At 44.8% G+C, this 64,185-nt stretch overlaps 1 protein-coding gene across 1 annotated transcript; it reads right to left on the bottom strand.

Annotated features, from left to right (window-relative positions):
* Window positions 1-6,452: 6,452 nt before the first annotated feature.
* Window positions 6,453-63,257, bottom strand: LOC8025532 (MAP kinase-activated protein kinase 2). The gene is made up of 10 exons (XM_029988636.4): window positions 62,790-63,257; window positions 57,346-57,485; window positions 36,169-36,233; window positions 31,916-31,995; window positions 26,971-27,097; window positions 22,252-22,327; window positions 18,269-18,393; window positions 13,955-14,040; window positions 11,482-11,562; window positions 6,453-7,280 (listed from the first exon to the last, which is right to left on the bottom strand). Exons 1-10 carry the CDS (start codon window positions 63,165-63,167, stop codon window positions 7,152-7,154), a joined length of 1,287 nt encoding a protein of 428 aa, XP_029844496.2. The 5' UTR covers window positions 63,168-63,257; the 3' UTR covers window positions 6,453-7,151.
* Between the last annotated feature and the right edge of the window lie 928 nt (window positions 63,258-64,185).

The following is a 64,185-nucleotide window of genomic DNA, read 5'->3' as shown; positions in this document are numbered from 1 at the left end:
TTAAGCCAGGAATGTCTGTTGCCATAAATGGTGGTGCATCGCCGGCAGACGAATGGGAGCGTGTGCTTGCACCAAGAGAGCATGTGGGATGTGCCCTGCGCACACCTCCGCAATACTTGCTCATGAATGCACTCGCTTACCCTCACCGACCAGGTGTGAGGTGAGGGTGAGTTTGTAAGCCTCGAAAACTAGCGAGTTTGAGGTTGAGTGAGGGGCACGAGTTTGAGGTCGGTGAGTGCACAAGTTCGGTGAGGGACGCGAGTTCTATGATTTCATGAGGTCGGTGATTGCATGAATTTGGTGAGGGACGAGAGTTCATGACACTGGTGAGTGCATGATTTTGACTAGGCATAAGATCCTTAAGGTGCCTTATGCCTAGCCAAATTCGTGCACTCACCGACCTAAGTGATTCTAGAGTATTTGATATACATGCATGCACGTCTTTTGCATGGAAGCAACCTTCCCCGCTCGAAGAAATTAAGCGCCCCAACTTTTGGTATCTAACAAAACAAATCTTGAAGAATTGAAGACCGCGGAGCTTTCCGCGGAGAGGTACCCTGGTCTTCGAGGCGTGTTCTCGTAGGGTCTAGCTGCGTAATGCAGTCAAGAAGTCTACGCTTCAACTCTGGATCCATCGCAAAAGACGCAGACTACCACGCTACCACCACCAGCACAAAAACCCAAGAGCACAGCACACGCCAAAGTTGAGCGGAAGTCGCAAGATAGGTTTTTCAGCCGAACAGCCAAACCAATCGAAGCGGCGTACCTCTCCTTGCCTCCATGCGGAGCGCACAGGCATGAGGGAAAAGTGGGAAGGAGGACCCTTGCCCCTTGCTTGACAAAAAATTGTCTTGCGCCATAACTATATCTAAAAAAAAATTTATTTTTTTTCGTTGTAAATTTACTTTATTACAAACTTTCTTTCATCCAAACTGTTTGAAAAAAAATTTTTTTTTTGCCCTTTGCACGTGTTAAGTGCGCTTCTCACCGTGTGCGAGTCTACTGCGAGGAAGCCACATGCTCAGAGTCGAGTAGAACCAGAACGGAATTATTCTCAACAGCGCAGCCTGTGCTAAGTGCGAAAGCACATATCAAGAGCTTTCTGAATTGTGTGTACAATTCTATCCATCGGTAAAATTTTCAAAATGTATCGGTGGTTAGTACAAGGGCGATTCAAATGAAAACCTTAAAATTGCCCCAACGTTTTGAAATATGGTGCCATTGTCCTGCAAGTTGGCAGCCTTGTGTAGGTAACCAGTGTGTGTATAGTCGGTGACAGGTCAAAAACGAATTGGAAGCTCCTCCCACCCTTTCCCACTTCAGCAGAGTGAATGCTGGAGAGAAAACGACCTCTCCAGCGTTCACTCTACTAAAGTGGAAAGAGGTGGTAGGAGCTTCCACTTCATTCTTGACCTGTCACCGACTATAGACAACCAGCATGATGCCACAGTAGCAGTGTAAAGATGGCCGCTCTGCTTGAGTAAACACCGAAGGGGTGCAGCATTCTGTCGTTCGCTTTTTAGGTAGTAAAAACTTAAAATGTATCGTTGAATGAAGTTGCAGTATGGTGATGCTTGTCTGTCACTAGAGCAAGTGTGTGAATAAACTAGGCAGGGCTGGGCAGTATCACAATACAAATGTGTCGCGATAGTATCTTAGAGATACTTTAGATCATATGTATCTGTATCGAGATACATTTCAAAAATGTATTTGCATCTCAGTAGTGAAATACATTTATGATCTATCGCGATACTTTGCCAGTCTTGGGTATCTCGTTACATTTGTTGCCATTTTTAAGATAAATTTAAAGATAAAAATATATGTTTGGTCATAACCAGTATATACTGACAAAGCCTGGCAGATCGCCATGATAAGCGGCTGCCGAAATGGAAAAGGTGGAGCGGCAGACAACGGATGAGAAGAGAGCCACATGACTGGCACCCCGCTGTGGCGAGACGCCGAAACACACTTCTCCCGAGCGAACAAGTGTGTTTCGGGTCCTTGCCGCTGCGAAAGCTGTGCGCCAACATACAGGTTCCCTGAGAAATGGTTCTTTGATGCTATGTGCTACCAGATCCTTGCACTCCAAAGCTGCGACTGGGTACACTATGGCTTCGCTGTCGAACTGCCAGGCTTCACGAGTATAGAGGAGGCTATGGTTTGGTGCAGGTTGCTTCGGAAGTTATAATATGAACCCGACCATAACATAATCCATCTCGGTCACCAATATTTAAAAAGAAACTGTGGTTTCAAAAAGGTTACTTAAAAGAATAAAAAAATCAGCTCCTGTCTTTAAGCTCTTTTCAATTTAGCAGAGTGAACGCAGTGAAGGAGTTGAGTGGAGAAAAAGTATGGCCCTGCTGTCCAATCTCCCCACACTACGAGTGACTCGGAAACATCTAAGATGACAGTTTGAGATGCGCACTCACAGCAAAAGAGGGTTCATTTCGGGCAGACGCCTTTTGTCAAGCATGTTAAGCAGTTTTTACTGTTCTGTAACTATGTGGTTCAATGGGGGTGACATCTCTTTTTTAGCGGCATTAATGATAAATAAAGAGTTAAGGGGAACAGCATAAAATGGCACAAAAGGAGGACCACAAGCATAAATTACCATTCGCGTTTGCCACGAACTATACCCTCCCCAGCTAGCACCGTTCCGGAACAAATGTATTTCTAGAAGTATCTGTCTGTATTCCGGAATACTTTTACGCCCTTTCTGCAGAAGCATCTCGGGGATATCCTGTTGCATAAAAGACGAATGTATCTCAATATCTGTATTTTGGGCCTTAAAGTACATGTATCTCAGTATTTGTGTTCCCAAATACTTTTTGGAGTATCTCTGCTCAGCTCTGGAAGTAGGAAGTTCGAAAACGGCACGAGTTTTGTGACAGACTCCCTCGATTGAGTCAGGCATACCAAGTGACGATGCCAGAGTCCATTGCAACAGTTAAAGGAATCATAATGGAAAATCGCAGATTGGCAATGGTTGAAATAGGCGCTCTCGTCAGCAACGGTTGTGGTTCTTGCCCTAAGTGATTACCACATTTTAACGTGAAACCTTCTTTGCTAGGGTTCAGCATTTCATGAAGCCGGAAATTGAAGCCTGGATAAAAGCATGACTGCGAGGCTCGACACCGATTGGTCGATGGTTGGGAGAGGAGTGAGGTGATCGATGCTGATTCGTTTAACGGGCAAGTCATGTGATCAGGGGTGGAGGTAGGCGAGTTGGGGAGAGTAGAAGTGAATTAGAAAGTTTTCGAAGGTCACCAGGTTTATCATTTCAAGTCTGTACATGCCACACGTTAAATTGTCGGATGAGGAGTGCCATGAACGTAGGCGTCTGGCTGAACAGGCTAGACGTGCTGCTAAACTATGTTATAAGTGTTTGTGATGCTAGAATGCCTCACGTATGCAGCACAATTGCCTAGCAATTTGCCATACATTTTTTGGACCACTCAAGAAGGTAGTGGGAAGGAAGTTCCAGTCTGTAGCGGTGCAACAGCCTGCAAAAGGAGCTTTGCATGTGACCAAAAGATTTTGTTTCTGCTGGAATTCACACACTTGTACCTGGATTGAGCAGGATGGAAACTATGGTGACAAATAATGCAAATGTGTACCACTCGTGTTTAGCCAATTTTGAGCAAACACAAAAGTATTTTGTAAAAGTTTTTATTTGACTCATATTTTGTTTAAATTCCAAATTTATGAAGCAGTTTGGTATAATGAGGCTTTCTAAATAACCCTAATGTCTATCTGGGCTAAAATATAAGGCCAATCTGAGTTAAATCTCTCATTTAGTTATCAACTTTAAATAGGTCTTCAACTGCTTGAGGTCACAGTCTATAAACTTTCAATTCAAATGAAGCTTGACAATGTAGAGCGCAAGTTTGTGTGCTTCTTGCACAGGGGTTTCATTGATTTCAGAATGCCGAGCTCTTATTGGCCGATTAAAAAAAATAGTGGGTAGACTGCAAGACATCTAGCTTTGAGGTCTACGCACTATCCTTTCAATCAAAGCCAATCGGAGCTCGGCGTCGTTCAGACGTCACCGCAACTCCTGCGCAGGAAGCAGACGACTCGCTCTCCGCATAGCATGAATCGGAGCCGTATATTGGGAGAGTTTGGCCAGTTTACGATCTCGCTGCCCCATAACAGCCTCCCCCCCCCTTCCGAGTAAGAGTGGTGCGAATGCATGCACGTGAACTCCCCGCTGCTCCCAGCTGTGCGGAGACTGCCCCCATTTTCGTTCATTTGCTTGGTGGAATGCATGAGATCGACACCCAAATTTAGCTTCTTATGAAGTTTTCTCTATATTTGACCGCAAACTTTTATTCAGGCGAAAAAGAAGTCGGCCTGCAGGAGATGACGCATAGCCTTAACAGTGCCCTGCGCCGAGATCGTGTTGCATCAAAATGGCGGTCGTTTCCTTTACTCCCTTTTTCGGCGCTGTCCCCTTTCCTTCACTTTTCTCCTCTCCAGCACCTTCGTCACCACGCCTCCTGGCCAGATCCTTCCAATATACGGCTCCAACACGAAGGAGTTTAGCTGAAGGTTTTCGACAGCATATTTAGTGAGCTACATGCAGATATCGGATCAACACAAAACTCTAATAAAGTAAATTTTCATGTATGTGCATAATTAAATTAAGCTTTAGTTTTCAAGAGAATTAAGAATTGCAGTTTTGTTGCAACCTTTTTCATCCTTAAAATGATACAACATTATTTTGATTCCACCTTCCATACTATATATATATAAAACAGCCATTCATGAATCGGCATATAGTAAAAAAAAAACCTGCTATGTTTGGGAAGAGTACAAAATAATTGTCAACAATAAAGGCTCGTTCACACTCTTGCAACCGAGTATGACCGAGAGAGACAAGACCGGTTTTTAATCCCCTTACAACTTCTTAGAACCGGGCGCGCTGCTGCGGAGCTGGTCCTAAGACGTCGTAAAAGGATTAAAAACTAGTCTTGTCTCTCTCGGTCGTACTCGGTTGCAAGAGTGTGAACGAGCCTTAAAGGGGCACTGACACATCAAAATCATATTTTTTTTTATTATCCGAAACGATTGAAAACGATGCCGGGACATTACCCTCAAAATTTGAGATTTGGGAATTCAGTATTCGTGAAGTAAAAAAACAATTTCCAAATGCCGAATTCGAAGTTCCCGCGCGATCGGCGCCGGTGCCTTGACGTCAAAAATCGCGGAGACCTGAGAGTCCCCTTTCCTGTCACCACTCCCTGCTGTTGCCATGGCGACCCAAAGCGAGGAGGAAAGGAGCGAGCGCCGGCTAGCGCCGGCGTTGCGGCGGACCGGTTTTGAGCGGTGTCGCCTGTTTTCCATTGGAGGATACAAATCCAGGAGACGGCACCACAACGAACTCCCGATTTTTGGTATTTCAAAAAGAAGGGCCGTAGTGCGTTCGCAATTGCATTAAAAAACATGTTTTAGGATTGCCGTAATTAAATGTTATAGAGATGTCGCCTACAAAGCTTCTAAATTTCCTGATTTTTGACGTCACCGATCAAAAGAAGCGAGGAGGCGAGACGCGGGAAAATCAAACGGCAAAAATAAAAAGGCGCGCGCGCGCGCGGGAAAATTTTTTTTCGCGATGCGGTTTTTTTTGCGTGTCTATGACTGCAACTTGCATCGTTTTAGACAATAAAAATAAATACGACCTTTGGGGTGTCAGTGCCCCTTTAAGAGAAATGGGGCTGAAACTGAATTGTAGCTCAGACTATAAACTGCACATGCTGGTAATTAATTATACCAATGTATAGTTCCTACTGCAATTTTAAGTCCAAAAATTTGAATTTATAGAAATTCCAATTAGGTTTCACAATATTAAAAAGTGGCCGAGAATTTTGCTGCAAATTTTGTTTCATTTTGTGCTTTAAGAGAAGGAATTTGTACCACCAATACTTTTTCAAACACTTGAAAACAAAGATTTTTAAAAAGCTCTCATCCACTGTATTATAATACCGAGTATGCAGTGCAAGCTTATCACCCCCTTTATAATAAAATTGGAGAAAGGTCAGAAACGTGCCAATATTTACATGTTATCTAAATAACCTACGACTTTATTAGCTTGCCCCAGAATCCCCAAGAACACTGGGAAGTCAACAAAGCTACTTTTGAGTATTGTATTTTTATATTTATTTTAATAGATTACAAACCATTTCGTAGCCATTCAAGATGACCGTCGTGGTATCCGAGCCTTGGGCAACACATTGACACGTCGGCACATCATTTGAAGCCCAAGAACCTACCTCAGTCATGTATATGTAGATGCGAATTCTGAACTGGTGGAATCAAGTCGAGAAACGTAGGCTCGCTAGCCACAAGAATGCATCTGTTGCGCTCCCAAACAAGATGTGCAATCCACTATGCGTCGCACAGGGCAGGAAAAACCCAAATTCACCAGCTTGGCCAAAAAAGCCGACAAGAACTCGTATAAGATGCTTTATTTTAAAAAAAAAAGGCCACTAATACGCATTCACAAATGCTATTTGCAAGCGTCCATTTGCTGCCCTGGTTCTCTCCCGCCGATGCGCCTCGTAAATGCGACCCCGTCGAGCGGCCGACGAGAGCAGACGCAGTCTTTGTAAAGCGCGTCTAGATCGAGTCGAGCTCAGACTACTCGTATACGGACTCGTATAGAAAACGTGGGAATCGATAATAAAAAATAGAATCTGCCTTCTAAAAACCTAAGATACCGGTTAAGCGCGCCCGGCCAAACTCGCCGGGCAGGACGCACTTGTCCCCGGACGAGTCCGAAGCGGCTTCGCTTGTAAATCCGGACCGCGAAGTTTGCCAACGAACGCGCCCAAAGTTCTGCGTCGGTGCCGTAAGACTGACGCCGCTTAAACGGCGCGTGCGTAAAGTAAGGCGCTGCGAAATGGCGCCGTCTCACGCGCAATAACTAGATTCATTCGCTTTGAACGCCGGTTCCCCGTCCGTCGTGCCTCGTCGCAAGCCAGGTGGCACGGACGGAGCGCGGGCGCCCAACGATTTGCGCGTGGTCGCTGGAGGCTCTTGCGGAGCGAGGGCTCTTGGAGCTCGGGCGTAGACTCGCGGCCTCCCTCCGGGGGAAGGGGGAGACCTTCTCCCGCGAGTATCCGCGGGAGGGGTGCGGTCTCGGGAGGTGGTCAGTTGGGGCGTGGCGGCGCCTGCTGCCTCCGCTTGCTAAGCAGCCGGTTGTTGGTGTCTGCCAGCTTCTTGAGCTGCACCGTGTCGTAGTCCACCCGCATGGTGGCCAGGGCCTGCGTCATTTCCTCCTGGGCGAGACGAGCACCCGTACACTTTTTACTGCTCCTTCCTGACATTCTCTGGCATTCTCTGACATCCTTCTCTGGCATTTCGAAAGGGCGTTCTAAATGCGCGGCACTCGGAACGCCCCGCCTTTTGCAAGCACTCGAGGGCACGTTGCTAGAACCTTGTAAAGATACCCGATTAGAATGAACCCACGTACAGCGAAATATTGTCGATATCGAACTCACAAACAATTTAAATAAAGATGCATGTAAAAAGTACTTTTTATAACAAACAACACATTGACTATATCAAACTTTTTCACCTGGGAAGGCTTGTAAAAACGCACCAACAATCGTCTTCCCTCCCCCTCCCCCCCTCCCCCCCAAAAAAAAAGTATGAGAGAAAGAAAATTCTAAAAGCTCAAGCTGCGAACTAAATTGAGCGAAGAGAAGCAATTCAGAAGAGAAAAAAATTTAAAAAACACTGCACGCACACAAAAAGAAAATCTTTTCATCTCAAAAAGGTTGCTTACGAAAAGATGCGATTCAGAAGGGCGGATAAGCTAAAACAACAAAATCTGCACACATGCAAAAAAAGAAAAAAAAAATAATTCCAGCTTTGCTATATCGAACTACTTGCTATATCGAACTGATTGTGGTGTTTCCTGCTGTTCGTTATGAACGGGTTTGACTGTAACTGTAATAGTGTTGCGCGAATGCTGCAAACGACTTTATTCTTGCGAGCCCTATATTTTGCGAATTTGGCAAAGTGTGGATTTCAGGAATATTTCGCGGGCACAAAGCTTTTGGCAAACGAGGGTGGGTCGTCGTGTATTTGTTACCGTAGGAAAACATACTGAGGGATCTATTTTTCACAATATTATTAGAGTCGCAAAAATCAAGAAATTTGCGATTTCACAAAATTTATGTTGTTTACGATATTTGAATTTCCGAATAGTTTTGAATAACACGCGATTCAATATTCCCTTTGAGACAAACCATAATATTTGTATGATTGTGGCGAGCGATCCCCGTCGAGTGCGCTCCTCACCGAGCGCCCGTGCACTGCGGGGAAGACATAGCCGCGGAGCTCGCGGGTTTCGCGGTTATTGCTTCTCTGCAGTGCACCGACGCTCGGTGAGAAGCCCACTCGACAGGGCTAACCCGCTGCAATGATGCAAAAGTACATGTAAAGGCACGGCCACACTAGCGGCAAGCATGCTGCAACGTCGCGCCGGTGCGCCGTTGCAGCATCTTGCAGCGAGAAGACCACACTGTACACTGTTTCGCCGTTGCAGACAGTAGTGACATGACACCACTTATGAACATGCACTCCTTCAGCCTGCTCGAGATTGTGTGTCATCTATCAAACATACTCTAAATATTTTTTTTTCCTATTTTTGGCACGTTTTATTTACCATACTTTGGTGTCTGCTCTTCGTTAGGCTGTTTTATTTTGCCTCTCCATCTACTTGCGTCGAAATGCGGTACTATTTTCTGCATCCGTTTCCCAACCCTTAGAGGGCAATAATGATGATCTGGTGACAACCTTAGAACGATCACCTTACTCCGCTTTTTGATTCTGCGAAGTCGCCAATAACAAATGGCGAGGCGATGCAGGTTCCGGGTTTGGCCAATCGGGTGGAATAGGAACATCGAGTTGCGCCACATTAACGTGGGGCTTGTGTGTTTGGCTTGGTTTGCACTTACAATAAAACTGAGTATGACCTGCACGCTCACGGTGAGCGATGCCACAGCAAATGCACTTTGGAAACGCAAGATGCACCAGAAAACTGCCGATGTCGGGCAGACGCTATGAGCCACGTCAAAGCTAAACCGGCGCTGAAAGCACGCAACTTTTCGGTGTGGCCTAGCGATTCGCAAAGTGCGAGGTCACCGGCACGGTTTTGGCACTGGATTGGCTGGGATAGCCCGTGGCGGCAGCCGCGGCCACTCCAGCTTTAAAAGTAAAAGCGCAGATCGTGTTGCTATGGCATCGCTACGTCATACATCCGTCGCCTCTCATTGGTCTAAATATTTTGTGCAGCACGGTAGGCAGAAACTACGCACAGATCATACCCCTGACAGCGAAGAAATCTTGCAGTCCTGCAACAACACCAATATCGGCAAGCGGTGCGAATCACCGTTTTGCCAGTGTGGCTGTTCTCGGGGATGCAGAAAACAGCCACGCCAATTCGCTTTCCTTTTGAATGTGCCGCGGGCGAAGTGCCGAGTGTTGCCGTGGAATCACCATCATCGCAAGTACAGTGAAACCCGTTTAGAACGAACCCACGTACAGCGAATTATTGTCGGTATCGAACTCAGGAAAATTTAAATAAAAATGCATGTAAAAAGTACTTTTTATAACAAACAAAATATTGGCTATATCGAACTTTTCCCCTCGGGGAACCAAAAAAAGTAGGAAAGAAAGAAAATTCCAAAAGCTCAAGCTGCGAACAAAAATTTAAAAAAAGCAATTGCAAAAAGGCACACACACAAAAAAAAAAATTCAGCGCAGAGCGGTTGCTTATAAAGAGAAGCAATTCAGAAAAGGAGATAAGCTAAAAAAAAACTGGATGCATGCACAAAAAACAAACAACAAAGTTTCTAGCGCGTTGTTACAAGGCGGAAGCAAAAGGAAGAGAAAGAAAGAAAAGCTCTTGCCTCCTCGCCCTTCGTGCCCTGTTGTCCTAAAGTCACTTTAGTCTGACCAAAGGCAAAAAGAAACACCGACCCCCTCTTCACCTTGCGCGCTCACTTGGGGCTTGACACACCACGCCTCAAGAAGCTATAAGCCTATCGCATTTTAGATTCAAGAGCAACGTGTTCAATAGCACCCGTGTATAACGAACTCATTGTGGGAGTTCGTTGCAAATGGTTTTTGCTATATCGAACCACTTGCTATATCGAACTAATTGTAGCGTTTCCTGCCGTTCGTTATAAACGTGTTTGACTGTACAGGCACCGCGTGTGATTGGCCCCATTTTGTTGTGTGTCGCGGCAGAGATTGTGCAACAACCGGTCGGCCAGCCGGTAAAGAAATCTTGCTGTTCTCCGGCAAAACCAGGCTCGTATGGCAGCCGGTGTCGGGCAAACGGCGTGCGGCAAGCTGCCATTCTGCAAGTATGGTCGTGCCTTTACGCGAGCAATGTCTCGAACAACCCGCTTTCATCATTTGTGCTTTTTTTTTTTTGTCAGGTTCGAAATTGCAAAAAAAAAATTGCATATAGCAAGTAGATTTATAAATCCCCTCGATTGGGATAGTTGCGACAAATATGTCGTTTACATGCAACAAAATACGGTTATATTAAAATTATCCAAAACTTAGAAGTGGAAAAGTGGAAGGCTGGGAACAACCTTCACGAGTTCAGCTGAATTTTCGTTTAAGCATGGTGCACGGTAGTGAAAGGCTCAGAGAAACTATTCGATATTCGATCCGAAAATATTTGGCCAAAACCACTATTCAATACAAACTCAAAATCCACCATTTGCAAACGCCTAAACTGGGGCACACGGTGTGGGGCTCACCGATGCTGCAAATGCCGAAGCGAATCTCCTGCGTGGAAATCAGGGCCTTACGCTTCGCGGTACGCTGTCTGTCTTTGTATTCCAGTTTGCTATGCCTAGCACCAGAATGTGAGGTTAAGGAAAGTGTGCGGGCATTTTTCTTAGAAAAACTCTCAGTGCGCAGTTTACGCAGCAATTCCAGAAACCGTTGGGTAGTCCAGAACAAGAAAGGATTGGCGCCGAAGCTCCCGTGAGCTATGGTTTAAGATAAAGTCAACTTCTATTGAGGTAGCCACCCTCGTGACCACCAGAACCGGTCACCAAGAGAGTGCGCAACACCAAATTTAGGTGTTGCGCACCTAAATTTAGGTGTGCAGGTGTAGGTATGACCCCAACTTTGGTCAGAAAGTGGCAGTCGGATGGACGGCCCACACTATAGTCAGTTACAGCTTAAGAAAAGTTTTGTAGGGAAAGGAAGGCTGGGATGGAGGAAGCAAACGGAATGCTGGAGAGGAGAAAGGAACTTCCTTCTCTCTCCAGCGTTCCGTCTGCTTCCTCCTCTCAGCCATCCTTTCTCTCGCAAACTTTTCTTAACCTGATACTGACTATTGTGTGGTTTGGCTGCAAGCGGGGCGAGTACAAGGCAACCTTTGAGTCCCGTTCTCGTGGGGCTAAAAGCAAAAAAAACAAGCCGCAGAGAAAAGTGCCATTGACTCACCTGAACCTCCGGCCACTGGTCACAATCTTCCCTGAGAACTCGAAGAGAGTAGAGGGGCGTCTGAGGTACCTCCGTGTATTTCTGTAACGCCCAGCAGATACCAATGAAGCAACTGGTTTTTAAACATAGATTAAAAAAAAATAAAAGTTAAAAGCAGTTAAGCGACAAAGCAATGTTCCGTAGGTTTGGTTCAGAGTCCTCGAGGTTTCGAAACAAAGAAAAGACTCGAGACATTTGTTGTATCGGGAGTTCTCAAACTTCTTGATCTCAAGGAATGCGTATCACTTCAAGTGGCGGCCAACGAACCCCGGCTCCCTTTCACATTGTTACATTTAGAGAAACTACAAAGGCAATTTAAAAATTTTTAAAAGAAGGAGTTTTTGGAAGCATTAGGGTCGTAGCATACCACTTAATTTTTGCTAGAACTCTGCGACTCATAGTGCCTGCAAGCAAATTTGCTAAGCCAAAACAAATATTGGGATTTCTCGTTTTTTTTCTTAACTCTGTAAAGGGAAGTGACGTCGATGAGCACTATTGATTTTCAGTAGGATTTAGTTGATGCTCAGTGCGGTTCCCACGGTTGGCTGAAGTTAAAAGTGCCACTAAAAAGAAAAAAAAAAATATTTTTTTTTTAAACAGTTTGGTTGGCACACGCCTATCAAAAAATAAAATTTTATGCGAAAAAAAAAAATTATAGATCAATATTGACGGCCTGACACGCAATTTAGTCGATAGCCACCTCCTTTCCACTTGTTTTCAAACTCGGGATTTCAGGCACGTGGAGGAGAGAAGCTGTGGCAATGAGAAGCTGCGTCCATCACGCTGAGGTGGAGAGAGTGTATGACCATTTCGTGAAGTCATGAACTTTGCGCACATAATTCAGACGCAATTAAAATAAATCTCGCGCCGCCAATATTGCCATAAAAAAAACATTTTTGCGTAAATTTTATTTTTTGGCACGCGTGTCCCAACCAGTTTCTTAAAAAAAAATCTTTTTTTCTATTCAGTTGCCTTTTAAAGTTTTGTTTTTTTTATTGTTTTTCTTTTCATTTGGGGGTATTTCTTGGGAGGGGGGATATTTATTTTTCTTCAAAGATTCAGATTTTTTGTATAAATTGGTGAACTTATAACTAATTTGCACAAAAAACACATAATCTGTGTAAAAACATAAAAATTCACCCCTAAAAATATAACCCCAAAATCCCCCCCCCCCCCCCCCCCCCCCCCAAAACATTGGAAAACTTGCAATTTTAGCTATAGTGCATGGCAGCCTGCCAAGAAGTGGCCATCTTAGTCGTTGTCGGACTGATCAGCCTGAATGAAATGGACGACAATGCCACACTCGCAGACGAGTTTGACCACCCATTCGGCGACCTCACGCAGACGGCACGGGAGATGCTTCTTCGGACATGGAACTCTGAATGTGTGGTTCACGAGGGCGCCCCAAACATGCCGCCAATCTAGTCCTCAGTCACTACCTTGGAGCAACTCTCTGCCCGACTCGCCGACGCCACCGCAACGCCGAGAACGCATCATTCATTTGAACCAATCGCCTGACGAGGAGCCTGTTCTCGTCGTGCTAAGATGTCGTGCGGAGCACTTTAGTCTACGTTTCCGCCGCTGTCTCAGGCGGTCTCGGGTGTTGTTCCCTGTACGCTTATTACCCCAACTATTTAGCAAATTGGTGCGGCACCCAAACGTCCGTTCGCACCACACCTTGGTCGACGGTCACGTGCCGTTTTGTATAGTTGAGACACAACCACCGAAGATAATTGAAGCCAGGGTCATCAAAGGCACACACTCAATATTAAAAATAGACAAAAAATATGATACTAATTTTTTGTGGCTTCTAAAAGACAGCAAATACGTTGACTAAAAAAAAAAAAAGTTGCACAGCCACGTGACTTTTGGCAACTTTCTCCTGCTCTATATTTCTTCTTCCTCCCCAGTCCAGTTTCAGTTTCAAGCAGTTGTGACTTTAGACTTTATTAAAATATATGTGGGGCTGCAACAAAATATTGATTGGGTATTCTTCTGACACCATAACTTGCCTGGCAAAAAATTACAACAAACATTTGGGGGGTGTCAGTATCCCTTTAAATTTAAACCACGCATATTTCATCGCTTCTATCTACTGTTTGAAGGGCGAACAAGCGCAGCATACAGATAAGCCGCCAAACCGCCCGAGCCAAGCCAGGCACGGAGGCAGGTGCACGCATCGTCGTGGAATAAACTGCCGCATTCGCGTCGGCACATTTGAGCCAAAATAAAGGACCCTTATCTCGCGAATATTCCATAAAAAAAATGTGCGGTAAGAGCGTGCTTCCAATGAAAAGTTTGCATAACTTTTATCGTTTCCCTAGTTTGTATCCCAGTCGTGCTCGTCGTGCACGCGAGCAGTCACTACGACACGGCAAGCGAGCAAGACCAAAGTTGTCGGACGCCGAGATGTTGGCTGGGAATGTGGGCTCACCGCAATCCACTTGTTGGCGAGCACCTCCTCGATGTTGAGCCTCTGAGACGGGTCTGTCCGCAACAGCCCCCGGATCAGGTCCTTAGCTGCGGCAAGAAGAGATGCGGCTCGGTCAAGAGTCGTCCCCGGAATACGCTCCGAAACAAGGGCCAGCTCAAAAGGCAATGCTGCAACGACCTCCCGGACAGAAAGCCGGTGTCGGCAGAGGACGGCAGCAATATGCTTGGAGTAGAATGGCCTCGACTTTAAAGGCCTTGGATATTTCCCACCCGGAAGGCTGCTAAACTGAACTACCGTAATATTGCAAGAGAGAGACTCTATTAAAAATTAAGAGCAATGTGGGGAAGAATAAGGGGTGAGCAAACTATTAATTAAAGTGCATCCGAAAAAATTTAAAAAATATAAGGTGGCCAGGTTGGGAATGTAGTCTTGTAAGCAATGTAAAATTTAGTTTTTATGCGGTCTATTCATGCAACTCGCAACGTATGGGGCCCTTCAGTAAAATTCACTCTTGGCATTTCTTATGAGTACTGCCAACCATCGTTGCACAAACAAAAAAGACAAGTGTCACGAGCCGGTGCTCCACTGCCGTCCGCTTCCAAGGGTTGCTCATTTCGGTGCCGCGCCACCATTTGCTTTCAAGGGCTGCATGAGGCACGCGCCTCCTACACTAATGCATTCGATGCTATTTCTGCAAGACAAACACAAACGCATTGAGTGGCTTTAGTGATGCATGCTATCGCTGGCCGATTTCTTGGATGCGGAATTTTCGGACGCACTAAACTATTCGAACACCTGAGGGGAACTGTCACTTACCCCATAGAGCAAACGTTTAACGGCAATTGAGATTTTAGGTGCCATATAATTCATTGCCAGATTGTTTCGGCTTGGTTTGCACCGTTTCCCCACAAGACTGCCGCCGTGAAATGAGTCACCGCCATTTTGCCTTTGTCATGTAGCCTCGTACCACATCCCATGTTCTACGCAAAGAACCTTTTCCTGCTTACAAACATAAACTGGCGCTTGCATCCCAAGTGACATCCGGTCGCTTCGTCTTTGCAAGCCTGTCGAGCTTGCTTGTGTCACTAGTGCTAAAAAGCATTAATGCTACACGGACAACAAAGGTGGAGATTTAACGAGGGCCTTCGGCTGTACAATTAAATGTTTTGGAGGAGACAAGTTGGTTTAAAAGAATATTGAAGAAATCTGAACAGCTCTCGCACTTCATTTTTTTGGCGTTACCCGGATAATTGGTGACTGAACGTTTCATAGACATTTTAAGCAGCAGTGTTAAGGTTTGCTTTGTTCATTCTTTTTATGAACCTGAGTGGGACCGTCTGGCGGCGTTTGCCACGAAAAAGGGTCTATAGAGAAGTTGGACTGAGGCTACAGTCAGATGTTCCAGTTTCGTCACCACGGCACAGCTGCAGTTCTTGTTATCTTGTTTGCATGCAAGTACTTCCTCCTAGGGGTGTGTGAACACTGCTCCAAATCGAATAGGGCAATGTCGGCCCTGGCTTCACTACTGCAGAGAGAGCCGGTCAGCAATCGGTTTTCCTAGCAAGGTGAAAATGCGGTGCCACTTCATATGAACTAATCAGGTGAAAATATGGAGTGGCTACCTTATGGTGTACAATCAAGAAAATTTGAAAATTGCTATTTTTAGATAGTGTCCCTTCCAAGCTTGTTATGGTGGCAAGGGGCAACAAAGCAAAAATGACTGTACTTCCCAGTCATCAACGTTTGCTTATATCCCGCCATAGCTAACTAGCCGCACTTACGCCGAGGCCATCTTTGATCCCAACACTACTATTACTAGCAGTGGGCTATCTTTCAGTGTTAAAACAAATAGAGCAAATTAAGCCGAAAACAGGGGCGGGCTATCTTTTGGGGGTGGGGCAGCTCTCGAGATTTTACTGTAGACGCAAAGCAATCTCGCTAAAAGAAGCTGCGGCCCACCAGATGCGCCGCAAACGACGAGGCGCGTCAAGTGCTCCGGGCGACCACGCTACCGGTCAGCGACGGCGGCAGTCAATCACCGATCGTTTGTTCCATGGTATCTCTCTGCCGATCGTTAGGCGTCGCTACTCAGCAGCGCATGTCCCCGGAATGGCCCACAGCGTCCACGACAACTAGCGCCACGAGAGAAAAAGGCAGTCAGTGGCGCAAACTACACAATCTTGCCTTCACCTATGTGCGGCAGTGCAACATGACGGGCTGTCTGTTGTTCTTGACTGAGCGGCCTTCATCGCCCGGGCACCTGGACCTCGGCAAGTTTTCTCATTTAGTCAGACTGTCGTAGAAGACAAAGTCAATCGTGGACTCGCGACTGACGACGGATCACAAGCACGCTCTGAAGTGTCCCGTACCGCAGATGGAATCTGCGCGAGGAAGCAGTCCAGCGAGCGAGCGCTTAAGAGCAGACGACCAGACGCATCACTCCCGAGGAAGACGAAACAAAAACGTAAAAAGCATAGTGCACTGTTTTTGTAACTATTGCAGCTTTATGTTCTCTCTCTGTGGAAAATTAACATTTGTCTCATACTCTCACTTGCTCTTGTCATCTACAAAAGCATACCATGAAATCCCGAGAGATGCCCCATCCCGAAAAGGTAACCCACCCCTATTTTTGGCTTGATTTGCTATTTTCTTTTAAACATTTAAGATAGCCCACTCCTAGTAATCGTAGTGTTGGGATCAATGGCGACCTCAGCATAAATGTGTCTAGTTATACTCTGCTTCACGGTAACTTGGCGAACTGTGGAGGCTAGGGCCTCGCGATCCAATAAGAGCGCCGGAGCGAGGCACATGACCCGACGTCACGTGAGTATTTGTGTCACCACGCCAAATGCAAGGCGCGAGGCCCGGAGGAATCAGCTGTCGTCTGCTAGCCAAGAGCCGTCTGCTCCACAGTTCTGTGGGGACCGCATCCTCCACACTTTGTTAAGTTATTGTGAAACAGGTTATAGCTATGGCGGGACATAATCAAACATTGCTGCCTGGCAATAACAGTCACGTTTGCTTCATTGCCCCTCGCCACTATAACAAGTTTGGTAGACACATGATCTAAAAATAGCATTTTTAACGCGATAGTGTTTAGGAGCTCGTGTCACAGGAAATCCAGCGTTGGCATCGGTGGGACCAAACATCCCATGATGCAAAGTGCGCAGCCACGTGCGACGTCACACGGGACGTCAAGCGTGTGACGTCGCACGTGGCTGTGACATCGTGACTTTATCGACCTGCTAAATTTTTCTGCCAAATTTAGCAAAAAATTTTCCCGCAAAATATGGCGAAAACTTTTCCCAACAAATTTAGCGGGTCGATAGAGTCATGACGTCACAGCCACGTGTCACATCACGCGTCACGTGACATGACATTACGTGACGCTACCGACTAGACCACGCTCACACGCTTGCATGGCTTGGGAACGTGCGCAGGTTTATATGATAAGGCTTTGCGAGCAGGTCCCGACAATGCTATCGCATTTCACTCTTAAAGGCGAAGCCCAGAAATAGCCGTCCCCCAAGTTGTTTCAACTTGTCTTGATTGCACGCCGAAAGTTAAAGTCCTTATTTTCAACCAATTTTCTTTCGACTTTAGGACGGCTATTTCTCGGGGTATAAGGGCACACATTTTGTAAGAACAGAGTTTGCAATCTCCACGAAATGTTGAGTTTTCGTTGGTCACATGTCGTCCTGGCTGCCAGAACATGCTCCTGCCATCGCCCGAGATGACCTCGGTGTGTAGGGCTCTTTGATTGCTTTTTTAATAGGAAATCGGCTGCGCATGATTGTGATTTAAGAAATTCTAGGATGCTCAGAGCCCGCAGAGTGAGCTCGGAAACCTCCTCTGGGCCCCTTTAAGCTTGGTTCAGTTGCAACTCGGGTGTTGGGGAATTTCTCAGTTGTCAGCAGCTCATGAATTTCTCTCGGTTGAAAGTTCAAGATCTCTAACCTAATCAAAACAATAAAGGCTTTTTTTTTTTAGCACATGAAAGTTTGGCACTTTTATTGAGTGCCAAGAATCCCAGTTACAAGTCATCACACAACCTCGGTTTTCTGCAGGGAAGATGATTCTCTTAGCACTCCCCTTTGCTAAGGTGCAAAGGGAGCCAAGTTGGGGCAAGGTAAAAAGTGGAGAGAGTATAGGGAAGAAGGAGGCGCAGCAAACAATAAACAAACAGTGACTGAAAGGTTAAAACACTTGACTAAAAGACAAAAAAAAAAGAAACAAAGAAAAAAAAAGGTTTTGTGCAGAGAAAGGCTTGGTCCTGGGAAGAGTCTCAAGACACCCGGGCTCGAGGGCACCCACCATCTTGGGAGACGTTCTTCCACTCAGGGTTGGGGAAGTCGTACTGGCCCGCCCGGATGCGCTTCTTCATTCCCGGCGAGATGGCCAGGCCGTGGTTGCTGTAGAACGGCGGGAAGCCGCACAGCCTGCGGGGAGACCGTCCCACACGGCGTTCGCACAGTCGTTCACGTAACATTCTCACGGGCCAAAACAAATTGGTATTGTCAAGGTGTCCATTTTCAATATACACAGAGTTCTTTTCTTTGGTCCTTTCAGATTTGTTTTAAAAATGTCGTAAAAGCAGGTGAGTTATACGGACCCCCAGGGGGACAAATTATCGGGGGGACGATCGTCGCAATAAGTTTGTTAATAAACAAAAATGTGTTAATGAACTGTTTGGTTAACGAGGATAAACATATGGTTAGAATCAGACTTTTAAAGACTCGGAACATGTAAGAAGCGCGGTGGCGAGCCAAAGATAGCACTCGTGCAACGGCTGAAAGGTGACCAATGCAAAAAAAAACGCGCCCGCGCAGTTTCTCCCTATCTTATCACCTGCACCTTTGCTCTGCAAGCCTTACACCCATTGCACAAGTGGTAACCTAACTACAGCGCAAAGCAAAAGGGTCGATGGTCATTTGGAGGGATTGCATAAATCGATTTGCGAACGTATTGAGTCAAGATCTTGTAAAGTGGTGTCCGAAGAATGTGTATTAAGGGTGTAAATATTTGACCGAACAGGCTATTTGTGCAAAACGTTAGAAATCAAGAACTTGAAATCCCTACCTATGGTGTCTCCCTGTCAACGAAGAACGCTCGACTGATTGGCTCTACAGCCGACAGATGGTGGCACGCAAGATTGCAGGTGGCTATACAGCCTAGACCGCAGAGAGGTCCAACTCAAACTGTGGGGAGTGCTTGTAATTTAATAGCGGATGTCTCATGCGGAGTGTAAACCGTGTTGTTGCATGGCAAGGAGAGGAAAGCAGGCGGAAAGGCGGAGACGCTTGCAGACGATTGATGCGTTTGTCATTTCCTTGCAGCTCGTATTGCACACGCAGTCTATAATGCACGCGCTGACAATCGAGCAGCTGAAAACTCTCCGTAATGCAGGCTCTTTACAGGTGGCCATGACGGGTGCTTTCCTCGAACTCGGCAATAGCAGAAAACGTTTCTGAGCAAGAAGCTACGTGCTCTTTTTCTGCGCGATTTGGCAGTGTACGATTATTTTATTCTACCGGTAAGACATAAAGAATGAAGGTTAAACGAGAGCAACAGTACAGACGTATTGTCTCATCTCTTTTCAACAATTATTTTTGGCTACACGTCGTCGTCTGCTTTGCACTCTGGTTGCTACCGCATCTCTTTTCTTGTCTGCAACTTTCAACCATGCTCTTATGGGCTGCGAGTTATCTTCACGGTGCGCTTAGCTCCCAACGAGCGAGTGAAGGTTGCTCTCTGGTACGGGAAGTGCCAGATTAAAAAAGAGGTCCGTCTATGTTTTTGGGCGGAGTTTGGGCGGTGACCTTCGGGCTCCCCTACAATTCTAAGCTGGGTGAGGCACCTCAACAAGAGGGGAAACCTCCGAAACCAGCCACTGACAAAAGCGAGGTCAACACCGAAACCGACGCCGAAAAACACGGTACTCGGTGCCTTCATAGGTGACCCCCACCCGTTGACCCAGAGGGCAATGCCGACAGATGTCGGCTGTTGTGCCAATCGGAAGCCTTTGGTTAGCACGTGGCCAGCATAGGTAGAAATTCAGAGTTTTTCATTTCCAACTTTCTACTCTCTTATACCCTTTGAGCCGTCTGCCTTGTGCACTAATATTTTCAGTAACCCGTCACCATCGCTCTCACCTTTACTATTAACACTACCACTCAACGATTTAACCGAGGGGTTGTTTGGTGAAATATTTATATCCTCAATGCAGGTTCTTCAGCCACCTCCATGAAATATCTTGGCTCGATACATTCAGAAAACAATTTATGCCGTCCCTTCGAGCAGTCATCCCTGACTTTCATGATATTTCTTTTTTTTTTTTTTATGATTACGTAGCCTAAAAAACAGTGGAACAACAAGCTGCACCATATGTTGCAGCTTGTTGTTGAACCACACAACTCTTCATAACCAAGTTTTAAGGAAGCCAGGAGACCAGGCTGGGAGACGCAGGCCCTTACCAAAAGTGAGGCCTGGCAGAGGTCATTGAGTTTCCAGATGCGCTGCAGGAACGCAAATAACGCTACGGTCGACTCCTGGTAACTCAAAGTCGCTTCATTCGAATTTTGTCGGTTAATTCAAAGCGTGGGCGTGGTCCTGGGAATTGCACAAACGAGTCTTCAAAGAATGCGTGATGCTTTAACCTCAAGGTGAGGTTAATTTTAAGGTTTTCGTTTTCTACGGTCAAAAAGTTTGATCATTTCGGGAGCGTAATAAAGACTCGTGACTACGGTGACCGAGATTAAATGCAAGCTTTATTGCTTTTACCCACTGTATGCACAAATGGGAAAACAAGGAACGAGCACAGTTAAGCCACCAGGCGGGTTGAGCTGCCAGGAGGGATACGATACGAAAGCAATCGACAATGCAATGATGTGGCGCGCACGTTCAACAAAGTTGGTCTCGAGGAATCACCCAGTCCCCGGAAATTTTCCGACCATCGAACGTATCGGTAGCTATGAATACTGTCAACTACTTAATTATCACGAAGACCTAATTTTTGCAAATTTCGCAAATCGCCTACCATTCGCAAAAGATAGGTCCCGCAAACAATTCTAGTAAAATGTAAACAATTGGAATCTATACTGAGATCCCACCACGTCGTAAAAATTAGAACCCGCAAATTATTCCAAAACTTCACCTTTGACCTAAATCTCGAAATATTGAGCCCGCAAAAAATAAGTAATTTACAGTATGTCGTAGGCGTACCGTAAATCGTGGGGAAATTTTTTCCGCTAAATTTAGCGGGAATATTTCCCTACTATATTTAATAGAAAAATTTCCCCGCCAAATTTAGCGGGGAAATATTCCCGCTAAATTGAGGCGCCGTATGACGTCACAAGGGTGACGTCATACGTGATGTCACCGTGACATCACACGTGACGTGACGTCATTATGGGAAAGGTCCCATCACGCAACGCGCGGTTACGCCACCCGCCGCCGTCGCTCAAGCTGAATACGGGCGCCTAAGAGCTACGCTCTAAAATAGCTCTAGGTTCAAGCGCTTTCTTTTTTATTCAAAGCGCGCTCTAATCGAAGCATTTCGCCGGCCCCACGAGCTTTGAATTACCGGGAGTTGACCGTACGGGCAAGGACGAGCGAGTGAAGCGAACTGAACGGGTGTCACTTCTCCCGCCGGTCCTCTCACATGGCGCGATTTGCGTTCTCGCTACGTCCACCCAACCGGTCCGTCTGGCCGAGACGCCCCATTCCGTTAGTCGAGGCGTACCGCTCGGTACTTGGCGACTTCTGCTGGACCCCTTAAGCCGCCGTCCCACCACTCGTACGTCGTACAAAGACGGGACGACAGAATTGTCTGCTGATGCAGCCCGTGCGTGTGCGAAGGCTTTGTACACACGAACGCTTGGAACGTATCTGCTGACAATCTTTGTACGACCGACATGATGGGTATAAGGAAGCCTCTGAGAGCGCTTTGTACGACGTATTGGCAGGGTGACTGCAGGGGCGGATTTATGGGTCGGGCCTGGGAGGGGCTGTAGGCATTCGGCTGGTGGAGCAGGAGGGCGGCGGTGAGTCTGCTGAGACGGCCGAAACGTTGCCCAGATCTATTTTGTTGACCCAATATTTGCAATCTCACCAAAACCTAAACTTTTGGCTGGTGTATATCAATGATTTTATTTTCAAAAAGTTGACCTTAGGGAGCTCAGAAGAGGCAAGGGGGGGTGGGGAGGGCGGTTGCCCCCCCCCCCCCCCCCCCCCCCCCCCCCCCCTTTGCCCTTGGGAAGCCGCAGCTTTGGGGTGTCAAGAGGGGAGGCAGTACTCACAGTATGTACATGATGACCCCCAAGGACCACATGTCGCACGACTTGTCGTAGCGCTCAGGCCCTAGAACCTCGGGAGCTGCAAAGCGAGGAGACCGCAGGCAGTCAGTGGCTCGTATAACCTTCGTACAGTATAGACCACTTACAACGTAACCGCTTATAGTGCGGGACCAGGTATAACGCGGCTTTTTTAAACCACCGGTTCGCCTCCTATAGAACTCCATGTATTTACATACCGCTTAAAATGCAGGCGCGCGAAGGGAAATACCGGTTATAGTGCGGTTTCTCGAACAGCCCGGCGGCCGTGCCGACTAACCGACGCAGCGAAAACGCTTCCCTTTGCGGCGCTAGATAACGGCGCGAGCCGCAAGCGGCACCCGCGGGGCAAGGAGGATGTTCGAAGAAGCGGGAAGAAGCGAAGAGAGAGGCTTCAGTTGCCATAGCGACGGAGGGACGCACGCACGTGTCGTTCACGTGTGTGCGTCCCTCCGCTGCGACGGTTGGAAAAAACCGCAACGACAGACCAATCGCAGGTCGAAGAGAAGTGTCCGCGCGCGTTACATGCCGGTCGCGGGCCGTCTATCCGCAAACATGGCTTTGGTTGTGATCGTCGACGTGGTAGACGGTGTGGTGGAGCTCATCGTTCCGCGTAAAAGCGCTATCCTTGACTGTGAATTTTCGTTGTGTGTCGCTATGATAACCCAGCACGTAGTAGAAGGGAAGATCCACCTACTTGTGCGGCGATGTTGTGGCGGCACTCTCAAGACGGCAGAAACGCCCGTGTCGTCGTGTTTGTTTACTTCGACTACAGTGGTGCTTTCTAAGCATGTGTTTTCGAACATCGCCCGGATTTCTTATTTGAAGCATTTCATGCCTGTGCTCGAGTTAAAGGTATTACTGGCGCGTACCGTATAAAGGATGCGAATTTTCACGCGTTTTCATCGCCGGAGAAAAGTGATTAGGGTTAGCAATCCTGAACACTCGCAACATCCGTCCGCGACGCCGTTAAAAGGCTCCGCCACGCAAAAGTCGCTCATTTCTTTCAAAATGTGTGACACACTTGAGAGAAAAGTGTACTAGTCTGGTGAAATAAAAGACTTTCCTCAAATTAAGCTTTATTTTTCATCTAACATAAAATAAATTCATTTACAAAGGTAAGTTGTCTGATGGCATGTATTTTTGCCTGAAAAATTGATGTTTTGGTTATAGCGCGGTACCGCTCATAGTGCGGATTTTCGCGACTCCCGCGACATACGTTATATGCGGTCTACACTGTACAACCTCTGGAGAACCTCCGAGCTTCGAGAAGGACTCTCCGCTCGGGAAGGCCAAGCTTTTAACCGTCAGTCTTATTTGTATGAAGTTTGCGGGGCACATTCGTAGCTGGGAAAGGGGGTGACATGCAAAGTTTTAAGCACATAAATTGTGCTTCCAAGAGTCGCGTAAAAGTACTAGAACGAATAAACACGACGCCCCCCAAGGAAAACAGTCATTTAGAAAAGGTAACGATAATGGCCTGCTGTTCTGGTGTAACCTACGCTACGACAACTGCGTTGTGCGACTGTGGGAAGATATTAGGAAAATTATGCCGCTTCTTAAGTGAAAATGGAAAGTGAAAAAAAAAAAGGGTTTCATTTTCCTGCATGCATTAGGTTGAAGACAGTGAAACAGCTTTTCGTAACAAAAGGTCAAGAAAATGCACAAAGTAATCACACTGTCACATTCCTTACAAAATTCCGGTATAGAAACTTCGAAAACTGGCTGCACACATCAAGTCGTTATAAAATGATAGTGTTCCCGAACCAAGATTAGATGTCAAAAAGCGAATCTGAGATAAGCGTATTCGAAAGTTCAGAAAGCTGCGGTTAAGATGGTGCCAGCATGTTGGAAATAATTTATTCCAGAAAAGATACTCCACTTAGAGAAGTTCAAGTTTTTGACAGCATACATTAGGATATTTGAAAGCTGATAAGACTATTTGCTAAAAATGTGACTTTTAAAAAGAACTTACAATTTTAAGGTAGTGTTTTTACTTGGCCCCTTAACCGTTTTGAACGAGCCTAGCTTGTCAACGTGGAGTTGTCCCCAGACCGTTCAGGACGATTATAGCTTGTCTGCTTTCCCCGGTTCACGCACTCAACCACTTTGGACGATCCAAGCTCGCTCATGGCTTAGTTTATGGCTGTGCCGACAGATGATATCGCTAAATTTTTTAGAATTTTGCTTCTCTTCTATTTAAGTCTGAAAATCTGTTTTTGGATGCGACCACTTTGATATTGAGACTACAATCAGGCAGTGTAGGGTCGGAAATTCCCCCAAAGTCTACTGTAAAAAGGGTTAAGGAGTCAAGCGGCCTCTATTGTTTTGGCTTCGTTAACCCTTGGAACGGCGTTGACATACTGGGACGTTCTGAGTGCTTCGTGCCGGAACTGCAACGTGCGGTTATGGATGAATTATCACCAATGGATAGCCCTAGTACCTAATGCAACACTCTTGTTTGCGTTAACGAATAATAAAACTTGTCCTCTCCCGATAGCAGTCCTACAGAATATCTTTCACAAACGTCTTCCTCATACATTATTCCATAAAAGAGTTCCGGCAGCTGCCATTTTGAATGTTAATGTGTTTTGTGTGTGTTTCCCTCACTTGACGTGGCGGTAATCCGGCGACGCCGAACAGTTGTGTTTGCATGCTGAGCCATTATTTTATGTAAACAGTGGAACGGTTTATACTAAAGTGTATGCCAAGAGTGAAAACACAATGCTTTGTGGAGCTCCAGAACGCTCCACGTAACGTGGCCCCTCGTATTGTGACCTGCATCGCTACTTATTTGAAGAACAGAACAGTGTAGTCGTCAATGGTTGCCAATCTTTAGGAATGATTCTAGGATCTGTCCTAGGAACAGTGCAAAAATGTTTGCTCAAGACTGAAGACGTCTAAAACCTTTCGTAATTTATAAGATTATTGATGTTTTATGGAACTTTCGCTAAAATTGCCGACTGGTATGATGGCCAGCAAACGGCAATTGATTCTTAAGAAACTTGAGCCTACACGATAACACGCAAGAAATAGCCTGTTTTAAACACTTGATACACGACAACCCGTCTCTGTGCAAAAGTAAAATACTTGGACCTATTTTTCAAACAAGCTGAATTGGGACACTCGTTTAGATCCCATATGTATAAAGGTTCATAAAAATATAATGTTTTTTGTGAAGTAAGTTGACAGCACAAAACTCGTCAGTAAATATTTTTTACATATTACATTCCGAAGCAACCAGCTCTAAAAAATGTGTTAACTGTGTGGGAACCATAGCTAAAAAAGGACACAGAAAGAGTTGAGACGCTACAGCAACCGACTGTGCAGTTAAAATTTACAAATTAAAAACCTTTTTTTTTTTCTCCCACAACCGAAATGTTTACGAAATGTAATGTTCGATCTGTCGAGGTTAAAATAAAGGTTTGCAGGTGAAGCTTATTTAAAGATCTGCAATAACAAATCGGGCCTAAACCGAGATATGGACTCGTTGCCACCTTCCCCAGGAACACGCAAGCTTGAACTACTTGAAAGTGTTGGACCATATGAACTCAAAACTAATGCGATCAACCTCTCCTTGCTTGCTGCATTTGCCGACTGGAATTCCTTCCCACCCAACCATGAGCACACAATTCATCCACTGACAGTATCAGTTTTTTCGGGAGACCCCTGCAATTCTCTCCAATTAGGGTGGCCAAACTTAAATTAAAAAAGAAAAATTAAGGATGCTCAATAGACCATTTGCTAAATCCCCCACGTGCCCCAACATGCACTCGAGCAATTGTGGGAATGGTGTTCCATCAGTTACCTAGTGACTGGTAATTTTGACCAATTAAATGCTTAAACACTTAAGTGTAATCCAGAGTCATCCTGAATAAGCGTCGTGTAGACTGCAGAGACCTGTCATTATCCTTAAAACTTCTTTTCAGCGTCAGCAGTTTTCGCACTGTGCATGCAATCCACCCTCCCACCTGGCTGAGCTGCGGGAATTTCTTACAATATTATCATTCTTGTGATTGTTGTTTCAGCGGGAATTGCTTAAAAAGCCAAGAATTTGCAACAACCAAAACCAGGATTTAGCTCGGGCTCAACGGGGATTTTTATAGCATTTTTAGCGTTTCTAAGTTAATATTAGCGTCTCTGAAGCTGTGTGAGTATGGAAGAGATTTCTGTGGCTCAGCCAGGGTGAAGGGTGGATTGCAATACACAGTATCAAAAGCACTGACATTGACCAGAAACTCTAAAAGTGATATGACAGGTCTCTGCAATCTGCACGACGCTTATTCAGGATGACTCCGAATTACACAAAAAAGTGTGTATCGAATTGGTCGAAATTACCGATCACTAGAGCACTGAAAGAACATTGTTCCTATGATTTCTCTAGCGTGGGTGTGTGCGCTTGGGGGATTTAGCAAATGGTCTATTCTCAGTTACGTCGCAGCCCATAATAAAAGAAAAGAAGTAATGAAGGGAAAATAAATAAATCTAGCCCTGAAAGACACTTTGTATGTTCAATAAGTTTCACTATTAGTTAAGAAAATGCTAGTTATTATTTCTGGGTACCCAAGCCTATGATGAGAGTGAAATAAATACAACGACAAGCGGGGACATTATGCCAGCAATTTCACACGTAAACATAGCCGCTTTGTGAAGCGATGCTGCACAAGAGAGGGAAGGGTGACTCACCGACGTAGTAGGGTGTGTAGCAGGGGGTCTGTAGGGAGTTGAAGTTTGTGGTCTCCTTGGCAAAGCCAAAGTCCGTCAGCTTGAGCACTGCGCTGTCGTCGGGTTTGGAGTACAGCAGGTTCTCCGGCTGAAGCACGACAAGGGAGAAAGACCCAAACTGTCACGTTTTGTGAACATCATTTGTTTTCAAGGAAAGCATTCGAGGGCCTTAAACAACATGCTGAAACTTTTCAAGAACTCGGACACCTCAAAATCCCCTCATTTTAGAGCAGTGTGCAAAATGCAAAAAACCTTCCGCAGCTTCTTTTCACCATCCTAACTAGTAGAACTTCGCACTTATCCGGAAACTTCCAAGCTCTGCAATGTAAGTCATTTCCCTTCTTTGGCCATCTTGACGAGTCTGGAGGCGTGGCGAGAACGTTGATTGTCGCTGATTTACATTAATTTGCTCGCGCGTCACTGATTCGCTCAACCATTAACGAGGCACGCTTGGACTAGACCTTAACGACTTCTGAGGGCTTAAATGATACTCCGTCTCACCGTAACTTGGCAAACGGTGAAGGCTATGGTCTTAGTGAGCCAATGGGTGCATCGGAAAGAGACAAATCTCACTTCATTTCACTAGTTGAGGGCGGAACTGTCCAAGCCACGGGCCAGCTACAAGAGGAGTTCCTCCCTCCCCTCCCACCCTTGTAGCTTTCGTAAGCGCTGTCGTGTGTTTCGCCTCTTTCGCTACGATTAGGTCGAGGGGGCCATAGCGTTCGCTCTTTGCCAAGTTATGGCTAAACAAAGTACCGATACTGAATGACTTTCGAGGTTTTCGAAGACCACCCATAACCTCACTAACGAGTCCACAGCAACAACTGAGCAGCGGCCAGCTCGGCGGGAGACAACGGTGGTACCGCAGTTGACACTGCCGTTGTGAAAGGCAGTTGCTATCTAGAATTAGGTCCTTCGATACGCAGACTACCAAACGTCGTCAGCTCAAACATTAGGATGTCGGCTGGACACCAGTAAAAAAGTGACAATGCTATTGAGATGCGGAACACAATATTTTTCTGATCCAAACCAACTGTCTGCTGGAGAGTCGAGACACTCCCAGAACTTTCTTGTTCCCATGTTATATGGTAGCTCTCGCAACGAGCAACCTAGGGCTCCCTTCACTCACGAAAGTGTTAAAGGTCGTCGGTAGATTCTCCTCTTTACTAAAACGGGCTGCTTCCTTAGAAGCACTCAAGCTATCGCCGGAATTGTCCGAATTTGGTGGGTGAAGCGACGACAACAGGGCAGAAAGAGCATATACTATTTTGTTTCACTCTCTTCCAGACTATTTTTTAAATTATTTTCTGCCAACCTTTTTTCCCACAGTATATAATGTTATATCTGGCCCTTTTTGCCGAGAGCTTATTTTTTTCGCACACTTTTTCACTTTTATAATCCCTTTGTCATGCTGGACTTCTTTCTGCTAGGTCTGTGTATCCCACCGCACGGTGCATAGTGCATATTTCAGACTTTGAGGAGATGTAAATTTAAAGCACCACTGCACAAACAAAAACGTGCTTCCACGAAACAAATTAAAGAGAGTGATGCCGAAGTGCAAGTCAGATAAGCTCGTGCACAATCCCAAAGGTTTAAACAGGTGCAGTATACCGTGAAGCAATATTATAGCAACTACTTCAGTTACGAAAGACCCTGTGGCAGGAATAACAAACTTTCCACATAAGATAGGAGTGGCAAAATCTTTTCTAACTGGCAAGTGATGCCACAAATGCAAGTTTTCCAACAGGGTTATTTGTGTAAACAAACATGACTGTACATAAGCAAAAGAGTCACTGGGCACCACAAACAACCATTAGAAAGATGACAAGCCAACCCATGAAGCAGGTGGTTCCTGTAATAGACTTCCCAGCTACACTTTCGTGGACACGAAGGACCACGATAATGCTAAGAGCACATCTTTGGAAATTTAAGGATGTGCCCCAAACAAATTAGAGTCTGCCTCAACAAAACCTTTCCATGGAGTGGTCGTACGTATTTCCTAAAGGCCTGTTTACACACACATCACAACGCCAGTCAGTGCTGAAAACAGCGCTGACCTAGCTGATACAAAGCTGACTTCGCACTATGTTGATGATACAGCGTTTATACAGTGCTGCACCAGTGCTAAGCTATGTTCAAGTCAAGTCAGCACTGTTCCTAGCGGTGATTTAGCACTGTGATGTATCTGAACTGGCCTTCAATAGTGCAGCAACCCCAATTAAGAGTCATTACTTAAAGAGATACTACAACGAAATTTTGGAGCTTATATTTTGGTCTATACGTGTTCAAAAAGGAGCAGTATCACATCGGACACACCAATATCTAATTAAATAAGGCACGAAAAGTAATTTAAAAATAAATTAAACGATTAGCAAAGAGCACCTGGTGGATGTCGCTAAAGCCTCGTTTGTAATGCCCGTCTAGGAACCTTGAAAGGAAGTGACGATAACTGTCTCGCCTATAGTCGGTTGCAACCTAAGAACAATCTTTTAGCTCCACCCACAAGCGCATTGCGCCCATCTGAAGTGCCTCCGCCGTCGAGAAAGTAGTTCGCTAGCAACGTTGCTTTTTCTTCCTCCAGGAAACCTGTCTTAAACTACTACAATATTTATTTAATTCATTTAGGACATTTAAATAAGTTAGAATACGTTTTTGTCAACGAAATAGCTGCTTAGTAAAGAAAGAAAGAAATTCATGTCCAATGTACCGTCTTCCCAATTCATTTTCTGTCCAAGATACTGCCTAACATACCGTCTAACATACCTCTCAGCAGTGCTAAGCCTCGCGCCCGCTTCGAAATTTTCGTTGGCGATAGCGTCGCTGGATTCTCACGTTGTCGCGCAAAAACTGCTGCAAACGCAAGCCGATACCATCAAGATTTCGTGGCGTAACCTCGGGCACGTAAAACACGGTGCAAAAAAGCAGAATAATTGTCATGAGAAACTATAGCATCGCGTTGCTAAGGCCAGCAGCCATGTTGAGCTTTTTTTTTTTTCAAAAGGATCGCGATTGGTCCACAGAATCGTGACGTCATGAAAACAATTGGCTGGCGTTTCTCGGCGTAGGATTACATTTTCCTCTGAGAGGCATTTCCGGTTTTTTCTTAGCTTGCAACCGACTATAGAACTATACAGGCTTTGAACCTGACGTCATCCCGACAGCTCTACGGCCAGCACAAGAGAAGAGGGGAGGGATGAACTTTCCACTCTACAGGACTCTCTTTTGCGTCCCTGACATAGCTATTCTCCCTCTACAGGATTATAGAAGAATAAACCGTCACTCAAAATTCACACAAAAGCAGATTTGCGGTTAGTTGCAGAGGCCCGATCGCTGGCCTGCTTCGACCGCTTCGGCGACTGGGTGACTGGAACGGTTAGGGCATCCTGTCGACGTCAGCCTCGCTGCAGCTTTGCTCATCCTGAGACAAACTATGTCACGATTGCGCCGGATGTGAAATGCTCTCCGCTGGTTGCTCTCCGAGCGCTTGCCAGAGTGGGCCGTTTATAATGAAAAATACAGCCATCGGGCTCAAAATACAAACGTGCGATTGTCATTTACAGATATTGTGGACCATATTCAGCCTATTTCTGAACATGACGTGTGTATTTCAAATTTCGTTGAAGTATCCCTTTAAGGGGGCGCTAAGGTGGATTTTGATATTGACTCTTTATGGCGTAAACTCGATCTATGCACCCCAAGCATCCTATTATCCTATAATAGCCAACATAACTGTCATGCTGGTGTTTCTTGCCTTTGAAATTGCGACCACCCCTTTTTCTTAGATATCACGAAAAAAGGGGCGTGTCGTGGGGCTTTGACGCCTTTTTAAGGCCGAAAAACGCCACGCGTGATTGTAATTTCGGCTTCCATAGGATGCTCAAAGTACACATATTGAGTTCGTGCCATAAAGAGACAATATCAGAATCCACCTTAGTGCCCCTGGTTCCCACTGGTTTCTAGCATTTACTGAAAAACAGCCATAAATCTGTGCCAGATGTTATTTCAGCAGAGCAACAAATAAAAACGGGCCCAAAAAGCTTAATTCACTATTCTGCATTTACCTCTATTCTGCTCCCGACACCTTGTGTGCAAACAGAGCAGAGCTGATATTAATGAGGTCACACCAATTATAATGACAAGTTGCTGTCTTATTCCATGCAAAAAGACTCGGCTAAGAAAAGCACCTTGGTTATATGTCATTATACTACATTTTTTCTAGATTTGCAAGGAGAAAATCGCGCCTCTGCACAATTCCTGCTACAAACTTTAAGCGCCGGATTACGCCTACATAAAACAGATGCCGATGGACACCAACCTTAGGATCTGGCGTATATCACAGCCAGTCCTTCAACACAAAGGAAAATGTAAACACCTCGGTCATACAAATAAAGTCGGAATTGTGCAGAATGCAGACTGAGGGCCGTCATAAAGCCATACATTATATTTTCCACTAAATTTAGTGGACAATGGCTACTCAACATCATAAGCACAATGGTGGTCAGGTAATGCCATCGCGACGGTGGCCGCACGAGACTAATCTCCCAGCCATGTCGTGTCACGTCAGGTCACAAGTGTCACGACATTAGAGAACGTCATGGTGTCACGTGAGACTACGTCACGTGTCCCGATGTCTCGTCACGTGATCATATGACCACGTAATGAGACACCATGCTCAGCTGTCATGTTTTCCAACAGTTTTCTGCGATGCTCTAGACTTACAAACCAGCCCATAAAAGCATTCCACCTTAAAACTCACAAAATGAGATAAGATATAGCCAGGCACACAACTATCCCATTGCAGATAAGGCATCTCCATCCGTTGCTTGGCGGCAACGGACCGCTTCCAAGCGTTGCGAGACTCGGTCAAAGGGCCAGAGGTGCACGTGCCCCGTGGATGCAGGCTCACCTTGAGGTCCCTGTGAGCAATGTTCATGCGATGAAGATGGGCCACAGCCTTGCAGATGTCTCGGATGATTTCTGCCGCCTCTGCAAGGCGAGGGGGGAAAACATGAGGAGCCAGGCACCTTTCGAGAGGCAACAGAAATGGCACCCTGTGCTGCAAGAGCGCAACCCGTGGGCAACTGCCTCGGGCGGCAGAATTTTAGGGGGATCTCGGAGGATTTCCTGGAATTCTTTGCCCCATTGGCCAAGAAAGGGGTCACAGATCATTTTTCCGAGTCTCTATGTAACAAATTCAGACTTTCTCGAAGCTTGTGTTCATCAGACACAAAATTCAGCGTTGCTTTTAGTGTTTAGAGCATCCCTGACAAGGGGCTCAATTCCACGAAATGGGTCCCTAGGAATGTGGGGGTTCCACAGAGCCCTGTAGCTTCTTGGGCTCCCAAATTTCGGTAGTCGGTATGCTGTTCATGCGCAATGGTGAGCCAGATTTTCTCTAGTATTTGCATTACAGTTCACAAGGTCTGCAGACTTCTATGCCGCTTGATTGCGTCAATGCCCGGACTGGGGGAGGGGTCTCTCGGCCACGTATTGAGAGATGCAGGCGGTCCCTGAAATAAAAAGCACCCCGGTGCAGGGCGAGAAGAGCTATACTGAGACTTTTGATTAGGCTAGTCAGTTCATACTTGACATTAATAAAATGGCGCAAACTGAACAAGGACGAAGATGCACACGTAAAACAGGACTGGCGCTGACTTCCAACTAAGTTTATTGCAAGATCAAACTGAGCAATAAAGAGTGGTGGAGGCGGTTTTGGCCTTTTGTAGCAGGTTCTGCAGCAGGCAAAATATTGGTTTGGAGCAGCCGCCGACGCTTTTTGAGCAGATGCCTAAATCTGTTAGCACACCACTCGAAAACGAAAACGTGATTGCATCGTTAAATGAGTTCATATTTGATGATTGAGAGTTCCTCTTTGATACTGGAGCATATTACTTATTACCTTTCTTTTGTAATAGATAGGGCACGAAAGGAACAAGGAGCCTTCTTTTTAGGAATAAGACTCTGGTGAGAGTAGGTTCCATTTACAATGGATACTCAAAATATAGACGAAAACTGAACTATAGCGCAGCCCTTCAGTCGGGATAAAGCTTCTTTCCCCTCTCGATTTTACACTCCGCAGTTTCCCTGGTTCTGTTTCATCATGTTAGCCGCCATCCTAGTATTTTGTAAAGTTTTCTCGCGACTTTTAGTTCAGAACGTCGCAGACATCGTCTGGAAATTTAGACGATGTCGGCGACCAACCCGCCGGCGCATCGACCGGCCAGAGCGATTGATGAGCAATCTTTATACTTAATTTCACCCGAAGTCAACCTACGAGCCAAGGGCACCAAGAGAACAGCATCAAAGCGTGAAACATTGTGGCACTCGTGATCTCCCTGTGTTCACCGGCTAAACCAATGGAGTGCGGCGAATGCCGCGTGACTTGTGCTTTTACTATGTGTGTTTAAGGTTTTATGCATTCGAGCCTTCGACCGTGCTGACCCGAGATGAAACAAACAATATAGTGAGTAGAGATGCCGTTAAATAGATATTAAAGAGCAGCTCTTAGGCGCCCGTCTCCGCGTTTTGCGGTGTCGCCATTGCCGTAACCGCCCCACTAAATTAAGCCGGGAATCTAATTGATTTTGAGGTGATGTGACATCAATTTTCCCACTAAATTTAGCAGACAAACTGAATTCGTTCGTGGGTGACGTGACACGAAGTCATGTGACATCATTTTCCCCACTAAATTCAGCGAGGAAACTGAATTGGTGTTGAGGTTACATGACGTCAATTTCCCCGCTAAATTTCGCGGGAAAACTTAATCCGCTAAATTTAGCGGGGAAACTTAATCCGCTAAATTTAGCGGGGAAATTTTCGCTAAATTTCCTGCTAGATTCAAAGGGAAAGTTTAACGGGAGGAGGAGAGGAAAAGGAAAGGAGGAGAGGATGAGGAGAGGGTACAGATGAGAAGGAGGGGCATACCCTCCCCTCCCCCATACCCTCCTCTCCTCCTTCTCAAAAGCTGCACTCTAATTTCACATTACAGAGAATTGTAAAGATCTAATTTTTTTTTTGTACCATTTTTTCCTTTTCTACTTATCTGAATATTAGGGTCATCCAATAATAAAATACTTTTATTTTTTACTTTAAGCCCATCTTGCTGAAGATGTGGTGCAATTCTGACAGCACTTGCATCACTGAATATATATACCATCCCCTGTGGGGAAAAAAAACACACACTTAGATAAAATAAAAACAAAAATTACACATTAAAATACTTACCCACTATGCAAAAAGTGATTCAGATAAGACCACCAAGAACAACTTCTTAGTCAATGGGACATACCAAAGGCATGCTGATGCACTTGTCTCCAGCCTTCCCAATAAAAAAAAAGCCTCTATTATTTCTCTCTCCAACTCGTCCTTCACCTTTCAATAATGTCACAATTAGAGTCAAGCCTTTCACAATACGAATTACCGCATGGAAAATGAGCGTACAGTTAATTAAATACCCCCGCTGTCTCGAGCTGAGCCAGGCCACAAAGACGAGCTCCCTTCGGCCGGATGTGCCGACTGTGATTCTGGTGCTCGGCGAAGCGGAAGGCACCCCTTTTAATTGGTCGCGCCAACACGTACGCGGACGATAAAAGTCGTCGCTGCCACTATGTGCAAACTCTGGCTATTCCTTGGTCCAGGGGTTCCCAAACTTTTCAGTCTTCCCATCTCTCTCGACCGACGATCAAGGAACCCCTCGTGGTCTCAGCATCGACGCAAGGAACTAGCGTGGAAGCCTGCAGACTTCGTAAACAATAGCGCATATACTAGCGAGTGTTTGGCATGAAGTTTTGCATCGACAGAAGGCTCAGATTTCCTAAAGTAGTGCCTAGACTGCGCAACACTTTACCCAGGGTAAGAACGACCTAGGGGGTATGGGGAATGCCTAAGGATACTTTGGGGAACCCCGGGGTTCCCAGGAACCCAGTTTGAAAACCCACACCCTGCGGGATCACTGGGCAGGTTTCGCCTCCTGCCCGTCATGCAGAGGCACGAGAGCTACCGAGAGAGTTTAATAGAATATTGAGTCCCCATCGTTAGCGTGGATGACGAGGGAGCGTTCAGTCTTCAAGAAAAGGAGGCCAAAGAAAGGCTAGAGCAGGGGTGGCCGAACTGCGGCTCTCAAGGGCCGCACGCAGCTCTTCGCGGGTCCAGGCACGGCTCACAGCTCTCTGGTAAGCGTGCCTTCCTTCACCTGCTCTGACCCCAAAATAAAAAAACTCTAGACTCACAAAACTCTAGACTCACAGCCTTTGCAGTTTTGTACCACACCACGTACATACCGCTAGACGGCTTTTTGGCACATAGGTGTGTCCAGTGACCCTGTTTCCTTTCTTGTTCCAGGAATAATTTCGAACCGTATATACCTAACGGACGTTGGGGCAGTGGCTGACTAGCGAACCATGCATTCATTTTTGCTTAGCGGTTGAAGAAACATTCCGCTGCCTGGTGTTAATTGTTGTAGTCAACAATTATACTTGTCCCCTCTGGAAAGGACTGCTCCCATCGTATCATTTCAGTTCCCCCCCCCCCCCCCCTTCCCTTTTTTTTCCCCTGCTCTTTGAACTTTTTTTAGTTTCGTCCGCGGCTGTAACTTAACGTCTCTCTGGCCACCACTGGGCTAGAGGACGTTTAGGCAAGGGATGTGTCCAAGAGGAAGGCCCATAAGGTGACCGACTTCAAGGATTGCCGTAATGCACGGCGCTACGTGACCGACGGGCCAAAAATGCGGTTAAGCTGAAACGTCGCCGTACACGGAGTTACCTAAGCGAAGACTCCAAGGCGGGCACGACGACAATTTTGCGCGGCTCCGTCTCCGGCCAACGCCGTCTGTCACATAGAGACGATCTAACGAGCTTCGTGCAACCGACACCTGCTAGATAACAAAGGCGCGGTGCCAAATTTTCTTTGCCACCCGCCGGTGGCCGGCATGGGGCGGATCAGACGAGAATGCCGCTTCGGCATTTGGCAGGACCCTGTGTCCTCTCCGACCGAACGCGCAGCCAAAGGCCGCCCGCAGCACTCTCGTCAAATTTGTGCGTCATGCTTGCCTCCTTTAGGGGAGGTAGAAAATCCACCGCAGCCAGGAGGTGACGGTGCAAGCGTGCCACCCCTGCCCATGGGCCGAACTTCGAGAAAAGAGGCAGGCCCTCTCCCGCTCACCCCTTTCCGTGAAGGCGCCCTCTGCTCGCTCCTGGATCCTCTGGAACAACTCGCCTCCTTCCATGCTGAAAGAGGGCAAGGACCACCGCTGAGAAAAGGGTCGAACGTTCCGTAAGCAGAACAAGAAAAACTTGTGCAACCGAAAGCAGGTGGAGGAAAACGGCGGGGAGGCAGCAAGAACTTCAGCACGCACGGGTCGATCCTGTCGCGAGAGTTAAGCTAGCCGTTTGTCCCCGAAACTTGGGCATCTGTCTGGCGAGAAGAGTTGGGCCTTGAAGAAAAGGTCACTCCTAGCATACACGTATGTATGCGCAAGGTCGACTGGACTCTAGAGGAAGGGATTCGGTCCACATATGGAGCAACCTGGGCCAAGCCTATCCAGAAAAGTGCTCCCCCACTGCTTTGATCCCAACCAGCGGGAGGGGGACGTCTATACTGATGGGGACGTTGACTTGTAAGCAGTGTTATTCTCATTTGGTACGCAGGCGTGAAAGTGCTGCATCTCCGAAAGACGCTGCCGACAGGGCTGCGGATAGTTTGAAAAAATTAGTCTGACTCAGCACAAACTAAAGGCAGAATTTTGCCGCCGCTAAGGGGAATAGCTGCACGAAAATTGCGGAACACAAAACTCCAACCTGTAAACTCCAGGAATCTTTCTTTTCTCGAAACAAAAACATGCAGTGACATCAGTCTGCTAACCGGCATAAACACGTACAAAACTAGCAGATATCCTGCAGCCTCCTCTCCCTCCCTCCCTCCCTCCCCCTAGCAGACGGCTTAACTTCATGAAAGAATAGCATGAGGTAGTTTTTTGTCGTCTGAATTCTAACAACGGCAATCTTCTTACCCTAATTTCATTGACAGCAATGGCATATCTTGAGAACAGGCAACAAATCTCTAACAAGCTAAAGCAAATATTTCAAAAGTTAATCAGTGAAATTAGTGTAATTAATTTGATACTGATCAGTTCACTCCTTACTGAACGTTCGCCGCAGTCAATAACATCCCGCAGGAATTAAGTATTCTAAGTGGTGAAACACCCTGTATGTCCAAAACCAAAAGGTGATAAAATCCAGATGACTGGTGTCGAAAAAAAAAAAAAGAAGAATTTAAATGAATGCAGACGCGGTAATCAGAAATATCAAATCTGCCCATGCGTCTCTGCGCCTGCAAAACTTGAAAAACTGGATGTAAATTACAAGGAAGGTGTTAGCAACGGCAAAAAGATATTTTTTTATAAACTTTCAGATGGCATGCAACAAAATACCAAAGAGTGTTTGGAATACCCACAAGAGGCATGTAAGGAGGATGGGGGTATTCCAAATAATCTACGTCGAAGCAAAGTGATTGAAGGAAGTTAACAAAAAATAAAAATTGTGTTATTAAAGAGCCCTTGAAAAGAAAAAAAATTGTTCTTTTTAAACAGTTTGGTTGGGATACGCATGTCAAGAAATAAATTTTACGCAGAAAAAGTTTTTTTAGACCAATATTGACGGTGCGAGATGCGATTTAGTCGGCAATCATCTCCTTTCTACTTGTTTTCTCTCTCGGAATTTCAAGTGCGTGGAGGAGAGGTGGATCGGCTTCGCCTTCATGACCGAGATGGTAATTCCGGAACGACCCATGACGTCATGGACTTCGTATGCAGAATTTCAAATTCATTAAATTTATTTATTGACACGTGTGTCCCAACCAGACTGTTTAAAAAAAAAACATCTCTTTTTCTTTTCAGGGGCCCTTTACATATCTATTTATCTTGGGCTCAACAACAAAAAATTTTTCTAGCTCCCCTCTCATGAAGAAACAGTAAATTGCATGTCGCCCATGGTCATCAGTGTAGAAGACGCAAGGAATGCTTAGATGAGCTTGATGTTGGGAAGACCCCAACGGGCTGTCAGGTAGAGTTTTAAAGTTGTGCTCGTCGATTGTGTCCCATTACTTATAGATCCTTCTTTTCAAATCGTTAGCAGCAAGTGTCTTCCCAAATGAATGAAAAACAATGCCAATCCACAATCATATGCCAAAATAAAGTGAATTATTGCACCACCTCACTGAGTTGCATGTGTTGCAAGATTTTGAAGCATACTATTATCTATTGCAGTGTTGAGAAGCACCTACCTACTAATATAAACGGATATTTTTCTCTAAATCAGCATGGTTATAAAAAGTACCCCTATCGTGTACTACACAACTACACAACTCAAAGGACTTTTGAGATAGGGTTTCAATTGCTGAAAGGGAAGGTGGCTTTGGATCATATTGTTAGTGCACTTTCTTTAAATCTTAACATCACTCAGATTATTACAAAAGCTGACCACTCTAAATTTCCTCATTTGAAATTTAGACAGGGCTCCAAAGACGTTGCTGTATGGAAAGACCTACAACTGAATATGGATGCGAATCGTAGGATCCAAACCAAAAGTACCTTGTAGGCAAACTGGGAAAAAAAGCCAGACACCCTGCTGCAAGTTTTATATGAGGAAGTTACAGTAGGAAGGTTAGTGCTACAACAAGATATTACAATTTTGATTAGTTGAAAGCCTTCATTGTCAAGGTGGAAAAACTCCAGAGAGGTTTTTGCAGTTTTTTTCAATGACTTGATGGAAACTGACAATAATAAGTACTTGCAAAGAAATATGTATTCTTTCCTTGTCTGGTTACTGCGTGGAATATGTTGCCCGAGTCTAATTTTATGTATGATGATGTGGGATCATTTCTCCTAAAATATAATCCTGATTTTTCTGTTTTGCTTTATGCACATTTACTTATGTACATTTTATTTTGATAGCCTTTTCAGTATTTTAACTGTATCTTAAATAACTTTTGGATAGTTAGTTCTTTTTCAGACCACCTATTATGGCAATGTAGGATTTTCTGCAAAAAAATAAATTGAATTCAACTAGTGTCAAAGTAGTGCCTTTTCCAATAAATACGAGAAACTGTTGCTGTGTCTAAACTAAGCAACCCAACATAATGACATTTTAACCTTACTAATTGTGACATGAGCCTCCATAAAAATTTCTTTAAGGACTTTACATAAAAAACAAAAAGCCCTAAAAGGCTATTTCTAGCTTACAACTACAAATCACCTATTTTTAGTGTGATGAAACAAATTGTTTTTAGTGTAATGGAACAATTGTTATTTCTTTCACAATTTGGCTGCTACACACCAAATGCTTGCTCTTATTAGTAAAAACTATAGAATCAGTGGGAACTTTTATGAACTTCCCAGATAAAGTAGCCTCCGATTATAGCAGATTATTTTGAGTAATTGTTCATCAATCAAATGCCCATAAAATTATTGTAAACATTTTATGGCTATGTCTTGTTAGTTATATGTAGGTTTCAGTGTTCACGGATAAATCGGAAAAACTCAGGAAAACACCGACTGTTCGGTAAAATTTTCGTCAATTGGCAAAATAAAAAAGCAATGAAAAGCAAAAAGATGCATTTTCGAATAAATTGGGTGAAAGCACAGGGTCGATGGTCTTGAAGGGAGGCCACTTCATTTTCATTTGAAATATTGGACTATTTACAAAAGGGAGTTCACCGTCTATCTCATCAAGATTCATTGAGAACACCAACGGGTCACCGTACTTCTGGGTCACGACAAAAGCCACTGTTCCACTTTCCAGTTAGGGGCATACTATTTGCGTTTCTTAGGGAGAGAAGGGGTTGTGTTTTTATAATAATGAAAGCTATGAAACTGAAGATTTCATAGGAGGGGGGCAAGGTAGCTGGAGCTTCCCTGTTTCCCAGCGACTGCGGTCAGGTGTTTAGTCATTTCGAAGTATTGACCTTACTTCAGGCAATACCTTTTTGCAAGATTTGTCATGGGACAGTTAGTAACGGTCCTAGCAAGAGCGCCAAAGCCAAATGAAGCTGCAGACATCATTCAATACAGATGAGTTCTTACGAATTTATTGTATGTATGTGTCCGGATTTTTTTTTTTTTTTTTTTTTATAGTGAAATACTGCAAACAGTAAAATTAATCTATAAATTTTAAAGAATTGGAAATCTAAAAAAAAAACTCTGATAAACCTTGAATTTTCAGCGAAAAACAATTGAAACACACCCTCCGAATTTAGTGAAAAATAAACTCCAAAAACATGGAATCGTAGTTACATCTGAACTAGACTGACTATTAATCGCTATGAGAATTTCAAATTCTTTTGGCGCATAAGGACTTGATCACGCCCAAACTGTTACCCACGGCCAGATCACATCTCTGTATCACAGTGTTCATGGACCAAAGAGATCGGAAATGCCATCACCAACCATCCTGACATTATTTCAAGCAAGACAAGAATCCAAGAATTGCCACATCCAAAAACCTCCAGCCTCAACAAAGAGTTTGATTCACACATTCATGCTCTAAACCTAAAAAACAATCCCCCCCCCCCCCCCCCAAAAAAAAAAATCAACGAGCACAAGTTGATGGTGCTGCCACCTCACAACTAACACCAAAGTTATACGGCAAGCAAGTCAACCAAAACGCATCACTTTGCGAAGGGGAGTGGAGATCTGAAGAATGAGGAGTCTCTCCACGAATCAGAGGAGGCGTAAAAAAAGGTGAGAGGGAGGGATAAGTGAGCAACAAAGCTCCACCCCCAAAGATGTTATGCGGTGAACAAGTTCGTCTGCTCCTTGCACAGGGGTTGCAATAATTTCAGAACGCCAAGCTCTTATTGGCGGATTGAAAAAAGTAGTGGGTAGACCTCAAGACATTAGCATTAAAGGGATACTACAACGAAATTTCGGCGCTTATTTTTCGGTCTATAAGTGTTCAAAGGAGCAGTTCTCACATCGGACACACCAAAATCCTGTTAGCGAAGACACGAAAAGGAATTTCCCCTCTCCCCGAGAATCTCTTTTGTCAGTCCCAGAAGTCACTATTGTCCCTCTACAAGATTATAGAAGATTATACCGTCACTCAAGATTCGTACAAAAGCAGCCCCTTCGGTGGCTGGAACGACTAGGCAATCCTCTCCACGTGAGCCCTGCCCGTGGCCTCGCCGCAGCTTTGCCCGTCCTGAGACGAGCTACGTCACGATTGCGTTGAATGTCATGTGCTCTCCGCTGGCTGCTCTCCGACAGCTTGCCGGAGTGGGCCGTTTAAACGAAAAATACAGCCACCAGGCTTAAAATACAAACGTGTGATTGTCATTTACAGATATTGTGGATCATATTCAACCTATTTTTGAACCCAACAGGTATATTTCAAATTTAGCTGAAGTATCCCTTTAAGGTCCACCTACTATCCTTCCCATCAAAGCTAATAAAGCTCGGCATCGTTTTGACGTCACCGCAACTCCTGCGCAAGAAGCAGACAACTTGCTCTCCGCATACTCTTCAGTTGGTAGCAAGCAATATCTCAGCCGTGACTTCTTTGACTCTTGCAGCGCAAAATAATGTTCCCTTCAAACTATTTCACATCCCCGTACTCGAAGACAGAGTCCTCATTCGTAAAGAAGGTGTGGATTTCTGAAAGTAATAATAAAGGCAAGGGAGCAGTTGCTACGAGTAGCAGACGACGCTGGGGCTCACCATTGCACTCTCTGTGCAGGTTTACTACGGTTGATCGAATGCCATTTCATCGAAGCACGTTCTAGTGAACGAAAACGCTTTATCGAAGCACGGTTTAGAGAAACGCCATTTATCGAAAAGGGGACGCTTTTTAAAAAAAGCTTTCCTTCTTCGATTGTGTATCACTGGTGCGCGTGTTAACCCAGCCGCCCCGTCGCATTCCCGCCGCTTCGCGGTGGCAGTCTGCGGCGGCCTATTACAAAAATGTTAACTCACCGACTTACCCAAATTCGCTAAAAGGAGGCTCATCGCCATTTTCTCTAAACTGGGTTCTCTATAAAGGGATTTGATAAACTAGGGTCGGTAAAACGGCGTTCGCTAAAACGAGCTTCTCTAAACCACATGCCTCCGCTCTGTGCAAGGGGCGGACAAACTTGCTTGCAGTAATAGCAGATGAATTCAGTTGTGAACTAGGTTCGGGAGGGGGGCCTTCATGTGTTGCCTGTGAGGGGTTGCATTAAGGCACTCATCCTTACCGGCTACCCTTCTTGATGCTTCCAGGTAACAGACAAACCTTTTTTAAACGTATGAGGCTGTTATTTACGTAAGCGAATAAAAATGTGCTCATTACTTATTTACATGTTTCCTTTGCTTTCCTATAGGCATCAAAACACAAAAATCTTTAACTGTTCAAGTTGCAAAACGAAGCATTCCTGCACGCGTTTTCACTATTACAGTAATTCAGCGAGTCGCCGAAAAAGAGATCTTCACAAGTTTCAATGTGTTTTAAAGCACAGAGCTGGCAGTATGCAGTTTTTGTCCAAAACTACAGTAAGCAGACGATGTAGGCCTAATGCAGCGCCACTGCTAGAACACCCTTAGTTCAACAGCATCTATGTAAAATTCCACAATGTTACCATGTAGCTGTTTTTCCAGCTAACTTATTTTTTTCCAACACTGGACTATTTTTTTGTAACGTTCATCCAGCGGGGAAAAATCAAATTTAGCTGCTGGTGGGATATTCTAGCTTGTGTACGAGTGATATCTAGCAGATTTCCTAGCTTTTTCCAGAAATGTTCTTGTTAGGCTATAAAATATAGGTTTTTATTAAATGCAGTTTCTTTCAGGAAATGACCAAGCTACAGAACAAACTAAATTTTTCGACAGATTAAGAGCCGAGATTTCTCATAAATTTCGAAAATGCTCGTGCCAGTCAAAATGTCAGTGCCGTCATGACTACATGCAGACAACTAGCATAAGCAGTACTGTCATGGTTATGCATTTATTGTTGACACGTCTACAATAAACCTTTAGTGTAAAAACAAAGCACGGACCCAACAGTAAAACGCAAATGATCTTGCAGACGTATCTTTTATTTGTCCAGCTGCCAAAGAAATGCCAGTTTCATTTCTATTAAAGACTTGTGCAAAAGTGGGTATCTTGATAATCCTATGTACATAAAAAACCAAAACATGTTTAATTTTTTTTACTCCTCTCCAAAGAAGTAAATGAAAGAAGTGGAAAATATGAACTGTTATAACCCCAGTTTTGCTGCAGTCTTTACATAAATAAAAAAAAAAAAAAAAAAAAAAAAACTTGCATTTTTTTTGTTGGTAAATATTGATGCAAACTATAATTTTATTTCAACTAAGTTGGCATTTTTTGCCCGAGACACCAAACATCAGGAGACACTGTATTTCAAGAATCACTAGAAAAGTCCTACATTAAAGGGGCACTGAAGTTGATTCTGGGATTGTCTTTTTGTGGTGACAACTCAATCTAGACGCTCTAAGCATCCCAATAAACCCCAAATTACAATCGTGCGTAGCTTATTTCCTGATTAAAAGAGCGTTCAAAGATTGTGACACGCAATTTCTGGGAAGAATTTTCTTCCGAGTGAAGTGGTCGATGAAGGGCACTTGTCGGCGACTAGCAAGCAATGGCGTTGCCAGCGGTGAAAAAGACAAGTCTTATCCGATTGTCTACCTATCAGATTCTTCGAGACGAGATATAATAAAATCATCCGGAATCTGCATGTATTGTAGGGCTTTCATTGGTCCACACAATGCAGCCCGAGAGAAAAAAGAGTCCACATGTTTCTCTCTTGCTCCGAGATGGATAGGCGGTTTTGTAATATAGGACTTGGCATATGCGGGAATTAATACTTTTGAAACAATATAAGATCAAAAACGACCTTTTTCAAAACTGACTTTAGAGCCCCTTTACTACCGAAGAAAACAATGCCTTGCTCCACTTATAATTTTTGCCACATAAAAATAAAATAAAAATTTTCGAGGGTGGTTTACTTCTTTACCAAGTTAACATACTGACTCAATACGAGGGTTTGAACTGCCATAAACAGCCATTTCAAATATCCTTTTTAAATTAAGGTCCCATTAGACTAAAGATGTAGCTGTTTTTGCCCCAAATCTAACCTGCTTTTAAGCACCTGAGTAACGGGAAAATTTAATTCACCGCTGGCAACCCTGGTTTCAAAACTGTAATATCTAGTAACATTAGCTAACACTGAACGAAGTAGAGCGTGCACCATGAAGGCTCCCATCCATGCTCGAAGGAACAGCAAGCACGGGAACAATCGCCCGTCTCAAGTCAAGCGTTGGACGACACACCCAACGACAAAGGCGGGAAGCCACGCTGCTGCAGGTGCCTCCCTTCATGCGCAAGACCGGTGCAATCATTTTTCCTCGTCCCGGGCACAAAGGGTTTTATTGCAACTGCACCCAGCACCCTTGTGCAATCTCCCTTTTCCCACCAGAGCCCGCACGGCAGCTGCATTGTGTCGTATTTTTTCTGCTCTACAAGCTTCCGATTTACCCGAAAGCGCCGACATTGCAGCTAATTATGTGCGTGCTGTTACTACGGTACTAAAATCGGTGCACAGCAAGCAGAATTTAAGGAAGATATCCTGGAATTGCTTTATTGTGAAGGAAGTTTTGTGGGAAGCCATTTCCGCGTGGAGGCCTGTCTAACATAGCCGCCAAAGAGCCACAAGAAAGAAGTAAACACAAAAAATCCAGCTATAACCGTTCCGACGTGGAGGCCTGTCTGACATAGCCGCCAAAGAGCCACAAGAAAGAAGTAAACACAAAAAATCCAGCTATAACCGGAAGGAAAACCGAAATGTTGGTTTGGGGCACCAGAACACTGCGAGGTATTGTATTATTATAGGAATAATTTCATTCCTTGGGCATGATATTCAATCAATATAAGTACACTCACTGCACAAAAATATGCCTGTGCATTACTTACAAGATGGGTTGAGCGAATTGTACCCAAATAATAATTGGTCCTTTGCCAGAATACTTGTAAACACCAAGCTTGGTCAAACACACCGATTGATCTGAAGTGGTTGCATCATCAAATGCTAAACTGAAACTTAAAGTTTTACCTGTTCAATTCATAGAAAGCTAAAAAGCGTAACTTCACAGAGAAATTCCACTGCAAAATAAATAAATGAAAGGCAAACAAACACAGCTTCCCATTTGCATGTATTACACTGAAGCAGTGTCTAATAAGGCTTGATAGTTCTTTAGCAGAATGAACTGCAATCCCATATCAGCTAGAGCACAAGATAGGGTTGCTTTGCAGATCTATTTATTAACGGTAGTTCTGTTACTTATAATAAAAAATGGATGATACAAACTTTTGAAAACAATAAGATATGTTTCACAGAAAGAAGAAAAAACTTGGAGCATAAGGACGGGCGTCACTAACGCTGGCAATATGGTCAGCGAAGGCCATTCCAATTATGAATGACCTTAATTGGTTAATTACTCAGTGGTTGAAACAATTAAGGGCTTGAGGCCATAAGAAAACGATCTAAATAACAACAGTTTTGAGGGTTCATGAATAAAACAGACCATAGACTTAAAGGCTTGTTCAAAGTTTGGAAGAATCGCTAACAATTACAAAGAGAAGCACTTGCATGAAATGCCCAACTGATCAAGAGATTCATTAATCTAACCATTATGTCCGGTCCACTGCAGTGAGTATGGCATCAGTTTCATGCTGATGAGTGTTCTTTAGGCAGGATTGGACAGTATTGCTATACAAATGACTACAATAGTGTTAGCAAACTACAATTTACCTTTTTTTTTTTTTTTTTTTTTATTGTAGCACAATTTAATGAGTGTCCTGGTATTTCTATATTTCAACATACTTTCCAGTATATTTCTTGCACTGGGATACATTTCAAGGACTACCTATGTGATTTCATCTTTCTGGAATTGTACCCCTTGCCAAGTCAATGTCATACATGTCTATCTTGCTTCATTTGCTCCCCGACCGAACGGGAGGTGTGGAGTGACAAAAAGCGATGCCTGACGAAGTCTCTGCCCCCTTTACAGTTTTATCAAGAGGAATATTAACATCTTGTAGACCCAGAGAGGGGGAACAATAAAAAAATGGACGAAGACAATAAAATCTGAAACGCATCCTCCATTGCCCCCAAAATTGTCTATAATGTCAGTTGTCCATGATAAATAATGAGACAAATAAATATATTTACCCAGTCCATCCCCAAAAATGTGGTCTATATAGTGGGGTATACACATGAGTGAGACATCACTGTATGACTGATATCATATAAAATGGTCTTTAATGGCCGGTAGCCAGTATCGGGTAAAGTAAATCTAAAAAGTAATTGAGGTAAAATACAAAGTACAGGAGAGGTTATGTACTTCAAGTAAAGTAGTAAGTACACCGGCACAATGTACTTGGAATAAAGTACTATAGATACAATGTACTTACAAAATAAAGTACAACTACTTTTTTACACAATCTTTCATTATATTATGTCCTTTCACCCCCTTATGCAGTGCTTTTTAAAACTGGTATGCATTGCCCCAGGGGTAATTGGAGGTGTATCTTTTTCTTTAATAACCAAGGACTCAAATCGTAACCGTTAACCAAAACCGAAAACCATTCAGGAATGAAATTTGTTCAGTAACCGTGACTGGAACGAAACTGTTATTTGAAATGAGAGTAGAATATCCCTCCCAGTATTGCTTCAGAGCTGATAAAGCATCATTTTGTGATACAAATTTAACAAGATAACATTTGGGGAATGTAATTTGAAGTCGGGATTTGTACTCTCCTCGGAAACAATTAGGAGAAAAATACTTTAAGTCTAAATACATACCCAGACAATGTACTTCAAGTAAAGTACAAATATTATAAACCTACTTAAAGTAGTACTTAAAGTAGTACACTGCTGATAGTTAGCATCAACTACTCATAATAGCAACAGTTGCCATAGTAGAGATGTCCTTTGCTTTAAACAAAATTGCCTATTAAATCTTTTAAAAAAATCTATATTTTTTGTTACGAAGTGAGAGTACAATTAAAAGTAAGTTTTTACAAATATATGTCACAAATGTTTTTAAATGTCAATGACACACATGCCAGATCTTGTTTAGGCCATGGCAACACTGTTCCTTGCCTTTTCTTTAGCCAATTTCCACAGTAATTTGTTACACCAATTTACAAACCTGCCATAAATAAATCTTAATTTTCTTTCTCAGTTTCGTAACATTCACAGGCAACATATGTGACTTGCGCATGCTTTAATAGTGATGTTGGATATTTTTACTTATCACCCACATCACATTAGCAGCTCTATGCTGTAAAATAAGATGGAGTAGAAAAGATTGGTCCAACAAAAGCAAAGCCAGCAAAAGCTTCCCCCTGGTCGATTTGAATCAGATGCCTTGCTTACATCACAGTGATGTGATTGGCCTAAGCCATTTTGGAGCACCTTTCGGAGCAGCTAGAACAGTGTTTTGGAGCAACAAAAGTGTTTTTTGGAGCAGCCAAAACAGTGTTTCGGAGCAGCAAAAGTGGCATTTGGAGCAGATATTCTTAGAAAAATAAAAATATTTGTTTTAAGTGCTCGACAAATGGAGGGCACTTTGTGTTGTGTTGTGATGTGATGTGACGTGTTCTGACGAAATTTGCTGCCATGTTTTTACTGCTGAGACATCCCACAAGTCTACAGTGCTGAAGGCGTTGCCAAGCAATTCCGAAAAACCGCTTGCCACCGTTTTACGAGTTCCTGAGGTGCCAGATTTTCGTCAAAAGTAAGCAAACATAAAACAATGGATTGCAGGCGTCCCGGCTGGTGCCTCTGTTGTGCAATCATGTATTTATGCACGTGAGGGCAACTTCGACAGGCTTGCAGTTGCACGTGTTTCGTCGCGCAAGCAGAGACAAGGGCTGTTCGACTGAAACCGAAACCATGCCACTCCGTTCCGCCGCCAACTGGTTCCCAAAATTGTACGCAAAATGAAACTGTCCCGCATACGACAACAAACAGTCCAGCGGCGCATGCCTGCCAAGACGGGAGGCGAGGTACAAGCTAGACGAACAGAAAAAAAGAACCTGAGCGCATCGATGCAAGACATCGCGAGCCAGGGTCAGAAAGTTCTTGGAGCGCTTTGTGCAACGACTCAACTCGAGAAAAGCAAGCGCGCTGTGCGGGTTCAGCGTGCAGACATTGCCTTATTTGCTTTAGCTCACTTTTCGCAACCAACTTTCTTTCGCAACAGATTTTTCACGAACCTCGACACAGCAGTCTTTGAGTTAAGTATGAATTTTTGCAGTAGCGTATGGTTTAAACAAAAACAGGAATGTTGATGAACATGCGGCGGTACTTATTTTTCAGTTTAGAAAGTGCCATATCTGCAGCAACGTGGGGACGGCAACACTCAACGTCGCGCGACCACGATGAGTGGCAGGCAGGGACCAAATATAGTTTTCACACAGCCATTGCTTTCCGGAGCGAGTGCTTCAGCTCACCAAGTAACTCCCGCCGCGCAAAAACGTGGTTTTGTTTCACAGCATGACGGCATGGCTGGTACATGGCACGCTAGCGTCTGGACGTCAACACACGCCCGCGTCTATCGAAAAAATTTAAAAGTGACGCGAGACAAGATTAGACGCACCAGGCGTGACCCACGAGATGACGAGAGCGCAAAACGAAGGCAGCAAAAACCATGCAAAACCAGACGGACAACTGATACAGGGAACTTTGTGTCGGGTGGCCGCTTGCGCTACCGAGCTCACGCATGCTCAATTACGGTATTCAGTTTAGTTTCAGTTTTGAAAGGCTACCGAAATTAGTTCTTTGGCGCAGGCTTGGTGCAGATTACCCATATTTTGGCAAAATGTAGCAGGATGTAGCAGGGTTCGCCCCTTGGTGCAATTTGGTGCAATGGACGCAGCAATCACATCACAGACATCAGCACCATTAATTTGTAGAGGCAGACTGCCAGTCTTATAACAGTGCTAGTGATTATTTCCTTGCATTGAAACACATACCATTCATTAATCCCTACCGACTCTAAATCTGCAGGCTGTAGATATCCCCAGTAAACACGTAAACGTAAACACTGCTGAGATGCCATCCCATGGTCACCACTGAAGGACTCGACTAAGCAGTGCACACAAGTACTGCAATACTTTTCGTAATTGTATCTATATGTCACATGGCCGGTACTGAAGGACTTGACTAAGCATGCACACTGGTATTGCAATACTTTTCATAATTGTATTTCTATGTTACAGGGTCGCCACCGAAGGACTGGACTAAGCAGAGCACACTGGTATTGCAATACTTTCTTGTAATTGTATATGTATGTCACATGGTTGACACTGAAGGACTTGACTGAACAGAGCACACTGGTACTGCAATCTTTTCATAGTTGTATTTCTATGTTAATATTTTGGTTGTCCTTGCAGATATTTGGAAGTTTTTATTTTCTTATAATTTTTCGTCAATATTTTCAATACAGTCCTGATAGATACCCTCGTACATTTCGCAAATGCATTTTTGTATTGGTATCTCAGCTATCGTTGCACATGTTTCAGCATTTTGTATAGCTTTCCAGTATCTCTGCGAAGTACAGAAGTTCTAAAAGCTGCATATTCTCCAGGACCTGCATTCTACAGTGTTTCATTCAGGCCTGAGTGACACAGCACTCGGAGGCCCCGAGACCAAACCTGGGCCAACAAACAGCACTGCTAAGACGACAGAACAACACACCATTCTGTTCCTCTTAGTCGAGTGGGCGACTCCGTTTAATCTGCAACCTGCGGCTATGACCGATTCTACGAGAGGTCGCCTCTTCCCGATACGCAGGGCAAAATCCCTGTTGTTGAAGGGAACACACCTTCAGAGAAATCTGGTCACAGCTGGGTATCCCATTTCCACCCAACACTGCCTGAAACTGACCTTGCCGAGGAAACGACGCAGCTGATAACCGCTGGGCGCAGCCGATAATCCCTCACGCGATGCACGGATCTACCACCGGCGATGTCACAACTGAAGGGCCGCTAGAAAGACGGACATTACCTCGCAGAAGACAACCTCGAGATAACAGCACTTCAACCTTTAACTGCCTCGCAGGGTGGCAAGCGTATTGCATTATCAATTAAATCCAGCCTGCATCCATTCTTGGATTCACCCTTCTTGTTTCCCCCAACTCTCCAATTAATTGCATCGTGCAGCTCCCAAAGAAATCCTCTCATTGCTTGAGGGGCTAGTTATACCGTCCATCTCAATGGCTAACATGGCAGCATGTAAATATAGAACTCGATGTGCAGTCTAGTTCACCCAATATCCAGTTAGGCTCGAATAGGACTGCTTGTTTGTTGATAATCATTGCCATAGTGTGCCACAAATGTTTTTGTTTTTATACTCGGGAAGACCGACCAAATTATACAAAGAAATGGGGCCTTGTTGCAGCTCAAACGCGATGCAGACACATCCAAATGTTTACGCGGGAAAGGGATTGTCGACTCATGTCGACTCAGGAGACACGGATCAAAACAAACTAGAGACAACCCTTTTTGTAAAGGGATGGCTAGGACAACTCAAAACATACATTTTCTAGTTAAAGAAGATATAGGAAGCTGAACATCTGCCCATTTTCACCATAGTTTTCAGACAAATGATTCAATACAAAATGCAGCATGAAAGAACCAGCAGAAATCAATGGAACTGAAAGGATTGTGCTGACTAACCGAGAAATGTATGTGCCATATCCATTTTGTGAATTTTCAAATGGAACACCCTCCCCAACTATTCCGCAACTGAGTTGAGTGCAGTTTAAAAATCTTTATTAATTGAATTTATGACAACAGTGGAATTTATCCATGCTTGGGTTATTGCCAGTGCTGCGATTTTATGCATTTAAATGAGGCAATGTGCTCTTCGTTTCTGTTTCCTGTTCCCCAGGTTGTATCTAAATCTTTATTAATTGAATTTATGACAACAGTGGAATTTATCCATGCTTGGGTTATTGCCAGTGCTGCGATTTTATGCATTTAAATGAGGCAATGTGCTCTTCGTTTCTGTTTCCTGTTCCCCAGGTTGTATCTGTTATGTGCTTTCAACTTGCACTAACAAAATCCTGGCTCAAATAAAACACCTGCAATGATGCCACCGAGTTCAATAAAGGAAACAAAACCCCATGTAAGCTCAGTAAAAGATAATGCACATATCGCCCCCCCTCTCCTGCTAGATCCAAGGCACCAGTGGCTAAGTGACTACTCAAAGAAATTGTATGGTTAAAGCTATCCGTTTTAACCGCACAGCTCAAACTTTGCAGTGCCCAATCCTCTTGTTCTGATCTTTATCTAAAAAAAAAAAACGTAAAAAAAAAAAGACAGCTAGTCAAAATATTTAATTTCTAAGGAGAAGACGAACCTCGAAGTTGAGCACTCACGCCGCAAACACTGGTAGCTGCACTAGAAAGCAGGAGCAGCAAAAAGACTGTTCGAGGTGCCGCTAGGGCCATGTGCGACATGATAGATGGTATGCAAGATGCCCAATGGACGCCCTGTGTGTGTTGTCGTGCTCGTATGCCTTTTCATATATTCTGTTGGATCAGCACTATGGAGGGTCCGCAAACTCCAGAATAAAGTGGAATGCAGAAATACTTCGCTGCTTTTTGAGCAGTGCATCTCCGGAACGTCGGTGCTCGTCCAGGCTGCCTGCCGGGAACATTAATTTTTAGAGTTCAAGTACAGTTGGCGATAGGTTCAGAGTTTGGGGGAAGCTCCTCCCATTTCATTCCCTTTTAGTGGAGCAAACGGTGGAGAAAAGGTCGTCCCCTTTCCAACGTCTGCTCCACTAAAGTGGAAAGAGGTGGGAGGTGTTTCCCCAGAACTTTTAAGCTGTCGTCGACTATACCACCAATCGATCTACTCACTGCCCGCTTTTTACGAAGGTAGCACATATACGAGGAAACAATTTTGGGAGGTCTTTGGAGGAAAGAAGACGAATTTTGAGCCGCAAGTTGTGTTCTGGGTAGTTGGGCACTCATATGTCATGTACAAATAAACACCTTGCAGAGCATAAATACCCTGTCAGTGTACCTTTAAACGGATGGTGAACCAAAATTTGGATTTCAAAAAAAAAAATCCTGGAGATGTAGGCGGGACGCTACAATCCCTACAACACTACTAGTAAGGCGATATCTCAAATGGACGGCCGTATTTTTGGAAAAAGAAGTCGAGATTGAACCAGGCCGACGAGGCGCGTGAGGTCAAGATACCCAGTTTCCTCCTCTCTTCGCTTCGCTCCCTCAAGGCCGCAAGGCGGAGAAGACGCGAGGCTGTTCCCTCCCCTTCTCGGAGAAACATGACGTCAACATTTCTGCAAAATGTGCCTCTTTTTTTTTTTAAAATACAGTCATCCGTTCGAGATATTGCTGTATGAGTGATATTTTGGTGTTTGTAGCATCCCGTAGCACGCTTTTGCCGTGTGTTTTGGGGAATCCAGATTTCGGTTCAGCATCCCTTTAAGGGATAGTGTGACAAAATCTTAACGCCTTTTTTTTTTTTATCTAAATGTCAGATGCGTCTTGGCCACGCCACGGAGACACCAATGTTTTGCTCGAAAGGGCACTGAAACATTATTCAGAAAGAACAAACCGAATGTCGTTACATCACCCTGAACTTAAAAGCAGTGCCTCTCCGCGGAAGTACGGCGGCAAACTGCGTGAGCGCAAGCCCAGTCAATCTTGGCCAAATCGGGTTTCCTTTCTCTCCCGAGTCTATTGAGCACCTTGTGCAGGGAGCGGCAGCTTAAACGGCCAGGTTGTAAGGCGTTCGCCCCCAAGTCCTCATCCTCACAACTACTCCTGACCTCATTCATTCTCTAAGATTTTTACCAGGCCTGAGTAACCACTGCTTTGTTCACTTTACACTTGAAGGCAATTCTCATAGCCTTAAGAGTATGCCTAAACATATACGGGATTACAGCAAAGCTAACTACCCTGATATCAATGATGAATTGGCACAATTTCTAAACGAATAATTTTTCTAATCGTACTATAGAATCCAATTGGTCTATATTTAAAGTCAAAGTTAATTATCTTGTAAACAAATACATACTCCTATGAATAATTCTGTACAAAAACCGGTCCCCTTGGTTTACTGTTTCTTTAAAGCACCCGTGAAATAAAAAGAAACGACTGTTCCGCAAAGCAAAGCAGTTCAATAAACCTGACTTGTGGTGTGCGTATCGGAATGTTGCAAGCCTCTTTAAGAATGAAGTGGAAAAAGCCAAAAACATATTTTTTAATGTTACCCTACCATCCTTATTGACAAATGACACTAAGAAATTTCGGAATATAATTAGTGGACAAAAAAAGAGTTTGATATCGCTAGTCGATCATAATAGAGTCCCAGTTCCAAGGTCGAAGAGTTCATCTTTACTAAATGATGTGTTTTCTGTCTTTTTTGCCACTTTTTTTTGTTTCTTGCCCTGAATATGATATTGCAGCCTTTCCACTTATGGATCCTGTTATAACTGATTGCATTGGTGTGCTTAGTTTAATAAAAAAAATTTGAAAGTTTCTTCTTCATCTGGAACTGACGGGATTATTTCTAAATTTCAGAAAAACACTGAAATGCACTCTTCTGTAATACTATCAAACTTTTCTCACAGTCCCTAGATCTTTGTTCGTTGCGCAGCGATTGGAAGGTGGGTGAGGAGGTGCCTTTGTTTAAATCAGGGGATGCTCACTCTCCTCTCAATTACATCTTTTAACTAGTGTCTCGTGTAAAATATTGGAGCATATCATCTATTCTAACCTACCGTAATATCCCGAGTCATCGCCCATCCCCGAGCCATCGCCCACCCCATTTTTTGGGCCAATATCGATTTCCGAAAAAACACCGAGTCATCGCCCACCCCTTCAAATACCCCAGCGCGGACTCTGCGATCCGCGAAAACTCATCCTACCCGAATGACGCGGCCGCGGACCTTACAGTTGGAGGACGTCCGTGACAAAGTAAAACGAAGGAGGGAAAGACACTTCTTTTTGTTTACGCATTTCCTCCGTGAGCGACCCCAAAGTGGTCGTGTATCCGTGCGAAAAGAAAACGATGGAGATAACAAAATAAGAGTTTGTTAACGTAACCGCGGAGTGTTAGGTCAAAGTCTGTCTCCGCCGAAGTAAGGTCACCGCGAACCCGCTCCTTCTTCCCGCCCGTCGCGACCGCGGTTGTGCAATATTTTAGGCAAAGCGAAAGCGTAAATAAAGATTTGCTGGAACGTCCTACACAGACGTTTGCAGAGCGTCCCAACCGTGCATTGATAGCCCGCCGTGCACGGACGCACGTATGTACGCACCAAACAAGTTGCGCAAGAGCTTGCCCGACTTGGCCCGACGCCAAAGTATTTGCCAACGCGACCGCCGGCTTTCCCGCTTTCCCAGCATTGCTCTTGGTCGCTTCTTTGGTCCGCTCGCTCGCTCGCTCGTTGCGCCTGGTCGTTTTTTTCTATTTTCTTGTAGACTTTTCTTTCTTTTTTTTTTACTAACTAGGATAACATAATGGTGACATTCTTTCACGGAACAAACGTTCGCGCTATATGCAGATCGGCGGTGTTTCTAGCGCGTATGGAAGCAACGGACTTCGCTAGAGGAAAATATTCTTTCGTGAGCATTTTTTTCTATAAAACAATGAAACTAAATCGAGTTTTGAGTTTGATGTATCTCTTGTGCATCAGCGCTAGATACGCAGAGAAAAATAGGCGGTTTTTTCCGCTTTTTTTTTCAAGTGTTTGTGCCCACCCACCGAGACATGGCCCACCCCACTTTTTTAACGAATTTCAGGCGGTAGGGGGGTGGGCGATGACTCGGGATATTACGGTAGTTAACTTTCTTGAATCCAACTCATTTTTCACATATCGTCAGCATGGTTTTCGTAAATTATTCTCATGTGAAACACAACTGGTTTGTTTTACGAGCAATCTTTTTTCCCCTGCGCTAGACAATAATCTTCCAATCAACTGCATATTTCTTGATTTTTTGAAAGCCTTTGATTTAGTCCTTCACCAACTGCTCTGCTTAAAATTTAAAAAAAAACTAGACATTGACTCTGACATTCTTGCATGGATCGAAAACTTTTTCTCTAACGGAACACAGTTCGTATCTGCAAACGACTCAGACTCTCTTCCCTGCCCAGTAAGTTTGGGTGTGCCACAAGGTTCCTTCCTTGACCCCCTTCTTTTCTTCATATACATAAATGACCTCGTTAACAATGTCCAGTCATTCATAAGGTTGTTTGCAGATGATTGTGTCATTTATCGTGTAGCCCATTCTGACACTGATACATCTTTCTTGATTCAATTACTAACTGGTGTGACGTCTGGAAAATGCGCCTTAATGCCAATAAATGTAAAGTAATGAGAATTTCACGGAAAGCTGCCTGTACTAATCCTCCCCAATATAACATTGGTTCTGTTCTTGAACAGGTGACATTGTACAAGTACCTAGGTGTTCGTATAACATCTGACCTCTCCTGGCAAACTCGCATTATTTGATTGCTAACAACACTAATCGCATGCTAGGTTACTTACGTCGCAACTTCTCAAGGGCTCCTTTATCATTAAAACTACTGCCGTACAAGACTCTAGTTAGATCCAAGCTTGAGTATGCAAGTTCAGTGAAGGACCCAGGCCATGAATTTCTTATTAATCAAATTGAATCCGTACAGAATCGTGGCGCACGTTTTATTTTGTCTAATTTCTCACCTTTTTCCAGTGTATCATCCATGAAACTAACTTTACATCTTCCGAATCTTTCATTGCGTAGAAAATTATCTCGTTTGTCCTTATTTCACAAAATTTATCATCGCAACCAGCATCTAAGTGAAGAGCTTGTTTCTGAGCCATCATATGTATCCCATCGAAATGATCATCACCATAAAGTCAACGTGCCTTTCAGTTGCACGAAGCACTTTTTTGATTCTTTTATCCCAAGGACTTCTAATGACTGGAACCATTGCCACAGTCACAGACGCTCCTGCATTCAAGTGTGCCATTGAAAACTATTATGTTAATTAATATGTGTTGAATTCTATTTTTAGTACTTTTGTTTTTTCCCCACTCCCTTCTGTAACGCCGTGTGGCATTGAAGGTATTGAAATAAAAATAAATAAGTAGCCAAGCTCAAGTTGGCGCTTTGTTGCCCCTCCACACTCCCCGCAGAAGTTAAATAGACACGAGAGAGGAGGGAAATCCGGTTCAACCAAGATTGACTGGGCTCGTGTGCAGGCAGCTTGCTGCCAAACTTCTGCAGAGCGGAGCAGCTTTTAAGACCAGAGTGAAGTAACGACCTTCTGTTTATTCTCTTTAAATAATGATCCCGTGTCCAGCAAACAAAATTGGTGTCTCCGTGGTGTGGCCAGAACTTTGTTGACAATTAGAGAATGAAACAGGCGCTAGAATTTCATTGCAGCGTCCCGTTTATGCAACCCCAGGAAACTCTAATGAAGGCTGATCCCCGGAAAAAAAGAGGCAAGAGGGGAGAGAACAGGAACTGCACGGCCGAAGCGTTCCAAGGGAACCAATTTAGTCCACTCGACGAGACTGTGTGGCGGAAGTCAAAATAAAGAGAAAGTGCAGGAATAACAAATAGATGTAGAGGCAGAAGGTCAAAGGAAGGGAGGGGTGCCGACAGTCGGCCCTCTCAAAACACTGCTAGGCGCAGAAAAAGCAGACGGCAAAATCCACAAAACCTGTGGTGGGTCAACCGGTCAGCAAGCAATGCATTAATCAATGCTCTGCGCACACGGTCAGTCTGCAGTGGGGAACATTTGTGCACACTTTTGAGACTGCCAAAACTTGTGAATTTCAATCGCAAAAATTTGGTTACAGTTTTTAACATGAAAAGCACATCTCGGCTGTTTCCAATGCTGGAGATATACGCCTGCGTTTCTGGAGTTGTAGCATGTGTAAGTTCCAAACACTAGTAATAGGGCCTTCTGTTTAGTCAACCGACTTCGCTACAGAGAGGCTTAGAACGGTAATCTTTACAGAGCAAACAAGAGTAGTATGAATGCGCAGGCCACCCCAGTTTCTACCTCATTATAGTAAACGCTGCAACAAGGTCAAAAATGACTCGCAAGATTAGGCCTTAGAAGAATGGATATCTCCCGAGACAAAAGCCCATTGTGTTTGCACTGGAGAACTTCCTTCCTCCAGCCGTTCCCATTCCCGCCCACGGAAACGTGAGAGTTTAGCGGGAGCCGTCGTCCTCGCATTTCTTTTTTCGTCCGTTCTGGCGCATTCTCGACGGGATCCAGGAAAGTGCGAGATAAATCGAGCAATGACTCACCACTCCATGACAACCAGGAGGCATCGGTTCCCACCATAGGCATTCTCGTAGACGTCTGCAATGTTGACAATGTGCTTGCAGTTGCTCGCCCGCCAGTGTAGATCCACTTCTCTGCGAGCCTTCACATTGTCCCTCAGAACCTGCGGATGGATGGATTGATGGATATTTCAATTGGGTGGCACCTTGCGCCACCTAGTCAGTGTTATGATAATGGGAGCGGCAGAATTCCCCTTCGTTGTTTTTAGTCAACAAAAAGCTTACATTAAACAAATATTAAAAAAAAAGAAAAAAAAGTGCCAGTTTTTTGTGCAGCCTTTTTTGTAGTAGCCTTCATGCAGTTGAAAAGAAGGCATGGGACTCATTGCAAAAATTTTTGTTTTTCGAGGCATCATTTTGAGGAAAGCTGTATTACATGTTAAACAGTAATGTTTTGCATTGCAAACCTGCCCGAGGTTGTTTAGCCATCTAGTAGCATTAAGAGGAAAGTCAGCCTGTCTAGTCTAGAGTTATACAGAATGTATTTTTTCAGGATTTACAGATTTGTCTTAAAAAAGCCATGGAAGCTACACCATTTTGATTTGTGCAGGCGAGTTTTACAGCTGGGAGAAACATCTTTTATAATCGGTGTTAATATTGTTTACAGTTTCTTTGGATTTGCTGTTTCGTAAAGTTCATGTATAAGCTTTTTTACAGTGCCTTTTGGGTCTATTGTTGTTTTACTTGAGATATATGCTGTACTCACAGGACACCCTCTCCCCTACCCCCTTCAAGTAATGTCCTTCAATGGGCTATTGTGGTATCGTGAATAAATAAATTAATATGCAGAGCTAATCTTTGACAGAACACCCACACACGCACTTTATTACACCGGTAGCCTTGCTCCCGAGACATGAGTGGTAACTTTGGCGCTCCACCGCGCTCAGTCTTTCTAAAATCGATTTATTGTGTGGTTTTCAATGATGCTCGGCTAGTTCCTAATTGAAACCGTACGTTTATTTTCACTAATTAAAAAGTTAATGAACATATTTTAGCTAATTAGCCGTATTATCGTGACGATTAGCCGCCCTCTATCATGTCTCCCTGGCTGTATAACCCACCTGTGCAAACTGCATCAGTGTAGTTTTTAAGGCATTTTTTAAAACAAATATGTGAAGAAAAAAAAAAAAAAAAGCACCCTGTACATCATGCACATATGCCATATGTAATAGATTAAGCTTGGTAGACAAACAAAAACACACTCGGCCATTTCAGCTCCACAGCTGTAAAGCGTTGGTGCAACACGTAAAGACGGAAGTACTTTTGTTCCCAGCTGCCCTATCGTCTGACTGAGCCACATCAAGCGTGTCTGAACAGATTTCTTACGGGCCAAGCACCTCGCTCCAGGAACGCAGCTCTCTCTATCCTCGATAAAGCAGCTCTTGGGTACCCAAAACAAAGCCAAAACACGCGAGCATCGTTAAGGAGGCAGAGCGAAAGCTGCCCGCCAGATGCAGAAGGCAGAGCAAATAGCTCGGCTAGTAGAAGATAAGGATTCTTACAGGCCACTGCTAAAAGGGGCAGCTGTCAACCCCGCTGCATTTGCCCACACAGGAGAATGTAGTGCTTTTGCTTTCTGAAGGTTATCCTTCCACAAATGTGCAGCGGTAGGGCGCAGTTCTACTGTATTAAGCTGGTTTGAAGTGGGGGACAGTCTTCATTTGCTTCCGTTCCAGTGCGGCGGCCCTGGGCCTCTAGAATGCAGACAAGCCCCAGGCCTCGGAAACAAACCTGGATTCTCTTGGCTTCAGTGAACTGCGGCGACATAAATCAAACCCCAAAATATTGCTTTTATGCCCATTGGGAAGTGTCCTTTGCCCTTCTTCCTCTTCAGTTTTAACAAGTGCAGAAAAAAAAAGAAGAAAAAACAGAAGGATGAAAAAAAACTTTGTTTCGACAAGAACAGCAGATTATTTGCTTGTGTCGAACGTATGCATTTGCAAATTGCAAGTGTATATGTGAGCTGTGACGTTGAGAAAATGTTCTCTCAATTAAGATACTTCCAAAGACTGAACGGGTTTAGGATAGAGACAGAGATGCTGCGCATGCGGAAGATTGTGACAACAACGAGGATTTATGAAAGGTTTTAAGCCCCAAGTGAGCTCGTTTAGACGTTCCAATGCCAGTGTTTGATAAAGTATATCTAAAAAGTAATTGAAGTAAAGCACAAAGTAAATGACAGGTTATGTAGGTTTTGTACAAGTACATAGAGCAGAATGTACTTGAAGTAATGTACTATAAATACAATGTACTTTTGAAGTAAAGTACAAGTACTTTTTAACACTATCTTTCGTGATGCCCTTTCATTCCTTTATAGTTTTCCTTTTTTAAACTGTATGCATTGCCCCAGGGGTAATCGAGGGTGCACCAGTTATTTTCGGAAATGGCAGCAAATGTTGGATAAAGTCAAGTGGCCACAGAGCAGTTGTTTTACTCTCACTGACAAACTATTTAACAGAATCAACTTATAAGGCACTTATTTGTTGACAAGTCGTCATTTTGTGATACAGATTTAACATGACCAAATTCGGGGAATGTATTTCCAGGTCAGGAGTTGCACTTCCCTCAAAAAGTACCAGAAAAAGATACTTTAAATAAAGTACAAGTACATACTCAAAGGACGCACAACTTGTCAACACTGTCCAATGCTATCTCATGTACTTTAACAACTTAATTGTAAAAAAAAAAAGGTTTCGTGGACTGAAACAGAGTAATTTATTTTATTGTTAATTATACTTACCCTATATATTTTTAAATATAACCTATAAAACCCGAATTCCAGAATGCTTTCTCGAAGAACCCGATTACCAGCTTGGAACAAAGGCCCGGTTTTGACAATTCAATCTTTTTTAAATATAAAGCCCAAGAACGAAGGGCCCTAGTTATGCAATATGCAAGTAAAGCATATCCTGCCGATAATTTTACACTCGTAATATAATGCAGTAATATAGGTTGCAGGAACATCAAGGAAGGACACAAACAAAATGAGTAAACACATGGTGTTCTCGACATAAAGTTGTACATGTAACTGAGTGCACCTCCAGCTCAAGGATGCACACTGACAACAGCTAAAACCTGCTGTCTTGACAGGTGGCTCTGTTATGGCAGTCGGAGACTGCCATGACAGAGCATCTCGTACCCCCATTTCTAATGCAGCAAACTTTTTTGTTCTTTATGGAGGTCACTTCCTAAGAAATGTGCAACGTGGCAAGGCCATGGAGTGGATGATGCAATCTCAGCATTGTGTTAGTGTGGCTTCCCTTGTCTCATGGTATCTATCACTGTGAACCGACGCATCAGGATGGCCCATGCAAGGGTCTCGGCTGCCCATGATCAAAAATGAAGCCTTCACACGTTATGTGGCAAAACTCTAGCAGACACTCACAGTGCTTTGCGTTCGGTGATCAAGCAATAGACTGCCATACAGTTTCTCATTGAGCTACTCAATTTCGTGAAGTGGAAGCATAAACAACGAGATGAAGCCAGAGAGGCCAGAAACAGCAATTAATGATTGAAGATTGAGAGTTGTCACAAACTGCAACGAAGACCTTCGAACAACATGAAAGGAAATTGCAGCACCTACTGCAATTTCGCAGAATATAAGTATTTCATACTTTCATAAATACTTCGTAGGAAGAGAGAGAGAAGAGAGAGGAAGAAAAAAAATTCGGTCATGTGGTTGCCTCATAATTTCACAGCTGCACAACAGAATCGAGTGAACAACGCAAAATTCCTGAAGCCCAGATTTAATCCCGGAGGCGACTCATTTCTGCAAATGATTGCTGCTATTGCTGAAACGTGGGCTAAGGGCTACGGATTGGAGTTCAAAGCAAAATTCAGCAAGTCCGAAGGGTGATCTTCCTCGCAGGTGTCTACAGGCAGCATGAAAGGCGAAGCCAACAATTATCTTTGCACGTGATCACTTTAGCACTATACCGTCAGACACAGTACTATGTGGAACAAGTGTTACAGTAGCCTATCGCAATGACTTCCAGCGAGAGTTGCACAGAAAAATGCGCAGAGACCGACTGGACTTGCCCAGGGATGGACCGATCACAACGAAGGTGGCGAAAGACTTGCAGGAGTCATGATGGGAAGTGTTACCTCGTGTGCCCCTTAGCACCAGCATGAGTCAACCCATAGTTTCGGTATGGTCTGCCAGACATTGACTTTCACAAACAATGCAAGTGCATGCATTGTTGCTTAACCACAATCCCGGATCATCCCGCAGCATTCAGAAGCAAAGCGACAACATACGTCGACTCTAAAAAGACTTTTTCCGACACTTGAAACATGCATAAATCGAATTGGAGCGAGTCTCTCATGATGTCACCACCGTAGGAATGTCACATTGTGTGGAAAATATTCAAAGAAACTCCTGATAGGTGGAGGGAGGAGGAAAACCTTTATTTGTCTTAGGGTAGATCAGCTCACCCTAAGCTCAGCTTTTTCTATGACTATGGGCAGTGACATGAGCCCCTCGGAGTCCCTGAACCAAGAAACCCGGGCTCTGGATGTTTTCCAAGAGATGCGCTATCGCACGAAGCTCTCGCGGACGCCACTGCCAGGGTTCTTCCGGCTTTGGCGCCGGCCCGATCGGCCGGGATTAGTTATTCGACACGGTGAATGCCCAACGAGCGCCCTTGAGAAACGCGACAACAAACCGGCGCTCTACAATGCAAGGTGAACGCTACGCCTGACGAGTCGCCGTACGCTTTTTGTTTCCTCCCACGCCGACGAGCACGCCACTTCCACGTTGACGACCTCCCCACGCATGTTGCAGGGGGCTATCGCAATGCACGCGGCAATACATCACCGTGGAACCGTGAAAGGAAAACAACATAATCTGCAACGCGACGCAATCACTATTCCGCCGTCCCTCGGCAGCGTGTAGTTACCGGTTCTTGGGTGTCTACGCGACGCGAGTTCAGTGATCCCGCGCACCTTCGCGGACCCCTTGCCCGTGATTCATGGCCGAGGGGCGCGAGCTCCATGCGGGGAGCCGTCCTCCAAAAGGAGCTTCCCGCGACGACGACGCACTGTCGCCCGCAGCTTTCCTTCCTCGAGGACTATTTTCCGCGGCGGGCCTTTTCGGGGCGACCATTATCGCTCGCGTCAGTGCCGTTTCCTCTCCTGTCTGTAGCCGTAATCAGTGGTCGCGGGTACGAGACGACCCTGAGGCGTCGAGCAACGCCCGCCCGGACACTGCCGACCGATCACACGGGACAAAAACGCCGCATCGGCCGGCGCAAAACAACGAACGTCTATGCGGTTGGGCAGAAAATTTGGCCGAGGTCGCCGCTTCCGTTTCTCTTACTTTCTTTTTCTCCCTCGTTTTGTTGTCGTCGGGGTGGGTGGGCTATCCAGTGACACGCACGCACCAAAATAACCGGGGTCCGCGTACTCACTTTGAGGGCGAACTTGGACCCGGTCGTCCTCTGGTAGCACTCGACCACTTTGCCGTTGATGCCGAGGCCGAGTACCTGGTCGGAGATGGAGTAGTCCTGGGTGATAGGCGACGACTTCGGCACCAGCGGCGGCCGCGCGTTGCCCAACTTAGCGAAATCGTTCATGTTATCGCCGAGCGTGTCGAGCACCGTGCCGAGAAGGCTGTGCAAGTAGTGGACCACTTGTCTCAGGACGACGGTGACATTGGCGACGTTGCGCTCGTCGAGCACCTGCGGGCACAGCTGCGGCCCGACGAGTAAGCGATGCGGCTGCGGCAAAACCCGGAGATGACAGCCTCCGTCGACGAGCGATGAAATTCCCCACTCGCCAAGCTCCATACAAGTGAGGAAGCAATCGTGCCGCAACGGTACGAGCAGTGCCCAGTGCCGCGGTACTTGCGGCTGACTCGATGGAGCGGTCGCAGCTGTGCGGCTGGATACCTCTCTAAAAACGCGCGAAATCATGAGTAGGGCGGTAGGTAGTGCCATCTGACGGCTTTACATTCATCGTCGTGAGTCATTTTCCGGCCGCCATGACAGGGAGCTGAGAACACTTCCGGTATGGTGCCCGGAATGCAAAGTAATACCCCTGTCAGACGGCAGCTAAAATGGCATTTACGCCAAATGACATTCAGGTTTTCAAATGACATTCAGGGTGGGACCTGCCAGACGACAACTAAAATGACATTTAAGTGATGTCTATTACGATTACGATCGCAAATTCGTCTCGTGCACATAGAACACGTTTTCGTCAATAAACAATTTTAACACGGCAAAACACTTGTTTTTGTGTGTTTTGTCTGCTGGGACAAGAAAATATAACAAAAAACTGGGATAGAAAGTTGCGCTCACTAGTTTCTGACGAAAAAATAAAGCGAAGCGTGGGGCGAAATCCATTAGTCAACCTAACGTCGTCATAAGCCGATCCGTAAGCCGGGCCTCCCGCGCTCCGCCACTACAGCTGACAGCTTGCTCGCACAGTTCTTTCGTTAATTTCGGTAGTGCTTGCTTGCTCTGGTTGTCCCTCACGCTCGATCTTCGGCTGCCGTGCTCACTTCTACGTCTGCGAGGGATCCTGGATGCCGTATTGCGCTTCCGCCGTCACTATCACGGCGGTATGAATTGATCTTGGTTCGAGCGTCTCCCCTGTTGAGAAGGTCGTCCATCATCTTCGTCGTAGAAGCATTCCGCGAGCTTCGGTTTGAAGACAGGCTACCGTACGTACCGCGTCTTCAAGCAGGCGTTTGGCTGATGCCGGCGATGTGAATGTGTGTCTGTGTTACATAGAGTGCTTGGTTGGCCAGGTGACTTGCGTGCACCTAACCACCCCAGTGACAAAGTGAGTCGGCGCTGCAAA

This window comes from Ixodes scapularis, unplaced genomic scaffold (genome assembly GCF_016920785.2).
Source record: "Ixodes scapularis isolate PalLabHiFi unplaced genomic scaffold, ASM1692078v2 PGA_scaffold2__306_contigs__length_199485367, whole genome shotgun sequence".
Lineage (NCBI taxonomy): Eukaryota > Metazoa > Arthropoda > Arachnida > Ixodida > Ixodidae > Ixodes > Ixodes scapularis.
Note: the sequence above shows the minus strand (reverse complement) of the source record. Positions and strands in the feature narration are given on the sequence as shown.

What these genes read in the sequence shown, in the direction of transcription:
- LOC8025532 (XM_029988636.4), bottom strand. Translation starts at nt 63,167, where the DNA reads ATGGAGCTTGGCGAGTGGGGAATTTCATCGCTCGTCGACGGAGGCTGT. An exon ending in GGGGTCATCATGTACATACT is followed by an intron (nt 18,394 to 22,251) that starts GTGAGTACTGCC and finishes GTCTCCCCGCAG; the next exon opens with GCTGTGCGGCTTCCCGCCGT. An exon ending in ACCAGTGGCCGGAGGTTCAG is followed by an intron (nt 7,281 to 11,481) that starts GTGAGTCAATGG and finishes CGTCTCGCCCAG; the next exon opens with GAGGAAATGACGCAGGCCCT.